Source organism: Nothoprocta perdicaria, unplaced genomic scaffold (assembly GCF_003342845.1).
Source record: "Nothoprocta perdicaria isolate Ctin4 unplaced genomic scaffold, notPer1 scaffold_238, whole genome shotgun sequence".
Taxonomy (NCBI): Eukaryota; Metazoa; Chordata; class Aves; order Tinamiformes; family Tinamidae; genus Nothoprocta; species Nothoprocta perdicaria.
This window is the reverse complement of record NW_020455464.1, coordinates 541,302-613,390: the sequence shown is the minus strand read 5'-3', so window position 1 is coordinate 613,390 and position 72,089 is coordinate 541,302. Positions and strand designations below refer to the sequence as shown.

General features: G+C 39.2%; 2 protein-coding genes and 1 long non-coding RNA gene across 7 annotated transcripts in view; all 3 read right to left on the bottom strand.

Moving 5' to 3' along the window:
- UHRF2 (ubiquitin like with PHD and ring finger domains 2) overlaps positions 1 to 18,629 on the bottom strand; it is an 82,744-nt gene extending 64,115 nt beyond the window's left edge. For all 5 annotated transcript variants that reach the window (XM_026039685.1, XM_026039687.1, XM_026039686.1 and 2 more), the window contains exons 1-2: positions 18,289 to 18,629; positions 511 to 756 (exon numbers count right to left, since the gene is read on the bottom strand). In XM_026039685.1, the coding sequence (XP_025895470.1) occupies positions 511 to 756; positions 18,289 to 18,441 (399 nt within the window). In that variant the 5' untranslated portion in view covers positions 18,442 to 18,629. The remainder of the gene's footprint in view (positions 1 to 510; positions 757 to 18,288) is intronic.
- Positions 18,630 to 40,591: 21,962 nt separating this feature from the next.
- On the bottom strand, positions 40,592 to 56,777 carry LOC112947584. The gene is made up of 6 exons (XM_026039702.1): positions 56,629 to 56,777; positions 54,545 to 54,667; positions 53,183 to 53,275; positions 51,620 to 51,708; positions 50,039 to 50,131; positions 40,592 to 43,119 (listed from the first exon to the last, which is right to left on the bottom strand). Exons 1-6 carry the CDS (start codon positions 56,738 to 56,740, stop codon positions 42,940 to 42,942), a joined length of 690 nt encoding a protein of 229 aa, XP_025895487.1. The 5' UTR covers positions 56,741 to 56,777; the 3' UTR covers positions 40,592 to 42,939.
- Positions 56,778 to 57,485: 708 nt separating this feature from the next.
- LOC112947571 lies at positions 57,486 to 59,532 on the bottom strand. Its single transcript, XR_003249440.1, has 2 exons — positions 59,438 to 59,532; positions 57,486 to 57,595 (listed from the first exon to the last, which is right to left on the bottom strand). It is a non-coding gene; the product is annotated as an uncharacterized LOC112947571 (long non-coding RNA).
- Between the last annotated feature and the right edge of the window lie 12,557 nt (positions 59,533 to 72,089).

The following is a 72,089-nucleotide window of genomic DNA, read 5'->3' as shown; positions in this document are numbered from 1 at the left end:
AAGAGTCWGCTCAAAGATTTACATTAAAAAGCTTTACTTTAATACTGTCCCCAAATTACTTCTGAAAAATCAATTTTCCAACACAGATTACTGAAGTTTAATGATATCTAACTATAAACAGACACTTAGCTTTTGGTAGAGCTGGGTCTGCCACATTATTCACTGCTCCTGAATCACTGAATCAATCACTCCTAAATTCTGTCTTAGCATATTTCTTCTCTGTAGTCTGAAAMTGTTACACAGTCTCTTAGGCTTAAAGTAGTTACATTTTTAAATAAATTCTTCAATTAACTGATAACCTCCATTAACATCTGTTTCATTTGTGGAAACTACCTATCACTGAAGTTTCAGAGAACTTTAGAGACACCTACCTAAGCACAGTCCAATTCCACTGAAGTCAAATGTAAAGGCAATCACGGAAGTAAGTAATAAGGATATAGGCCTTTACAGACAGTAGAATTAAAACAGCAGATGTGAGGAAAGTTCCCAACATTCATAGTTTGTACATACCTTGTACAGTCCGATGCCGGGATCAATTAGGAACGAGCGAGATGATGTTGATGGCTGATTGGGTGATCCACTACCAGTTGTTTTTTTGACTTTGTTCTTACAGTTGGAAACAGCACAGGGGTTGACCTCTCCATCCTGATCTGTACCAGGAACAGTGGTAGATGCTTCAGATTCAGAACGTATCAAAAGCTGAACTATGTCATTTAGTCCAACATTGTAGTCAAATAAAGTGTGTCCATCCTCCAGCTGTCAAAGAGAAAAAATACACTTGTAAAATTCTACCTTGAAGTAGTTTTGTAAGTTCCAGATCTTCCTTTTAAAGTCAATAAMCATGAAGTCCATAAATCAGCTTCACATTATTTTCAAGATGCACCTTTTTCAAGAGGTATCTATTTTAGATATATATGAAATCSTATGGCTTAAGCAAACTCAGGAATATCACCTATCAAGTTAGCTGTGACCACATCCAAAATATCACTCACAGACTTAAAATTAGAAACAGACATCTTTCAGACTTTGGATGCTTTTATTACAGACCGGTATCTCATATCTAATCAAAACACAGATGGGACCTACATTGTCTCTTATGTACTGTATATGCAATAATTACACTGTGAACTTTTTAATTAATAGTCACAGCACTGGGTATGTCACACCTACAAAATTTCACAATTCACACCTTGCCCACTTTTTCTAAAGCGCAATTCAGTATTCGACACATCTCTAAATTTTGCAGACTATTTCCTAAACAAAACATCTAGATATAAAAAACATATATAACTTCATTGAYTTTTCAGAACTCTAAGATCTGAAAACACTGTACAAGAGCAATTAGACAGAAACATCACCAAGAATATGTACAAGGCCATCCAAGATTTCACAAGCAATTCTCCTAAATTGAGATCAATCAAAAACATTCCAGATTTAGCCAGTTCCCTTTATTTTTTTTCCACAAGTCATTGAATATAAAACTTTACTCATCAAAAATAGTTACAAGTTACAAATAAAGCTAATAAATTCACAAATCAACTGTCAAGTTGTTTGACAGGAGAGAGGAAAATCACAGGGAATAGTGAGCATGGTATTTAAGTCAAATAACCTGCAACATCTTTGAAGTAGAAAACAACTAACTTATTAAAAGGTTAGATGCATTTCTTTGAACTTCAAAACTATAATCTGAGTAGTTATATTTTCTTCATGCTGCGATGGAAGATGAAAAAGCAATACATGACTAAAAACCAACCAACCAAACAAGCAAACCTCTCCCAAATCTATTCAATTTCAAAAGAAACTTGACATTTTCTCAAGAGAACAGATAATGTTTTTGTCAGAATTGTTTGGGAATCTTTTCAAACAGGTCTTACTTTTCATCAAAACACAAGCAGCATGAATTCAGCAAGAAAAGGGAGGGAGCAGCAGGACAAAGCAGGAACGAATTCTYCACCTTCTCACAAATGTAGTTTTCTGCTACATTTTAGCTATCTCAGGACAGACACAGGTTTACTGAAAGCTCTTTTCTTCCTCCATCACCTCTGCTCAACAGCTACAAGAAAGACCCTTGCTCAGGTGAAAGCTTTCAAGCTAGTTCAACACACAGCAGTCACACCATTAAAATTTCCAGTACAAACAGCTATAACTTTATCATCTGAACACAGCTCTTTAAATGGAAACCTCAGGCAACTGTTATTGTAGGAGCAACTACCAACATTACCTCATACAGTGGGAGCTTTAGGCTAAGGTTACATACTACGTAAGCAGTCTACCTAAGCATGTTAAGAAATCTTTCTCCCCCAGGCACTGGGCTTGTTCATATTCTTTGATATCTTTTTAATAATGTGGATATGGATGTTTTTGTGACAATCTATGACAATCTGGATAAGGAGATCTTTCAGGTACAAGAACCTATTAAGTTCGCTGCAAACACTGTCAATAAAATAGAGATTCTTGAAGTTCTTGAATTCGAAGTACARATAAACCCCCCCAAAAATCTTGCAATAATGTATCAGAAAAAGAAAAAAAAATAACATGCTTCCATCCATTTTTGTTGATGTTATATATTCTAAGCAGTACTGCCAGACCCACTTGAAGGATTCAATCACTGACCAAATGCTCTATTTATTCCAAATTATGTATTATTCTGAACTATATAGCGTTGCCGGAAAGATTCAGAAGTACACGTGCAAACTAGAGCACTCCTAAAATGAGGAATAAACTGGATCTTATCAGAGAAGACAGAACTTACATTCCATCTTTTCCAGGTACAGCAGAAAAGCCACGGCAGAGGTTCACACGTATCATTTCAAGAATCCTAYAGTAAGTGTCAAGCTACTGAAAGCCAATGCTGTGGAAAGGAAAAGGACAACCTGGATCCTGACAGCTCACAGTAGATAGACACGAACCACATGGGAGGAAACAAATAGTCTTCTGTTATTCTTCTGTTTCTCTCATTCACTGGGTGCAGACTGACAGGAAACATGTTTTGTGGTGCAGCACTTTGAAGATTAAAGCTGTATCAGCTAAGATCTCAATCTGAACAACCTGAACCATAACCAAATGCAGTAAACACCTACATGTTCTAGACCACAAAATGAAATGTATCTCTGTTAGGTTTCCACCAATGGCTCTTGCTGTGCTGTGATCTCATTAAATCACTTGGGCTGATTAACCCTAGTTTTAGTGAACTTTATCCTCACCTGACACAGCACCTTGCTGTAAGGTAATTTACATTTCTCTTAGTTATTTTTCCTTCAGCCTTCCCCTATCAGCTCACTGGAACTGTATATTTTGGTAAAAAATACCAGAACATTAAATRGCAAGTTGCTATCCAAGACACTAACTAGTGATGATTTATCTTCACTGTTTCATTCACATGATCACCTGTATTTTTGAATTTCCTATGCATTGTTCAGAATCTAATGGTCAAATGTATGCAAATCCTTCTACCTGTAGAACTCTGTAAGTAAGTAATAGTCCTGGCACCACAGAAATCAAGAAATTATAACAGGACCAAAGGGGAACAGTCAGAGGTATAAACACGCCTGACATCTGAAAACGTAATTTTCCTATTGCCCATTTGGYAGGCACTGCATTAATGCAGAATGGTTTCAAGAGCAAATTAGCTGGCATTTCTTCTCTATCCATGAAAACCCAAGCCACAAGGTTTCTTAGGGGAGTTTTCCTGGCAAATGGTTATACATACAAGACCAGAATTTCAATCAGACTAGCTCCTTCGTACCATAAAATTACTTATGAAAATACTTAGAAACTTGTTTGTACGTCTTTATTTTCTTTCTTGCTTACACAGTCATGTTACAGCTGAGCTAATGCGGTTATGYAGTATTTTTCACTTTTTTTCAATGCAATTATACAGAATTGCTACAAACCAGCTCAACTGAAGCCCCCCCAAAGCCAATCACTGCTTACTCATTCAAGTGACTTATCACTGCATCACTTTTCCTTGTAAATGCTTGTTCATCATAACTAAAAGCTATTCTCCTCTGAAGGTTAAATGAAAAGAAAATTTAGGCGGGTCTTCAGTTGTCAGAATCAAGGGCATCCTTAAAAGCACTACTATGACTTAAGAGGACTTAAGCCATGTTTCTTTATAAATACACAATACATCTAGTTGATACAGTTGTGATACAGTAAATGTAATACTTAGGTGGGAGAAGATACTTAATTATCCTAAAATACCCCCACTGCAGGGGGTAGCGGTCAGACTTCTGGCTACCAGCTGTGGCTCACAGAGAATTCCCAGCAGAAGTTGCCCCAGCAGTGCTAGCAGTCAGCTAAAAACACCCTGCGTTCAGTCAGCGCGATACATTTGCCAGTTGTGACTGCACAGTAAGTCATTTCCTCAATCCAATACTGAATCTGTTCTTTTTTTTCTGGAGAGGGAAGAGAAGGAAGACTGGAAAGAAGCTGGGTGATCTCTCCAGGAATAGCAGTGTTTAGCAATAAGTGGAAGCCAGACGTGCTTATATAAGCCTGGCCTGGGCTAGGAAGGAGCCTTCCCCTGCAGCCCCAGCACGCGGGACTCCTTCGCAGCCACCCAGCTCGACTAACACTAACCTCATGCTCAGCAGGCTGAGCCGACGGCTGCAACACTGCTTAATTTACAGCACCAGTTTGCAGTGAGCTGGTGTTCTGTTCTCTGCCCAAGGGGGTGGGCTTTTTTTTTTTTTTTTTTTTTTTTTTTTTAGCATCAATCTTCTTGCAGGAATGTTTCATGACCACAGACTATTTTGTGGCTAGTGATGTCATGTTTAGGTCTGGAAGCACAGCAACAGAGATAAAACTGCTGCAAGCACGTTTCAGATGGGGCAGGATGTGGTGTCTGGCAGTGCATTCAGGGAAAGACTATCTGTTTATAGTAGGAGCAAAAATGAGTTCCTAGAATATCAGCAAAGGCATACATTTACACCAAGTCAGCTATTTTGCAGCAGTGCCCACTCCTGGAGACAAAGTGGAGATTTACAAAAACGTAATTGGCAAAATCAAGTTCATGTGCTATGTGACTTAAAATAACCAATGTGTGTATCTGCAAGCACAATCAACACTGATAGTCAAAACACTAACAGCAACAGACTGAGTAACTGAGCTGCTGGAAGCCAGCTCTGCAGAGAAGATCCCGGGGAATAACAATGTGACCACAAGCCCACAACGTGTCCTGGGAGTGAGGGAGGCCGATGGTACCTGGGCCGCATCAGGCACCGTACTGTCAACAGGACAGGACCCTCAGCATTTTAAGAGCTGGGGTGCTCGGTCCTGTCCAGGGACGCACAGTACAAGAGGCATGGACATGGAACAGTTCACCCTGGATACCATTTGCAAGCACACGAAAGACAATAAGGTGCTCAGGAGCTCAGCATGGAGCCATGAAGGGAAAATCCTGCYTAACCAATCTAAGAACCTTCCTTGGTAGAGTGCCTGGCTGGGCAGATGAGAACAGTGGACACTTTCTTGACTTCACCGAGGCTTTGATGCTGTCATCATCATTGCCAAACTGAGGAAGTGCAGGAGAGGAACAGATAGTGAACTAGAACCTGTCGAACAGCAAAGACCAGAGGGYTGTGATCAGTGTTGCAAAGTTTAGTTGGAGGCTAACTGTCTTCACACTTAGTCTTGTTCAACCTACTCACCAGTGACCTAGATGAAGACACAGAGTCACCCTCAGTAAGTCTGCAGGAGTGGCGGACGCACCTGAGGCTTGTGCTGCCCTTCAGAGGGACCTGCACAGGTTGGAGAGCTGGGCAGAGAGGAACCYCACGGAGCTCAACAAGGACAAGTGCAGGGTCCTGCCCCTGGACGGGAACAGTCCCTGCGCACCAGGATGCGCTGGGGGTGACCTCTGCAGAGCAGCTCTGCAGAGAAGGACCTGGCGGTCCTGCAGGACAAGCTGAACATGAGGCAGCAATGCACCCATGCAGCCAAGAAGACCCTTGCCATCCTGGATCAGGAAGATTTCCTGCATCAGGAAGCCTTGGCAATAGATGTAGGTAGAAGATGCTTCTCATCTACTCAGCCCTGATGAGGTGAAACATGGAGTGCTGTATCCAGTTTGGGGCTCCTCAGTACTAAAGATAAAGGAACTCGTCTGTCTCTCCTAGAAGCTGGGAGAGCTGTGTCTGTTCAGCCTGGAGGCAGCTAAGGGGGCATCTTAAAAATGTATACATATATCTGCAGGCTATGAAGAAAACAGGGCCAGGCTGTTCCGAGTGGGCCCCAGCAACAGGATGAGGGGCACAAACTGAAAAACACGAAGGTCCATCCAAACTTAAGGAAAAACTCATTTTCTGTGAGGATAACTGAGCACCAGAATAGGCGAGTGAGAGAGGTTGTAGAATCTGCATGCTTGAGATATCCAGAAGCCATCTGGCCAAGGTCCTGAGTAACATGCTCTGGCTGTCCCTTGCTTGGGTTGGATTAGGTGAAGTCCCTTCCAACCTTAACYATTCTGTGACCTACTAAAGGAAATCCAGCAATGGGCTAAAAGTTGAAGCAGCATCTGGAACATCTCCCCTATGATGAAAGGCTGAGACAGATGGAACTCTTCAGCCTGGAGAAGACTGGCAGGGGCGAAATCTTACCAGTGGATAATATCTGAATGGAAGGTATAAAGAAGACCAAGCCAAACTTTCCCCAGTTGCACTCAGTGATAGGACAAAAGATAATATACACAACCTGAAACATAATATGTCTGTCTTAAGGAAAATCTTCCTTTACTGCAAGTGTAACAGAGCACTGGAACTGGCTSCCCAGAGAGGCTGCAGAGCCATCCAAACTGGGTTGYTGGCAACCTGCTCCAGCTAACCCTTCATGAGAAATAGATTGGACTGGGCAAGGTCTAGTCCAGAGGTTCATTCCCACCTCAACCATTCTGTGCAGTTGGAAATCAGTCAAGTACTCAAGAACAGAAAGAGACAAATCAGGAGATTAGGTTTTCTCAATTACTGACTTGATTTATTACTTGTTAATATTACAATGGCATCTTAGTAAGGCTGATACAGACTATTACAGCAAGAAAGCAGCAACATCCACAYAGAACTAACTCTACAGTGTACCCCTCCCTGCAGGGGTACACTCCCTTCCCTCCCCTTCCTCCCCTCCTACTTCGTTCCAAGTTGGCCAGGTTCTGTAAGATTAGTTTCTGAGCTGCAATAAAGCAGTGTCAAATGCAGAACACTGAAGATCTAGCACTATGTCTAGATAAATACAAGCTGGGGAAAGGAGGGAGAAATAAAGTGTGATACTTTCCTTTCAACACCCAGATGGCATTTTAAATCCACCTTGTAATACAGTATTTCTTGCCAAAAAGCTCTTATTTCCAGCAAAGATTGCTTTATTATGTCACTAACATTACTAAAAGTATGATTAAATCAAGCCCCAAATAACTCCACAGRCAAATTAAATATTCAACCCAGGATRGAAGAGATTTTCATCAAAATCAGTCAGGCAATTTGTGGGACCAGGTGCTGAATGACTGTTCCCCCAATCAGGTGCACAGAAAGCTCACTTCTAGTGATGGTTATTTATGTAACTATGTATGCAGCAGAATGGGATGAACTTTGTTCAAAGATACAGAGAAGATTTCCCGAGAACATGTTTGCCTGGTCAGTGTACCGAGTAAAACAAATAAAACAAAACACGTTACATAAGATGTTCTTATTATGAACTAAGTGTTTATAAGGATCTTTGTCATTCACAAGTATATAAACATAAATTATGAACAAAAGCTGTCACGTAAATCTTTATCTCACACAAGTCAGTGATGTACCCAAGCAAGAATAAGTACTTGCTTCCATATAAGCAGACTTCTTTCCCATTTTTTTCTTCCTTTTAATGACTGGCAACTTTCTAGGTGTATTTCAAACAAAGTGTGAACAAAGAAGAGCTGGATTTCCAGTATAAACCAAAACTAACTCTTTCAATACACTAAATCTCCTAAATCATAAGCACAGAATTAGAGTACATCCTTCCAAGTATACACGTCTAGTTTCAGTTTTGCATAGRCTGACTTTCAAAGTACTTCTACATCAAGTTATTACGAACACCTATGGTAATACACTGTGCTCACACGAGAAAAGGGTAGCTGTAGCAATGCACTCCTGGAATTGGCACCTACTGGCTACCACTGTTAGAAGATCTGTCTTGCACATCAGGCCATAAATGGCTTAGGAGGGTAAAGTGTGTAGGAGGGTTCACTTACATGAACATGAAGAACCATGTAAAGTGCAGTAAAGTAATACTGCGTTACTTCCAAAAAAGGACTGACAAGTAGTTCACTAATTATTATCACATTAATTTGCCTACAAGTCCCAGCACAGTTCATTTTATTATGGGTTATACAGTCTGTACTGAAAACTAACAAGAAAGCACGCTATCATTGCAGAAGAACACCTAAGAATACATTACCTATTCCCAAGAATAAATTACCTACTGCTTTTATCTTACAGTGCAATCCAAGAGGAGAAATTCCTGAGTCACATTAACCTAGTCATTAGACCTGATAATCAAGAACTTTAATTAAAGTTTTCTTTTCCCAAAACCACAGCAGTTCCTAAAGCTATCAATAAAGATGAGAGATTCTATAAGGAATACAATAGAGCTTTTTAGATTTTTAATTAAAGAAATACAGAAGTAAAATGATGTCAATCTTTACTCTACACTGGCATAATATGGTTCCTGAAACAAGTTTCTTCAACAAAAAATATGTAAAACAAGTTCAGAGTTACTATTCAATAAACTTTTTTTTTTTAAACAGGATTTACCCATGGGGTAAGTTAGTCTGACCAAACCAGAGGAATTCAGAATCTCCTGCTGTGTACTTAGGGAAAGGAAGTTAAGTGGTCTAGAATTTCTACTGTTCTCAGCTTCAAGACTCATGCACAAATCTTGTTCTTTCTCCATTAAAGAGGGCTGATGGAATYGTGACTTTCATGTAATGTTCCCAGAAGTTAACACTTCCAAGACATTTGAAATATAGAGCACATCGTACAGAGAGTTCCCTTTTGAACACTGTCAAGGAAGGTTTCTTCTGTTACAGAGTCACTTCAAGCATCTTTACACAAGTGTCTTAACACACTGGCCAAATSACAACTGGCCATTTTGTCTACAACCATGACTTTTTTTTCTCCCCCCTAACACTTCAAGACTGCTTCCAAGTTTAACAACACTGAAGAAGATAAACCCATCATTTAGAAAAGACTCTGGGCTGGCATCCCTTACAAATCAACAAAATTGTCAGACTTTGATAGGACTAAAAGTCATCCTTTCCCCAAAAAGGAAATTGCCTTGGACTGGAGGTTGGGTCACATAAGGCTAAGATTCAAACACGTATCCAACCAGTTGCTCTGGCTAACTTGAGCTGTTGCCTCTACCGCATACTTAAAAGCTGATTTTGATTTTTACTCAATAGCCTCTGATAGACTACATTACACATGTAACTCATGGACTTCTGCAGCTGACAAAGGCTGCTCAGTTCTACTTAAAAATTCAAAATAGCAAAAGAATCTGAACAATATTTTTTACTATACACTGAAAACCGTAGCCTAGATCTTGATTAATGAAGTACCTGAAGGGAATGCTTTAGGCTTCTAGATTTTACTTAAACTTATATTAACCACATCCAGAATCTGCAGGCATCATGTCAAGTTCTTAAAGGAACTACWTTCTGGAATTATTTCCCAAAGAAATGGGGTAACATTTCTTTGAATAGYATTTCCTCTCATCTCCTACAGAGATAATATATTAAACAAAAGGAGATTTCATAACTGACTACGTAAAGAAATCAACCATTTATTCATAATTTGGAATGTTTTAGGATGTGCTGTCCAAAAGTCTTTGTAGCTCCTGAACGTCCATGCTGTCCTCAAGAATCCCTAATACAACAGCAGATGTTCCAGGTCATATTCAGGCTGCTTCATTAAAAAAAAAAAAAAATTTGTCTTTCAATCATTCTGTAATAACTTCCTATCTCCTTTTGTATTTGTTCACAGGACAGTTCTACCTCTACTAGTGACATTTTTGAAAGTAACATATCAGCAATTTTTGATGGTTTGGAAGAGTATTCCTCAGCTTGCAGAAGGCAACTCCACTCAGACAAACCATTATAACACAAAAATTAAAGCAGCAAAAACCCCAGCCCAATATCTTTAGGCACAGATTGCACAGGTTTAACATCTCTCTATCTCACCTCTATCGGGGTCACATTTTAAACTGCGGATGGACTCCATATTTAGACAGGTTTAGGTGTATGCACTGTAGTCAAAGAGACTCTCTCCTGCATATATTCTTACAACAATTAATTATGATAAAGGTTTGGTTTCATGAATGTGAAATAGTCAAAGATATAACCTCATGGCTAATCTTAATCTCACAGGGGTGGGAAATACCAAATTGCAGGTTGCCTTTCTTCAATGATTTTGATTGTTTCATCTTTTATTCCAAAATAAGCTCAATGAGTGCAGAATACAAGGAGACTGTAATTTTACAAACTCATGATTTTTACTTGCCACTAAAAGCACTTCAATTTAGACAGCTTCATTAAAAATTCCAAAACTGCTTGTATGTTCACAAAAATAATCACAGAACCACAGAATGTTCAAGGTTGGAAGGGACCTCTAGAGGTCATCTAGTCCAACCTTCCCGCTCAAGCAGGCACACCTAGAGCACGTGGCACARGGYKGCATCCAGGCAGGTTTGGAAGATCTCCAGAGCAGGAGACTCCACAGCCTCCCTGGGCAGCCTGTGCCAGGGCTCTGGCACCCTCACAGSAAAGAAGTTCCTCGTCACATGGAGATGGAACTGCCTGTGTTGCAACTTACACCCATTATCCCTTGTCCTGTCACTGGCCACCACTGAGAAGAGCTTGGCCCCTTCCTCCCTACATTCTCCCTTCATGAACTTATACATGTTAATCAGATCCCCTCTCAGTGCAACTCARTCTCTCCTGATACGAGAGATGCTSCAGTCCCTTAATCATCTTTGTCGCTCTCCACTGGACCCTCTCTAGAAGCTCCACGTCCCTCTTGTCCTGGGGAGCCCAGARCTGCCCCCARTGCTCCAGGTKYGGCCTCCCCAGAGCTGAGCAGAGGGGCAGGATCCCCTCCCTGCCCCTGCTGCCAACATCCTCCTSATGCAGCCAGGAGCCCMTTGGCCTTCTTGSCCACGAGGGCACTGCTGCCYCATGGCTAACTTGGTGTCCACCAGGACTCCCAGGTCCCTCTCTGTGGAGCTGCTCTCCAGCAGGTCAGSCCCTAATCTGTGCTGGGGCCTGGGGTTATTSCTGCCCAGGGGCAGGACCTTGCACTTGTCCTTGTTGAATCTCAKGAGGTTCCTCTCTGYCCAACTCTCCAGCCTGTCCAGGTCCCTCTGGATGGCAGCRCAGCCCTCCGGAGTGTCGGCCACTCCACCCAGCTTGGGATCAWCYGCARACTTGCTCAGGGTGCCCTCTGTGCCCTCRTCCAGGTCACTGATGAACAAGTTGAACAGCATCGGACCTAGTMTTGACCACTGGGCGACATCACTGGCCACAGGCCTCCAACTGGACTTGGTCCCATATATCACCACCCTCTGAGCTCTGCCATCCAGCCAGTTCTTGATCCACCCTCACCCCCACGGGGTGCAGGTGCACTCCCACGGAGCTTCCATATGAGAATATCATGAGAGACGGTGTCGAAAGCCCTGCTGAATTCAAGGTAGATAACATCCACGCTCTCCCCTCGTTCAGAAGGCCAGCCACCCCATCATAGAAGGCTATAAGGTTCGTCAGAGATGACTTCCCCTCAGTGAATCCATGCTGACTACTGCTCAACACCTTCGTATGCCTAGAGATGCTCTCTGGGAGCATCCACTTTTTAGGTAACTTGGACTCAGTAGGTTCTTAAAAGTACATAGTTTAGGATGACAGATCATTCTCTCATTTCAGGGGGGAGAATTTACTCAACAAATAAAAACAAACAGACAAATCATTGCTCTGTCTTGCTTACTTTCCATTAATACTTTTTTTTTCAGAACAGATGCATCAATAGATGGAACAGCTGCACAAGGAAGATCGCACAGATCTGAATCCATATCCCTCAAGAATAGAACACAAATCATAACATTTTAAAAAATATAGTGAAAACAAACAAGTTGCTTAGAAAGGTTGAAGAGCCTCTCTCTCTGAAGATACACAAAATCCACCTGGACACGACCCTGTGCAACGTGTTCTAGGCGACCCCACTTGTACAGGGTTGCACTAAATTATCTCCAGAGACTCCTTCTAGCCTCAACCATTCCGTRATTTTGTGAAGAAAACTACCATGTGGAAAATATGACCCAAATCAGACTCAGTTCTGCCACTCTTCCCAAGTTCACATTTCAAAGCAGACTGTAGGCATACTTRAAGATGTGACAAGCAACAAATCACACCAACAAATGAACATGAGCTAGCTCTCAAATCAGAACCAGTGCTCTTTTGAGTGCTTGTGTACAGCACACAACTGCTGTTAATCATCTGCCCTTGAACCAATTTTAAAAAGTAGTCATGGAATCAAAAGATATCGGATGTCCTACTCTCAAYAGATCATAGTCCAGAAAGGTACCTGGGTTCTAGAGAACTTCCAGTGAACTCACTGCAATGTTTAAGGCAAAAGAAACCCCTACCAAGGAAGAACATAAAGCCTCCAATATTTCAGAAAGTCTTTTCTAGAGATATAGAAGTGTTCTGTTCAAACAATCAGTTAGACTAGAACGTAAGTTGTGCAAATACACTGTCCTTGTTCAACTCTGTACACAAAGGGAATATCTGGCAAGTTGTTTTAGAGTTACACAAAGCTATATAACCTAGAAAGTGACAGCATTCTGTCACTGACAGTCATGAACTACAAATCTACTCAAGCACAGACAACATTATCAAATGTTCGTTACTCATCTTGGTATTTAATCAATACAGCAAACTTGCTTTAATAATACATACTTTCCAGAAGTTCCAGGATTCACGATAAGCAGAGAAGCCTAAGTTTAAGGCCACACTCTAACAAAGCAGTGCTTTCTACATTACAGAATTGTTTGTGTTGGGCACAGGTGGTACTAAAACCTTTTAGCTTTCTATTTGGACCARTTATACTCCAAAAAAAGCTTCTGGTGCACAGGATTAGTGCCAACATGGAAATGGCTGAAAACCAGGAATTGCAAGAAATGATTCCTTGACATAAGCAGAGTATCAAGATGAAGGCAGTCATCCTCAGTCTCAAGCAATGACAGATGCTCTACAAGATTCAAAGCCACAACTCTTCCAAGTAACACTTTTCAATGTGAAATTTGTTCTTCTGGAGAGTATATCTCCCTTTACTACTCAGTAAGATGCAGAAGTTTTATCATGACATGACACCTTACCATTAAAGAAACATTTGCCCTTTAATCTCTAGATGGAAGGAAAAGATAGGGAAGCAAGTCCTTCAGCAGTCTAAGCTGTCTCTTGTTTGTCAGGCAGGAARAAGGAGAAAAGTTTAAGGCGTCTTCTGACTCATATTGAGTCTTACYTGACACTTATAACAACACTGTATGCCAACACAGAAAGCTGCATRGAAAGACTAGTTTAAGTGGATTAAAAGATTATAGAGTACCTCCTGTATGATGGAATGGACTCCTACAGCACAGGCAACTGAAGCTCAGCAACTGTGGAGTCAGAGAGAGCAAGTGACTATTTGCAGCTTCTAACGATACCTGCAATCAAGAACTAGTTATTATCTGACCCTTCTTAATATAAGACAAAAAGTCTAAAAAAAACACACCAGGAAGAACCAAGTATGTGATGGCAGTTATTTTAGCATAATTAATAGTYAAATGATTAGGATGGAGATCTAATTAACAGCTTTTAAAGAACAGAATCGTCTCAAGACAGTTCCGCCGATATAAATGATATATTAATATATGATGACATCATATGATATATCATATGATGACATCACTGTCATGCATTTCTCATAATCCAACTGTCAGTCTGCAGCACACATCAGGTTTGTTCCGCATTTAAATTTTTCTTGGAAGCCTGCAATTTGCAACGGCTTCCAAATTAAATTAAGAAAACCACAAATACTATCATACCTACTTTAGATAAATAAACATACAGACCACAAAACATACYCTCAAGGCAGTCTGTCACTTCCCACAAGATGTATTGATTCTGTTTCCTCAGTTTCCTAATATTGAAGCCATATCTACAAACTAAGGTAAAGAAACTGCTTTCACACATACTGAAGATTTTCCCACAGTTTATTTAGGTATTTTGAGTAACATGTACCAAAGACAGTTAATTTTCATTAGTAATTCTGCAGTGAAAGTGTAGACAAAAATGAGTAAACACTTTTGAAATTATGTAAACCTTTAATTATATACACCTATATATTTTGTAAACTTACAGCCTTTCTAACAAAACTATCAAACTTACTAACAAGTCTATCTTGCGTACACATCATAAATGTTTCCAGAACTTTGGGATGTGGTTTTATCTGCCCTAAAGACTCTGGATTCCGTTCTTTTATCCAACTACAGTGACGCTTCCAGCTTCATCAAAAAATACTAATCACTTCCTTTCTAAGACAGTTGGAAATTATTTCTCTAAGACATGAAACTTCAGCTGCTTCAGTTGAAGATTTCTCACACTCAGATTCTGCCTCAAGCAGATGGGTTTTGGACAGTTTCCGCCAAAACTGTTTATAGTTTTCTAACAAAATAAAGCTGGGAAAAGACTGCGTTTAAGAGACTCAACTGTTTTATGAATAGGCTTGGTACTCCCAGTCTTTGAAGCAAACCTCCACAAATAATTCTTTTCTATCTTTCAGGAGATCCAACCAAGCTCTAAATATTTAAAAAGTTTTGGAATACGCAGTTTATAGGCCTGAAGTCTGGAAGCTTCAATTAACAACAGTCTATCCCCTACTCACATGCTGGGGCCAAGACAGCAGAAGCTGAAGAGGATTTGTACAGGAAAAAGGCTGTAGGTAAAGACATGCCTTACTGTCAGATTCATAGCCATGTGTTTCACTGAAGMCGCTTTACCACAAGGATGCTCTGAAATAAAACTTAAGCCCCTCCATTTCTCCTACCTTCAAGCTTTTCACTTAAATCTATAGAAGCAAAACCTAAACACTTGGATATTACAGTATGGGCCTGACAAACTCTTCAGTGAACTTGCACTAGAGCTCAGATTAACTTCTTCTAATGGAATAAATGAGACTTGCTGCCTTGCTTCAATTTCTGACACGAAGCAACTAAACCTCAGTATTACCACTTCCACCTGCTGGCCTCAATCTTCCACAAAACAGATTTGAAATGTCTTTTTTCTCCATCAAAAAAAAAAACCCACCTTACAGACAACTTAAGATTRATTTTTATCACTGCCTCATATCACACTCAAAAGAAACGTTTGAGCTGCAATACTCTTTTCCATTCCTCTGGTAAATGCTAAGGAAAACAAAATGAGATGATCATTTAATAAAAAAAAAAAAAGCCATGTAAACTCTCACCAAATTTAAACTCCAAGGACATGAGAAAGGATGAAAGAGGCCAAAACAAGACTTGTTTTGTTTTTGTTTTCATGTTGTATAAACAATACACACTGCTTTAAGGGYTTTTATAGTTACCACTTATAGGCTCAGGCTGCTCAAGTACAGCAGCGTGAGGATTTAGTTCTATGCAAGAGAAGTTAAAATAAGTATGCACATGGTCGTATGCATAACCTTAGTTTCTGTGACAGCTTTTAAAACTGAAATCGTAATAYATTTTTACGGCTTATACTTTCCAGCATTGGAGAGTAAGGAACTTAGACAGTCTGCTCTGTTAGATCAAGATGCCTAGAATTCATCTACCCTTAAGATTTCCTTCGCTTCCGTTAATGAATACCAAGAATTCAACTATTCTCATTAGGAAGTGCTACACGTTTTCCAGTTAGTAGAATTCTATCAAAGCCAGTCTGGTTTGTTTTACTTTTGTCTCCCCACAATACAGTATCTTATCAGTTTACTAAGTTAACACATAATGATGTACCTATAATGATGTACCATTCCCAGTTAATGTTCTAGAGTGCAGTAAGCATACGACATTATTTACTCCGGCATAGAGAAATATTTGTGTTCCTCCAAGAAACTCCCTCCAGTTGATAATCTTTTTTTTCTCCCCCAATAAAGAAAGCAAGGCACATTTCACTACAACAGCACACATTTCTGTGCTCTGTATTTCTCTGGCTAAACGCAGGCTAGCTTAAAACACCACAGTAAAGACTCGCGCACACACTGCTATATCCAATCCTCAGAAAAAAAAAAATCTACAAAATCTATAGCAATCTATACATAATGATTTGACTTGTGGAGTTACACAAGCTGCTAGGTTTGCAAAGAAACAGATCCTCAGGGAAAGCCACGTACTCTCACCGCCCAAATGGTACAGGCTACAGAGGGACCATCGTGCTCTCTCTTCAGCGCCGCTTCTGCACCAAGTCCTCCTAGCAGCGGGGGTGACAGCCTACCACAAACCTGCTCCTTCACGTCGCGGCTTCATGTGGCAGCTAGAAAAGACTAGCAACACAGAGCACTACACTGACCTCAATACCAGGTGCTTTATCAGCARTTGCAAGCTGTTCTAACTCCAAACAGGAGCACAAATTATTGCATATTTCAGGTTCTGCATCAGAGTTTGAAACTTCAACAGCAGAAACAACCATATTCTAGGTGAACTACATTAACTGGTTGTGCRCTGTCTTGGCCCGACTCAAAGATGTTCAGCCTGAAATCTTAGCTTAAGCTGCTCTCACATTTATCAYAACCCATAAACTGCAGCTTTTTTACCCCAATGGCCTTACACATCCCCCTTTTTTGATAAGAAAGGCACTTAGCCAGTCAGCCTGCCTGTACCCATCACCTGCTAGGTCAAAGCATCTCCACAAACTCCCAGACAGCAGGAGTACCAGTGGTGCCCAGCAGTACAGTCACAGTCGTACTACCAAATCACACAGATTTAATCACATTGATTGCCGGACTGAGAACAGTGAAGAACACACAGACTAGTTGGGGTTTTCATCACTAAACGGAGCAGTCTTCCCATTTTTCCCCCTATGTTCTTTATGAATCTTTATTTCCTCACAGTTTTCAAGGGTCCTCTTTATTCATTTGTTTTTAATCACATCCCTGGGAGAGCTGCAGCTGTTTGTGTTCCCCTGTGCCAACTCTCTCCATCCAGCTCACTTGTGTGGAAGTGATCTTTCCTGGAAGTGAAAGATCCTTCCTTCTGACCTTTTCTCTACTCAACAGCACCACGGCATCACAACAAACAACCCAAGCATCATCAGGGAAGCTTCGAAACAGTTACAACAGAAAACAGGCATAAATAGTTCCAGGATCAGCGAGCCTATGAAAAAGCATTACCCTGGCTTTATGGAACACCATCCCCTCCGCCCTGCGAACTACACCAGCTAGGTAGGGAGCGCCCGAGCTCTGCTCACTCGCGCGGCGTCCCCCGGGGCACGTTACTGCGCTACCCGCGCAGCGCAGGGCAAGGCCGCCCGCTGCTGCCCTTACACAACCCGGGACGGCCGCTCGGCCTCGGGGGAGCGCGGCCCGCCCGCGCCGCGCCGCCTCACGCACACGTGCTCGCGCGGGAGCAGCCCTCCGCGTCCGCGCGCGCGACAAGAACCAGCACGCGGATCCCCCGCCCGCAGACCGCGGGTCTCCGGCACCGCGGGGAGCGAGCGGGCAGCAGGGCGCCAGCTCCGCCCCGCGCCACGGCCGCTCGTGGGGAGCGCGGGGCAGCCCCGGGGGCACCGCGCCGACCCCCCCGCGGGCACCGGCGGGGGCTCCGCGCGCCCGCCCCGCCCCCGCGGTCACGTGGCGCCGCCGGGCAGGGCCCCCTCCCTCCCGCGCGCGGCGGGTGGGCGGCGCTGGCAGCGGCCGGTGCCCGCGGACCGTTAGTCCCGCGGCGCGGGAGGGGCGCCCGCAACGGCCGCGACCGACGGGACATTCCGCCCCGCGCCGCCCTCCCGCGCCCCCCCCCCCCACACACACGTGCGGGCCCCGCGGCTCCGGGCTCCCCGCGCTGCCTCCCTGTCACTCGGGAGCGGCGCGGCGCGGGGAGGAGCCACCCCCGGCCCAGGTGGGAAAACAAAAACACAAAGGGGGGCGCCGCCCGCCCCCGCCGCTCCCCCGGGACAGCGCGAAGACAAAAGCGGGAGCGCGCGGGGCGCCGCGCACAAAGGGCGGCCCCGCTGCGCCCGCCGGGCAGGTAGGGGCGTCTCCGCCTCACCTGCTTGCCCCGGTAGAAGAGGCGCTGGCGGTCGGGGCTCACGCGGAAGCTCTCCTGGATCTTCTCGCGCAGGCACTCGATCTTGGTGAGGCGGCTCAGGTCGTCGATGGTCTGCGTCTCCGTGCCGTCGATGGTGCGCACCTGGATCCACATGGCGCGCGCCGCGCGCGGGCAGCCACGCACGCGGCGAGGGAGGCGGCGGCGGGAGGGAAGCGGCTCCTCTCCCGAGCGCCGAGCGCGAGCGAGAAGGGGAGGGGGCCGGGCGCTTCTCCCGCTCTTTGTTCGCCTCAGTGGGGCAGGGTTCTTAAATCCCGCGGAACAGGCGGCAGCCGCCGCCTTCCCGCCCGCCGGGCCGCCGCCGAGCCCGCTCGGAGAGGCGCGGGAGCCGCGGGCCGCCCCCTGGCCGCTCCGCCGAGGGCGCCGCGCCGGGGACAGCGCCGGGCGAGGCGAGGCAGGGGCGGGCAGCGCGGCGGGCAGCGCCGCTAACGGTGCCGCTCTAAGAGGCGCCGGCGGGAGCCATCGCCGCGGGGAGTGTTTACCAGGCGCCGCCGCTCTCACATGGAGGTCACGGCGCCAAGGCCGCTCTCGCGAGAGCCGCCCGCCGCCGTGAGGAGACAACAACACCGGGGCGGGCGGCGGCGGCGGCTGCGCCCCGCCCCGCGCGCGCCACGCGCAGGGAGGCGGGCGGCGAGAGCGGCCATGGCGCGCGCGCGCGCGCGCCCGGGGCAACGGCCGTTAACGGCTGCATGGCGGCGCGCCCGCCGCGCGCCTTCGCCGAGCGGCTCCCAAGCGGCCTTGGCGCGGCTAACGCGCGCACATCTTCCCTGCCCTGTATGGGTGCAAGGGTGGGACGTGTCAGAAAGAGGAGAAATTGAAAAAAAAAATTGTTTTTAACGGCAAATCAGATGCAGCTTTGGCTGTGGAAGCGTATCCGGTACCACACTGGAAGGCAGGAAATGGGATCATGTAGGCCCATGCTTTGGGGAGGAATTGGGAGCGACTGTATTTCCTGAACAACGAAGCTTTGGCAGCTGGGCTGAAATTCTTGTAGATGACAACCTATTTATTGCCGCTTTTTGGGGGGAGGAAAGGGTAGCTGTAACAAGAACTTCTGAGAGGTTATTGAGTCGCAGAGGAACAGATCGCAACCATCACTTATTGATGTGTTAAACACCTTTTGTTAATTAAGCTGTTGTTATTACTAGGCCCAAGCAGTTATCACTAATCCGGGGTGGCTTTTCCCGTAGTGGGTTCAGTGCTGCCCTCCTGCCCGCAGTGAGGTGGAAGGGGCAGCCCGAGGCAGTTGGCCCCAGCAGAGCCGTTGGAGCATCGTGTTCCAGTACAAACTCCCCTGGGCAGCAGGAAGGCCCTCACGGGGCGCTGTGCTCCTCTGCCGCATCCTGTCAGATTGCCTTGGTCCCCACAGAGCAGCCGTGTCCTCCTGGCTGCTCCTGGACACTTCACACAGGAGCGGCATCGGCAGGGCCTCCKGTCCCCAATACCTCCAGGGACACCTCAGCTCTTGCTCCAAGACCAGCCTGAGCAATGGGAGAGCTTCAGAGGCCGCCTCTCAGCAGCTCCTTGCCCCACACTCTTCCTCCCTTCAGGCTGCTGTTTTCTGGCACTCTTCCTCCACCCACACCCAGACACCTTGCTACCCGATAGCACAAACGCAGCTTTTGTGAAACAGAGTCTCATGACTCTTTGAGTATGTGATATGACAACAGACATCACAGAATCACAGTATTTACCTTCAGAACTGAGAACCCCACTGTTGTCTTGGTTGGGTTACTTTGGGCTTGGGTTTTGAGAACTGACTCTGCATCCAATGGCAGCTGCAATGATGTTTCTTAGTCCTTCAGAAAACTTGCCCAATTCCTTTTTACATTGTTAAACCCTTTCTAATGTGGAGATAGCACTTGTCTCTGTGAAAGCACCAGTTGCCTGCTACACAAATTCATTTTGGTTCTCAGGCTCAGACCCAAATGTCTGCACATTGGATTTTTACTACTTTCATTCATRGATTCTAGTTTTCCTACTTTCTCTCACATATTCAAAGATAATTTAACATGGAAGAATAGAATAGGAATGAGGTGTGATGGTCATATGTAGAAAAGGATAAATCAAGCTATCTTCAGCTTTATCTGAAGTACTTACATACCACCTATGTAGTAAAAAGAACAGCCTCATGTTATAATCCCTTTCCTGGGATATGGCTATATTCTTCACCTTTGCAGAATACAGTCCCTTTCTTGAAATTTCCAGGTGAATGTTTCTGTCTTTTGCAACACAGAAGAAAGATCGAAAGGATTCTGAAAGAAGCTTTACTATATTAGAGAGAAAAAGATGGATTTTTTTTCTCCTGGCACAGGAGTTAACTGATTAGAAAGAGCACATAGCTGTGGGGTGATTGTAGAGGGCCTGATTTATAAAGCCTGGATTAGAATATATAGAGAAAGTAAGTATGTGAAGGGTGTTGTAAGGGGAATCAGCAACATCCTTTGAATGTGAAAAGAGGTTACAGGAAGAGGAAGATACACAATGGGGCACAAAGATACACAAAGATAACAGCTGAAGCAGAATCACTGAAATTAGTAGAACTGATAAAAAGGCAGTGAGAGAGGCCCCCATAAAACATGGAAGGACTGAGGAGAATGCAAAGGTTAAATTGAAGGGTAAAATAGAATTAGTGACAAAGAATCACAGAAGATACACAGAAAAGTAAAATTTCAAATGTCTTGGAGGAGAAGACGATCATTTTCTTAAGGCAGAACTGAAAGAACAAGAGGAAAAAATTAAATGATACTAAATGCATTGAGAATAAATGTATAACCTTAAGCACAAGTCTGYTTTGCAATTAAGAAAAAAAATAGGCATGTTCAAAAGCAAACCATGAGGCCTATCATTCCTTGTGAGAGAAAGCGGTGCCTTTACAATATAGTGACATGGGTGTGAGGTGTGCCCAGTGCTGTTAGTTTGTCATGACAAAGTAGGATAACGTGGCTTTGCGTTGATAAACGTCATAGACGTCAATAGTAAGTATTGAGTGAAACCCAAAAACGTATGGTGAAACATGGGAGCTTTCTAAAGACTGATCTTTTGAGTACGCTGATGATTTTAGTAACTTTACACAAGTTGTTTGCTCCAAGATACAAACAAATTTTGTTCTTGCATTTAAAATCCTTTATGAAATGCTAAAAACTCAGGAGATTGCCATAAATATTTTAAATTGGTCAGCAGGGCACAACATATTTGATTGAGCAATTTCAACACTAAGTCATGGAGAGAAAAAGAGCTTGACAAAACAAGGAATGTATAAGACACRTAAGGGAAGAGTTGGAAGAGTGGGAGCAGGATATGAATCAAAGGAAATTAAAAGAAGCCAGCAGAAATCCTATATTACTGAAAGGTTTGAGACATTACATTTTCCTTCAATTTTTTATTTATAATTTTGGTGGTGTTWTTGCCAAATCTAATGATAATGTATCACTTCTTGGAAGGTTCCTAATGTGCAAGGAAAACTGGGTTTGACAGTAGTGTTTAATTATGTTACAGAAAAATGCTTTATGCATATGATAGAAGCAGACTAGCTAGACAGATTAATATTAAGTCATTTAATCTCTATTTGAGAAATGTAAGTGCAGAGCAGTGCTACTAATAATGAGTTTGTCAACTGAGAATTTTAAGTTATTAAGGTTGAAAAAGAAACACTTTATTTACGAACAGATGTCAAGAAAAATTGGAACAGACCTGGTTAAAAATACTCAGGTTTTGCTATGTGGAAGAAGAGAGGCATATCTGAGTTTTCACATTATTGTCCTGTTTTCCTCTGACTCAGACAAGGCAGGCCCCATAAGTTWGAGTGTCTGTGCTCCTTGAGAGGAAATAGAAGGGTGATATGGCTCAGTAATTCCGACAACAGTTTCAGTGGTTAGTTATTTCAACAGCACTGCAGTCATTCATGCAGGGATTTCCTCGTAGAGACAGAGCGGAGTTACCACAGACTTGTCCTCTGTCCTGTCCAGTCTTCAAAAYCTTGATGTGTTTGGAGACTTGGTCCAGGTAAAAGCCCCTAAATCCTGAGATTTTTTTTAGAATTCAGTATGTTTTCTATCCATGAACTTTTTCTTACAGGTCTTACCGATTTATTGTTTTTATCATTACAATGGTTCCCAAAGAGATAAAACTTTCTGAAGAAAAAGTCTCAAACTTTCCTAGCGCTGTTGATTTTCTTGTATTAGACCTGGAGTTAAGACAGGGACATTATCTTGTTTGCAAATAGAATTACTCCATTGTTGGTGAGGATTTAAGCTAATTGTATATGTAGATGCTAATCTTATAAGATAGTTCAGCCTTGCACAAGTAATTAAAAAAATCTGCAGGGCAATTAATAGAGTCCTGATATGATTAAAATATCAGTCTTACTGTAATCTACTGTTCTATTGCAGAATTTTAAAGGCATATAAAGAATTTTAAAGCTTTTTTTWAAAAAAAAACTTTATTTCAGTCTGAATATGCATTATCCACATTTTTATTGTTCTATTACATCTTTATCTTCAGGCAAGAAACTCTGTGTCTACAGTAGAATATATACCCACTGCTGCTGGCATTGCCCAAGTAGAAGAGACACTATGGAGATTTCATAATTGATTCTGAAGCATTAGGTGCTGGGAGCATCTCATGTATTAATGAAAGTTTAGTAAATCAAGTTGTCCCTTGGTTTTGCTTGAACTTTTACAATAAATCCTAAATTATGCCTTATGTGAAAGAAATCTTCCATTAGGTTCAGTGGAGAATTAGTACTGCATCTGAATCAAGTAGAACAGTTGTAGAACAGTTCATTTAAAATCAGTAGAGCATTTATAATGCTGCCTTGACTTAGCATTTGATAAAAGTCCTCCTTGAAAACCAACAGAGCATTCCTGCTGAATTTTCACAATTAGCAAATGTATAGTTCATCTCCTTTCACTTCACCAGAGTTGGATTCATGAAGCAGAAGAACTTGACAGCTAGATTTATTATATATGGGGCATGTAGAATGAATGTTTTTAAGCCCCAGTTTTCCAATTGTGTTAAAAGATCCCTTCAGCTCTCCACTTTAGATTAAATAGCCACATCCCACAACACTGAATGGAGCTGATCACTCCAAAGCTTTTGTGATCTTTCTGTTTCTGAAACCTCTTGGGATCCCATTCAGCTTTTGTTGTCATCAACAGAGAAGGTTACCTCACCTTCAGCAGCTATGTGCTAAACTATRTTTTAGTTACATGGCGTTAAATAGCTGAAATCTATACTTGTAGTTTCAGAGCATGTGAGATTACAAGTTTTTGACCTCAATKACAGTTTTTACCACAAAAATATAAACATGCAAAAAGTAGGTTAGCAACAGAAATAGGAAAATGGCATCATCTGGATGTAGTGATATCCGATTCCTGTGTTATTTCCCTGTAGATTAAAATAATTTATCTGTTGCAAGATAACACAGATTTTTTTTGCAAAATTATTCTTTTATGAGCTTAACAGGAAACCCCTGTGTTCTTTCAGTCTCCCAAAAATGCAAGAAAAAAAGCATGTAATTTACCAGTTTTGCAGTTAACTTTTAAAGAAACAAGTCAGAAAGGAATCTTTTCAGTTAACCAAAAMTGAAGCACAGTGGCATAGTGACTTTCACAAGTTAAAAAGCTCATTTTCCACGGTGTTGAAGGCAACCATATTTACACCACATGTGCTTTGCTTTTCCTAATTCAGCAATTTTGGATACCTGCAAAAGGACTGAAACAGGGACCCCGTTTGTACAAACCTCCTACCAAGTTTTAACTACAATGCTCCTTATCAGGGTGGGAAAGCTCTCAACCAGGCTTAGGTATAAAATGCAGCCTCTAAGATGATTTACAGAAGAGAGAATGTGTCATAGTATGAAGACAGGAAGAACTGGTCGATTCAGCTTAGCAAAATAAAGGCTGAGCACAGCAAACGAACACCTTTGAGGGAACAGTAACTACATGACTTCAGGGATGGTGTTGTAGAAGGGGAAATACTTAGAAAGTTTTGAATTAATTTTAAGCTGGAATCTAGATGGTGTTTCCAGCTATGGGAAATGTAGATTGTTCTTTTCATTTTTTAGATTTTCAAATTATCAACTGTGTTTTAACATCTATATCTTGATCAGATGTTTGAAGTAATTTCATATTTGAAATGAGTTGTGTGATTCCGATGATGCCTTTGCTATGTCAAACTGTATCAGCCAAATACAGATGAATAAAGAAAACTAAGGTGGAGCAAAGTGCAAAATACCGTCRTTTCTTTGTGGCAAAATACTTCACCAGAAAATCATGATGTTCGCTGACTTTGGTTTGGTTTCCTTTTCACATTAAAGTACCACTTTTTCTTTGCAGAAGATCAGAGCTGGGACACCACCGTTCCTCCATGGAAGTTGTCACTGGTGGCAGGGCTGAAGCTCTCCCATGACTGTGTAGAAAGTAAGAGCTAATGGACGTGTGCTCCTTGCAAAGGCAGCCCCTGCCTGAAGCCATCTTCTACCTCAGTCCGAATTCCTCATTTATACTGGTGCTTAAAACATGCCTCCTTATGGCAATGGCATGCAACCACAGCCCCCAGCTTGTGTGGATCGTATCACTGATTCGAGGTCTTTCTCTAGCTTGATGATGCCTGCTGGTTCTGACTGAGACCTTAGCCCAGCATAGCCAAGTTCAAGTTCATAGCCAACTTCGCAAAATTAGTTATGTTCCAATAAGAAAACCTGGAAAGAAAACCTATTTGGTCCCATTAAAAACTGAGGACAAAGTTTATGCTGAAATGAATGCTCTCAGCCCTTGCCAGGTAACTCAGACACATGCATACAAATGCTTCAAAAATCAAGTTTGTGATATGTAGATTTTTTCATGCCATTTGTCTGGCAACCTAAGTGAAAGTACATAAAGGTGAAATAGTTTACAGGAATTGTAGCTTTGCTACAGAGATATGTATTAGAAAAAGCTGAAGCAAATAGTCCTCAATAGAGGGCACATGCTTGCCACATTATTATTTTTTTTTGAACAGCTGTTTCTAGTGGCATAAAATGCAAGGTTTGATGTGCTAAATTATATTCATTTGTGAGGGTGGGTGTATTTGGATTTACATAATAGTCAGACTGTTAAAAAAATGTCAGGGAGAAAGGTACTGCAAGGCTGGAACCTTTTGTACCAAGGCCAGATTTTTCCTTTTTCTCAGTAACATAAGCTGCAGAAAATATAACTTAACAATGGAACTATAATTTCTTTCATAATTGGTTTATTGTTAGTGTATATTACTTTGATATAGGAAAATAAACAGCAATCAAAGTGAAAATGGAGTCTAATAAAAATGACTAAATTCTTCAAAGCAAGATCAGTTGAATGATACTATACTTCTGAGTAAAGATATTATACATTTTTTTAGGACTGGGTCTGTTGTGACACCAACTGCAAATACAGATTATCTGCATGTACCAGATTGTAAAGTTATAAATAAGCTATATGACTGGCTATATTACCTCCCGAAGAGCTTTATAATTTTGTCAGGTAATTGGTAGTAGCAATGGACTGTATCAGCAATAGAGTGTGTCTGCATCACAGCAACGATTTCTGGATCATGCAGCCCCAAACCAGCCATGTGCAAGGCCTTTCTAACAGATTCACATTTTGTCCTCATTAAGCAGAAAATGCAAAGGCTGTCCCAGTGGCCTGTCAGAAAATTGGAAGGTCTGTTGAGCCAATACTTATGAATCATAGAGCTGCACAAAACATTCAAAAGTTCATAATGATGTGTGCAATAAGTGGAAATAAGCTCACAACAATGCAATATTGTTTAGATTTCCTGAGAGAGTACGTGCTAAAACTAGACATCCAAGAAGGACATCCAAAACAGGCAGTGGGATGAGCAGGGAGCTGTAGATATGGACCCTTTTTAGCTGTCTAGATACAAATGCACAGAAACACAAAAGGAGATCTTAAATACTATTTTGTAGATAGTACAAACAGCACAATCTGGATTCCCAGCTAGTCAATTACTGAAACGGACTTCAGAAGACAGATGCTTATTCAGTTTCTTTCAGTATGGACACAACTCACTCACTCTTTTGTTTTCCTTAAAAAAAAAAAAGTGAAAGGACGTACTGCTATTTTCAATCTAATTCTTCTGAACTTTTCACTGTTGTTTACTGTAAATGGATTAGTGTCTGTTTAGTAGACCTTTCATACCTAGTAAAGAGGAAGGGCAAGAGTGCTTACCTGCTAGCACATGGGGAAAAACAGTGCATCTCCTTACTGCATTGATTGAGAAAGAAAAAAAGGAAGAAAAAAAAGGAATTAATTTGCAAGAAGATGTTTTCTGAGACATGAAATGATGTCTATATATGTGTATGTGTTTATTGTTATTAATTTATTGTATCTAATTTACAGACTAGTTTGATTCTAAGCTTAATTTTTTGCATATGTACACTTTATGTGAGTGAAAGAACATATTTAATATATGCAAAGCCAAGAACCTACTGTTAATATAAGTAAAGTCTTAACAGTCTAATCAAGATTAGTCCATTTACACTGGTATTATAACTTATATTTCAAACTTTGCACTGTTAAAAGTGGTACACGAATCTTCTATCTGAAGTTAATCTTTCAACTGACACTTGATGTGCCAGAGGCATTAATGATTTCAGTCTGGGTGCAGTTTCAGCAAGCTACCAGCGTCCTGAATCCATCACCAAGAGGAGTATGGCACTGCTGATGCCTGGGTTTCTTCCTCCTCCTTGCTAAGAGGGATAAAATGTTTGTGTTGATGATTTCTATCTCCTGACTTTAGGATCTGTTTGGATTCATTTTCATATGTTTGCAAGCACGCTCTATGCCTTCCTCTTCACAAGTCTGCAAGTCTAGCGTAACTGACAACATATGCACATTTTATGTATGTTGAATGCTTGTTCTTGGCTCCTCTTGTTGCCAGGGAGAGTGGTTTCACCAGGACCACGCTCCTGTAATGACCACTATCCAGTTACCCTTGTTTACAACCACGGAGCTGTTCACAGCCTTTAGCCTCAGGGGTCATCCTGTACCTGAGCTTTCGATGACTCGGCTATCGTGATTTTTCTGCTCTTCCTATACTGCATTGATACTTCATTCAACAGAAAAAAAAATAGTTATTGCTATCAGCTACAACAGTGTGTCAGTTAGTTACAGTAAATATTAAAATACACATAGAATAAAGCTAAGCAAACACTAAAACACATTGGGTAATAGTCACCTATTACCTGATTCCAAAATAGTTAGATTACTGCTCTTAAAACAAGACAAGCTTGAGTAAAGCTCTGAGTACACCACGGTAAATCTAGACAAGTCTTGAGTTTTTATCTTGAAACACTGTGTCCTATTGCAAACAGTGGCAATGCCAGCTTTACTGGGCTTCAAGGCTATTAACTTAAATGTAACTAAAATATAAGGCGCACACATACAATGCTTAGTTAGATGAATCACAATAACATTTGCAGTTGCTCTAAAAAATATTAGAAGTAGTCTTTGCAGGTGTCATGTGTTCAGTTGAGAGTCAGGAAGATACTGCTTTGCTAGGGCAATGTTATGTCAGTACTCCAGTGGCCATGCAGATTAAATGGAGCAATGTCTTTGTTTGAGGCTGCAAATAGAATTTTACTATATAGGTCTTAAATATTTAAGTGTCTCAGTACTTACAGAATATGAGTTTGCACTCCATTACATTTTAAAAGAATCTCTGACAGAGATAAAATTAAGCACCTTTTTCTTGCAAATGGCTGTTCTGATTTTTGCCTGCATTTTAGGCCACTCTATATTGTTTCACAATCTGATCATAAACTTATATAGGTGAAATTTTCCTAGCTATCTGTAATGCTATTTATATTATAGTAAGTCCTTTGCTTAATGCTATTCATATTTGGGAAATAGTATAAACCATTTTAGTAAGAGTATAATAGAATAACAGTGTGTATAAACACTGTGCATAGAAGAGTAACACCGTGAATTAGCAGCGTATATATAAAAATTTGTGATTTTAGTTCTTACTTGTTGTGATGACATTCTGGGCATATGACAGAATGATGTGAACATCATGTCTGCATGTCTGTCATCTTATATTTCTGCAAAAAAAAATTGACATTCCCATGCTCAGAGTTATGAGTTCATTTCATTCAATATGAATGAATGAATGAATGAATGAATGACACACAAATTCACATGTGACAAAACACAGTGACATAAAAATTCAACATATCAGATAGTAACTGTAATGCATTAAAATAACTAAAAAAAAAAAAAAAAAAACCCTAAGTTGAATGTTGTAGTGGCTTTATTACATTCAGTAGAAGAGCTCTTGGACATCATTGTAGTTTTATCTGAATATGGCTTATGGACTTGTAAGATGGGTTCCCAAGAGAGTGTGTTTGGTATTGGTGACAGAATTTATCCACTTTTTCTATTCTTTCCATGGTAGCATAATTGTAAGAAATTGTTTTATTGTCTATGTTTGAAGGAAGCTAGCTGAGAGCAAAAGGAGGAATTAAGACTTCACTGAATCACAGAATAAACGAGGTTAGAAGAAACCTCTGGAAATATGTGATCCAATACCACTCTTCAGGTAATAGCAGGTTGCTCAGAACCATGCCAAATCATTTTTTGTTTGCGATATATCCATGAAGGACCCAATTTGAATGACTTTTGAATATGTGCCAGGAGGAGCCTCCATAACCTCTGACAGCCAGTTCCAGTTCTCTCTCCCACTCTCAGTGAAGAAGTGTTTTCTTATGTTCAGTGAAAACTTAATTTTGCCATTTATGCCCAGTGCTTCCTATTCGCGCACTGGGCAACACTGAAAAGAGTTTGATTCTGTCTTCCTAACATCTTTCCTTTAGATATTTTTAGATATTTTTATAATATCTAGAGGGATAATATTCCCTCTTGAGCCATCCAAGTCATAAACAAAGACGTAAAAAAGAATTAGACTATGCATGGAGGATAGCACCACTGACTGGCTTCCAGCTAGACTTTGTGCCACTGATCACAGCCTTTTGAGACCTTCAGCTCAACCAGTTTTCAGTCAGTGAACACTCAGTGTTCATATATTTAGGCTGTACTTAACCAGTTAGAAGGCTAACTAGGTGGTTAGCCACAATTTACCATGCTAACTATCCTCAATGACCTTCCTATCCTTCTTGTATCTGGAAATGGTATCTCGAACTGAGTGACTCCATCACCTCCATCACCTGGATGAGGCTGATGATCTTGTAGTTTCCCAGATTTTGTTTCTTGTCCTTTTTGAATGCAGGAGTGACTCTTGCTTTCCAACAGTTCTCAGGATCCTCTCCTGATTGCCCAAGCCTGTCAAAACTAATTGAGAGTGGCTTCAAAACGCCATCTGTCTGGTCTCTCATGCTTACAGTGCATACTTTAAGGTCCTGTGGACTTCTGTAGGTCCAGTTTAAGTGTTCTGTCATCTGATGTTTCTTTATAAGGGCAAGCCTTTCTTGCCCCACACTTTGTCTCTGGTCTCTGAACCTGTCATTCTTGAAGACTTGTCTTACTGGGCAGATAAGGTAGTGGATACCTTGACCATTTCTGCATCTATTGTCACCATCGCTGCTGTCCCTTTTAGCAGTGGGCTCACATTTTTTTTTTTTCTTAGCTTTGTTCTTACTGCTTATGTGCTTATTGAAGCCTTTCTTATCCTTAAAATCCCTTGCCAGCCATTCTAGATGGGCTTAAACCTACCCCTGCTTGCTCTGTATTCCATCTGGATCACCTGTCCCTACAACCAGCTCCTGTACACTTCCTTTTTACGTCTGAGTTTTGTTTAGGGTGCCTTGTTCATTTGTGCAGATCCCCTGCTGCTTTTACTTGATTTCCTGGAAGCTTTAAAATGGTCCATTCCTGAACTTAGAGAAGGAAATCTGTGAGCATCAACCATAACTTCTAGAGCTTTCTTCCATCCAGGACCATATCCTGTGGGATTGTCCCAGGCTGGTCTCTGAACAGCTCAAAATCTGCTCTCCTCGGTTCCTGGATTGTGATCTTGCCCAGCTCCCTGAATTTCAGTATTCTGAGTTCCACCATCTCATGGTCACCACAGCCTCCAGGCTGCCCTTGGCCCCCACATCCATGACCAACTCCTTTTTTTTTTCCGGGCCTGTGAATATGAAGCCACTTCCAGATGTTTGGAGAAGGTCTCATCTACTTCTCCCTGATACGGCAGCTTACAGCAAACTCTCACAGTAATGTCACGTCAGCCTTGTTTTGTTTAGTGAGAGTTCTCTGCTTTCAAACAAACCTCTGTAGGATACAGATGCTAGAACTCTAAGATATTTTAGGATTTTTTTTTTTAGAAAACACAAAGGAATTTTAGGACTCATGTAGGTGATTTTTGTCAAGTAATAGGCTTTGCAGTAAGATTTCCTTAGAAATACAACCCCCAAAAATGCAACTAGCATGGAAAAATGGAGAAATAAGAGGGCTGTAAAACTAATGTTTTATACCACAGAGGATGTGGTTCATGTTACTCACTGTGATTGAACACTACGCCTTTTAAGAGGTGGTACAGTCACAGACGTTACCATCTGATCTAGAACTAATTCATCAGGGAAGTGGTGTGGAATTAGCTGGTTAATGGTCACATCCTGCCCTAACACAATTGTTGGATCTAACTGAAACAAGCAGTGAGCAGGACTGCCTATTTTAGGGTCAGTTTGTTGTTATATAGGACTGTATTTAATGTGAATCTCTAATTCCAAGTTAAAGCTGCTGCAAGGGCCAAACTATACACTGGCAAACACCGTTCATTTTTGTTATTCTAGACTCCCCCAAGACTGAGCATTTTGAAAATGCGTCTGTTCCTGATTTTTATTTGACATGTTGCCTTTATAAGCGTTTCTAAGGATCTAATGTCAGGATGATTATGTCTGTCGTTGCAGTGAATTGTAAGAATGTGGTAGAGATTCTAACTCAGTTAATTTTAATTGTTTGCCAGTGTATTGTGTGGGATTTTTTTTTTTCCTAATTATGTATTAATTCTGCTTTCTTTTACACTCACAAATCATCAGTGTCTCTTTTGTGCAGGAAGCAATATCATTGCTTTGAGAAGACACTTTGCCTTTCCAAGTCTGTAGACTACAAATGAATAAACTTCTCTTATTCTGAGCAAAGTTTCCCTAGTTGTGAATCCATAAGATACATGATACAAAATAAAAAAGATGTAAGATTGATCTTGATAATGCGATGGTTATAAAATACGCAAAGAGGGAGCCATCCAGTGGACTAATGTGAAACATACAGCCAAGACAAACCCAAAGTAAATAATCTCAACATATTTTTTTTCTGCATTTTTGACTTCAAGATATCGGATTTGACCCTTTTGTCCAAAACCTTAATGCCTTAATTTCCACTTAATGCCAAATTCCTTCAGTGTAAAGAACTAATTGTCTTCAGATCCCTCTCAGCTTCAAAGTTTTTGAAAGTTAGGATATGGAGCTATATTCACTAGCATCATTCAATTAAAGCATCTGTATGGAGTTCTATTTTCTTCAGTTTTTATGGTGGAAACAGAAATGAACCATAGAGGAACAATGAGGTAAGATGTTAACTCATCCTCTGGATTCTCTTATGAATTACAATTTTATCCTGATATTTTTCATTCTAAATGTGCAATATTTTGAATAATTTTTAATTCTTTCCAAATTACTCATTAGAGATTCATTTGGAGAATTCATCAGACGTGTTTAAAGATGATTTGTTCACTTACTGGAATAAGCTGAATAAGAATAAAAAGTAAATCTCTTAATGTTTATAGCATGACAAGATCTATGAGTAAGGAAAATTTGGAATATACAAGGAATGAAGAAGAATTCCCAGTGTTCCCTAAGCTTGAGAGAAATGTTAATTGAAAATAAATTGAAATTTGATCCGAACTATTGACATAGCATTTCATATAGTTTTGCTATGATTCGTATTGTTTGGAACTTGAAAGTAGGTCGTTTTCAATTTGTCTGATTTTCACTAAAAACACTTGACTTTGTTCCGTGGGAAAGAAAGAGAAGTTTGAACAGTATGATACAGTTATGTAAGCACAAAATCGGCAAAATATGCAATTGAGCAGCAGTAATTTGAGCAGAAAAGAGGAATTTGGCACAGTACCAGAGAGAGATTTCAAATTTTTATTTTTCCCTGTTTTTATCCATGCTTCTGGAAAGGTCTAGAAGTATCCTCCTTTTCTCTTCTGATCACCATGAAAAACTCTCAGCATAAAACAGGATCTTTTGTGATCTTTTTGTTTGTACTTTTTAAGATTTTCCATTTATAAAAGGGTAATCAAAGCACCTTATCTCGAGTACTCAACACTTGTGTAAATAAAAAGTAACAAAACTCAGTATTTGCAAAATTACAACCTCCAATCACTGATGTAGTTCCATAGCAAACTAAAATATAGCAAGAGGATGTTTATAAAAAACTTGATTAAAATAGAATAAGAGCTCTGCATCATCCATTTCATTTCCAGATATAAAAATCTGAGCTCAGTAAGGATGTTCTAATCCGGTTGTTAGAATTCCTTGTTTATTTTACTGCAGAATCCTGAAGCCTCAATGCGCCATACACTAGGTATGTAGTAGTTCAGATATTGTTTCTCGGTGCTTTACTATATGATCTATGGCTCTGGCTGATGTGGCATTGTGCCTCATTTCAATCTCAACTGCAGCCTCATCAGTCTGATATGAGTTGGCCCTTGCACACCCTTGCAAATTTACCTGTTAAATGAATGAAAGGCATCTTATTTTCTACTGTGCTGGCTGAAAGCTGTGCCCAGAACTGTGTTAAATCATTGTAGTCATGCTTTTCTGATTCCTTGGTATCCCAGGCTCTACTGCTGAGAGGACTGCTTGAGTTTATGAAAGTGTGTTTGCTGCTGTACCATATGAAATATAGATTATTATTTTATATGTCAGGGAAAAGAAAGAGGGAAAAAATGTTTTGGTTAATATTATATAGATTCTGTTGTACATATAATTGTATAATTATCTATACACTGGTAGGAAGGATTTCACTGAGAAATTGAAGTATTTGAAAGTCATGAGGTTTAGAAAAAACGTTTCTTATTTTTTCTCCTTCCAGCTCTGTTGTCTGGGAATGACTGACTGTTAACAGAGAGAACTGATCAAGTGCTATTCTTAAATGAAGACTGGCCACTAGGCTTCATGTGACCATCAAATTAATGTGAGATCCAGCTCAGGTTGCTTGCTGAGGTACTAGGAGTCCAAACTGGAAAAATGATTTTGTACAAACTGACATTTCTGTAGGAAAACCACTGTCTGTAAGCTGTTTACTTTGATTAGGAAGAGTGTTACCTTCCAAATATTTGTGGTGGTAGCTCTATGTTGCACCATATACAGAGTTATGCAGAAACATGCTCATCTTTTGCATTGCTTTTGACAGCAGAGAGAGAGTGAATAGCTCATTTCCTGTGTATGATTCAGAAATGGACACTCCAATCCTCAGCTGAATTCCCTGAAGGAAGCAGAGTAAGAGTCGCACGTAAGTCATATCACTAGAATATCTTTTCCTCATTGAGCAATGTAGAGCTATTTAGCCACATCATAAGAACAGTCTTCTTGGAAATGATGCAAAGTGATCATATTTCCAATGCTTATCTCACAAGAAGTCCAATTCTGTATTTTGAAAGTGATAGTACATTTTTTTTCCTTTCTAATATTCCAGTAAAATTGAATTTGGTTTGTTTTACAGTATACTATATGCAAAGCAAGTATTTTTACCAGCCAACATTAAGGAATAGTAAGGAATTTTTTACTAGGTGTATATAATTAAACTTAGTTAAATGGACAATTTGTTGCTTTAATATTTACTGGGAAAACAGTTCCTTCTTCTATAAGATACTTCTTATATAAGTTCCTTCTTCTATAAGATACCAGGCTTTCAGGCCAAGTATATTGTACATTGCATACCATGTACAATGTACAGTTTTCTACTAACTCAAACCAGAGAGAAAATGATTCTTTTTCTTTTCTAATGGCGATTCTATTTCTTGGCCTCCTTTCTTCTTGCTTTTTGTTTGTTTTGTGTTTTCTGTTCAGTTTTTGTAATACTGAGCAGAAGAATACAGTTTCTTGCCAAAGCTGTTTTTTTTTGTTTGTTTGTTTGTGTTTTTCTAATATGTGTATGGAGGGAGGAAATATCAACAAATATGTTTGTTTATATTGTTCCTTTATTGAGTTTCGGGAGAACTGAGAGGAGGTAGACCAAAGCCTGCCTTTCTTGTATGTGTCTGTAAAGTTTGAGGTGGGTGGCAAAAAAGTCTAAGTTTTAACAGTTTCTCTGTTAAATAGCATGTTATTTATGTTAATTTAAGATGTCCTCATTATGCATTTTCTATGATAGCACTGATGAATTTAAATATAAGTATTTTTATATGTAATATAATTAAAATATAGTACATAGTTTATTAAGAGAAACCAAAATACCTATTCCTTTACAAAATATACGTAATCAGCGTGAAAYGGTACAGCCAAATCTCCATCCAGTCTCTTTTTGCTCTAAAGCAAGGAACAAATCTTCAAAGCTAGAGAATTCAAGGTTTTATGTCATCCACATCTATAGCTGTTAGTAATTAGTTGGAATAGCAGATCTGTTTCTAGGCTTTGAAACAGGAACCAAGCTGTAGTTGATGCAGCTGTTCTCTGAACTTAAAAGGTACTGGAYTATGCAAAGCATTATCTTAGTGCACCCTGAGAAGGATATGCAGATAAATTGAGAGAATTCGGTATTTTGTTGTAGCTAAGAGAATATAAATCAGGGTAAATATTACTGTTTCTCAAAGAGTTAGTCAAAGTGGACAATTTTGCATGACAGTCATGCGTGATAGCAAAACAGAAGGGTGAATGAGTGAAAAGACATTTTAGTTCTGAGTGTTCTTGTGGCTTTGTACATTTTTTCACAGATCAGAGATGTTGTGGAGCCTCCTCTGATGAGGATATTCAAAAGGCATCTGAGTATGGCCCTGGGCAGAGCACTGAGGGTGACCCTGCTGGAGGATGGGCCCAGACTCAATGACCTGCAGAGGTCCCTTCCAAGCTCATCCATTCTGAGGTTCTGTGATCTGTGTTCTGTAGCACTTATTTTGCCTTAACTAACATATAAATCAAAAATGGATATTCATAAGATTGTTTTCAATATCTCTTTAATTATATTTTCCATAGTTTATTTTTCTTTTACCATAAGATTGCAGAACTGCAGTTCTCTATTTTACCTCTTGTGAAATGTTTGTAGCTCTTGAAAAAGACTATATCTTGGAAAAATAAATTATTGTGTTTTGTCAAGTAGTTAAGTTCCTAAATCAAATATTATCATAGACTAGCGCTTTATTTCTGAGATTTTCAGCCCATGAAATTGTATTCAAAGCAGGGATCAATTTTGAAAGCTGATCAGTTTCAAAAGATAAATGAGAATTGTTTTTAGGTTTTACATCTGCCTCTGGCCTTCTTCTGTACATCTTCTGTTGGCCTTCTTCTAGCAAGTTTTAGTATTATGTTTTTCTGTTTTAAACAATGTATTTTCTTGTTACTAAGTCAAAGTCACATTCAAATGTACATTCTGCAGGTGGTTCTGATCATATCGAACCAGAGCAGTTATGGGGAGATCCAGGGAACTTCAGAATAGGGTCTGCCCCATCCCAAACCAGCATGTTCCAAGTGAAAACATCAGAGACTCATTCTTCTTAAGGCCCATTCTCCACCATCACCACATTTCTCCAGGTTACTTTGGCTCAGAAATTGAGGCTTTCTTTTCCTATTATGTCTGAGTCTCGGTGTCTACATTGTACACTATTTTTTGAGAAGTGATTGGTTTAAAATAGTCACCTATTTAGTAAGACTAGCATAAAAAGCAATAATTATTCTAATGTGAGATGCAGCACAACTTTCAAAAGCAGGCAAGGTGACTGCCATACTACAACTGCACTCAACCGCACAGAATTGCTCCTAATGTTTTGGAAGACAGCTGAATTTTATAGTTTAGCAAAAAAAAATGGATTGAGAGACATCTCTTCCTTAGGCAGAGTGGGGACCATCCCCACAACTTTACCTTGGAAAAACCCTTGGGCAGAGCACAGGCAGCAGCAGCCCAAACGCCAGCACCAAGCATCATTACCACAGAAGAGGTAACTCTCCAAGCTGTGGCCCTCAGGGAGGTGGGTATCAGCTGAAGAACGTCACAGGTGACACTATTAGTGGTTAAGGGTCTGTAATCTGAACTGGGACTCCAACTTAAACATATGTTGTTCAGGTTTCCAGCTGAGGTGTGACATGACAAAGTCTCCTTCCTGTGGAGATCTTCCAAACCCTGTGCCCTGTGCTCTGGGTGTCACTGCTGAAGCAGGAGGGTTGGACTAGGTCATCTCTAGAGGTCCCTTCCAACCTCAGCCATTCTGTGATTCTGTGATTATAACAAACAGCAACAAGGAAAGGATTACAGTCAAGAAAATGAGTCCTTTATCTTACATGTTTATGTTTATATGCTTTAAAACAATCGGGTAATTTCGTGTAATAAACCAAATAATTTCCTATGTCTGTCTCGGAAGGCCCTGAATGAATCAGCGGGCTGTAACCACCTTCCCCTGTAATCCCCCCTGCAGTCCCTTCTACGCACTATGTACGAGGCTGCCTTTATTTAAGGTTATCTCTGATGTGGTGCTACTGAGGATGAGAGTGCTGTGAAAGGATCTGGACTGAGAGGAAGCAGTAGGAGAAGTTGGTATAGTTGAACCGTGAGGAAGAGCTAAGGGCAGCTCACCCTGGGCCCAGCATGTGGCTGCGCTCAGGTTCAGCTCCTTGCTGAACACAGTACACACAATACACTTGTATTGCTGCTCCCCACAGGCCTTGCTCTTGACCTCCAAGCCAGCTCCTTGCTGAGGACTGCCCCAGTGATCCACAGACTCCAGGCCGCGCTGGGAATGTGTCCTTGCCAGGAATGCAAGGCTGAGCCAGCTCTCCTGGCTCACCCAAGCCAGCACTTGCTGCTCCCCAACACGCTCTCTGCCATTTCTTCCTGCAAATATCTGTGTTGTTAGCCTTCCAAAATTGTCTCTCTGCTTTTTAATTAAGAATAATTGTGAAGTCCAGGCTTTTTATGTAGGTCTGTTAGTCAAGTTAGCCAGAACAAATTAGTCTAAATACCATTGAGTTTAAGAGTTCAGGATAGACCCAAAGAAAAACTTTGAAGCAAGTTAGTCATCTGGTCTCTCTGAAATTGAAAGCTCCATTTGAAGCAGGAGATTGGGTTTATTTCAACAGTGTTTGCCAGAATAGGTATAATTAGAACACTGACAAGAGGCAACTATGGTGGCAGCAAGTTTCAGATGCCTTCTAAAAAGGCAGTGATGAATGTGCTGATAAATCTACCAATTCTCTGTTGTCTGAAGTCTCTTCTTTATTAATTCAAGAATTTCAGTAAAGGCAGACAAGCTTTCTAATCAGTTTGAGACAATCGAAATCCCGTATAAAATTTCTTAACAAGTGGTGGTAAGTCTGATGCTTCTTGCAGATGCAGTCTTTACAGGAATAAATTTCTCTTGCACAACAGAGGTCCCAGATTATCACAGAACTGCAAAGAAGATGATGTCAGAGGGGATCTCTATAGACTGTGCAATACAAACCTCAGAGGTCGATGGGGTTAACTAAGCAGGGTCAGCCAAATCACGTCATTCATCATTTCAGATGAACAGCATCCTGTTTTACCTTAGTCATTGCTGATCATAAGATCCATTTGATCATCATGAACAAGTCTTGAAGTTCTTTTATCTACCAGAACTACAGGGTCTGATTTTTATGCTGCATCCAGATTACGTTTTGTAAGCTCTATTAAAAAAAAAAAAAAATTGAACCTTTATTTTTGTTAAAGTATTTTGTTAAAGTGTTTTGTTAAAGTTAAGTGGAAAGGATAATTACTTTTCAGATATTGGAATGCACCTAGATACTTTCGTCAGATGGCATTTACTAACATGGTAGGTCCTTATCACATTGTTTGCATGATTTAGAAATAAAATTTATAACAAGAGCACCTCACTGTAACATGGTGAAATGTTGATGTCTTTACTCCTCAATTTACAAACCCATAAAGTAGTTCTAAGGTTTGTCCTAAGAGTGAAGCTTAGTTGTCAAGAAGAAGCAAATTGAATATATTCTGTATTTGCAAAATACAGTTCTCTATGTTAGTAGTCAGCATTTGGTTATAGTTAATATCCGCTCATGTACTAGAGTATTAGTATTACTCATGGTATTAAGCATTACCTTTCAGAAGAAAATAAAACAATTCCAGAGAAAACACTAAAGTAATTTCATATTCCAGGAAATGTGGATCTTTCTTCTAGAAATAAAAAAGCAGCAAAGGTCAAAGTACAAAAGTTTTCCTAAACAGCATTTTAATTGTATCTACTTTTTTTCTTAAGAATAGCTTGACATGTCTGCTTTCAGCTCAGTCTGAAAGCAGGCAAATCATAATAATTAAATGCTTTGTCTAATTAACTGCTATTTAATTGCTGTCTATTTAAGCTACAAATGAAAAGGTTTAAAGCTACTTGAGAGATTTTTCCAAATACTTTCATGAAGCTGCGATGAATCATGAAGAACATATGGCTCTAAATAGACAAAATTCAGTACCCTAAAACTGTGGATAGGTATGTCTCAGTGTGCGTACTCTTTTCTGCATTTTTCCCATACAGAGAAAAAGAATCACTATATAAAGAATCTCAAAGAGACCCTTAAAATACTTGCTACTCTGGTGCTAATGTCTGCAAACAAAAACTGAGGGATTATATTTGCCTTTGTGTATGAACATATTCCTAAATGTAAAGCCTCTTAAACTGTGTGTTATGTTAGATAGCTATAGTCTCTCTGGGCAGCCCTTATTACCTTTCTGATTTTTTCTTTCAGAGATGAAATTCTGTTTATTTGCAACTGTTTTATGCCCTTTTTCTGTGCGCCTCTAAGGAGAGCGGGCTCTGCAAATGCCAGATGGAGGAGAGCAGTCCCTTTCCTAGAGTTTCCTGGCTGCCCAGCTCTACCATTCCAGACCTGAGCCTGGAGGATGGTCCCAGCATGAGCTGGAACCTACTCCCAGTGCCCGGAAAAAGAGGTGCTGTGTTTTTGAGGCGCTGGGGTTTTCAGCTCTTTTGTGACTTATTGGTGTGGTAAATTTTGGAAGCTGCTTTGCTACTCTATAGCTGATACCCAGGAGATGGTGCTAGAGAACAGTGTGGTTCCTCCAAGGAACTGTGCGGGATCCCAGCAATTTGGCAGAGAAGATTTGGAGGAGCTGGGGGGGACGTCTGCTTTTCTGTACCTATTCCCAAAAGAGGGAATGTGAGGAGTAGCATTTGAAAGGCACAAATGTCAGAGGAGTTTAGCCTCCTAACCAAAGAGGATTTCTTTGGCCAGCTAAGCTCTGGACAAATAAAAGCAAGAGCAGGATTTTATAACCTGTGTATGCACATTCTGGTTTCAAATACACATATATATCTAAAAACATCACTAAGAATACTGTTCCATTAAAATCAGAGTAATTATTATTATCTATTTCTATACCAGTATTACAATACTGGTATGTATATTAATATCAATACCTAGTGTAACATTAACATTCACCACAGATTACGAGTGACTGGAAGGATGAGACACCACGTCTGAGAAGAGCCAGAAGGGAGACCTTTTGTCTCTTGATTATATTATTAAAGATCCTTAATAGAAACTGATTGGGATGATTTGTAACTCCCAGTACTGCTGACTATGAATTAATGCTGAATTGTTATATTTTGCTTAGATTGTAAAAATATTTCTTAGACTAGCAATTTCTGATTTTCATTTCTAGTTATTAAGGCAACACATAGGGAATTAGAGTGTAAGTGTGTATGCTAGGCACATATTTCAGATCTATCAAGCTGGGTACCAGTCTGCTGCTTCAGCATGTGACAGTTTCTCCTTCCAGTTTAAAAGGATGCTTGAATTAAGTGATTATCACTCCTCAGTGTTTTTCTATTTTAAATAGGTTCGTATCTCTCTAAATTGAAGAACTATGGTGTCTAGAAAAATTAACTCATAGAGTGTAACAGGATTCGATGGCTCTTTATGTATGCACTATTTGGTTAGCTTTTGACAGATTAACTAGAAAATGTGATGATCTAGCATTAAAACATTTCTTTATATTTATTCTGTATTGATTATATTAGCGTTTTCACAAGTTTTGTTCTAACAAGTTACAAGTATGGTCAGAGTACTAAATGTACATGAGTCTACATTATATAGAATACATCAAATCTTCTGCAGCAAATATAACGTACTATTTCTGTGAAGACAAAGCTCTTGAAAAACATAAAATATTGTGTTAACATTAATATTTGTTGTATCTGTAAAGTGAAAGTTATAGAATATCAGTACTTTTCAGAATAAATTGTCTGCTTTCACATGCTTTGTACCTTGGAAAATACAAGTTTAACTGAAGTTCATTATAGATTAGTGCAAATTTGAAAATGTCAGTTTACAATTATTTTACAGTAAAATAAGAGTTTAGAAAAGAACAGGATCCAGAAATCATTAATCTCATTTTCTATGTAAATATATAGATGCAGCACTGACTGGTAAGTTTGCAATAAATTCAAATACAATTTTTGTCTTTTATATCGCAAATCTAAACATTTTTAAAAGTTACTACTATAGCTTTCCATGCTGGTTTTTGTCCATTAAATTATTAAAAATAGAAATATAGATGGTAAATATGTTCATATGCATATGACTATAATTTGAGCTTTAACTGTAGGATAGTTTTAAAATTCACAGTGGTCAAAGAGAAATTTTTCTGACTTTAACATGCTTTTATGAGCTTTATATGTGTTGTAGTGGTTTTATCAACCTATATCCTAGAGGGCATGTTCTGTACTTTAATTAGGTGGTCACATTACCCCAAATATGTATGATTATAGCATATTAGTGTATTAATTAATGTTTCCCCAAGACACAATTGAACTTATTCCATGTGCAACTAAATATGTAGTTCTAGCGGAATACTTGCTGCAGTCACTAGACACGTTTTTTTTCACTGACTTCAGCAACCAGTTCACAGATCCAGAAGCCATGAGTGTGATTTAAATGAAAAAATTAAAAGCTTTCTACTGTTCACCCAGCATTGAAATAAACAAAATGATTTTCACTGTCTGGAGAACACAACAGAGATTCTAGCAGTGAAACTCTGCATGTTTCTTGGGAAAAAAGAGAACAGTATTTCTCTTAAGGACACACAGACGTTTGAGGTTTTGTCTACTCTGGACTCTACCCTTACTGCTATGTGCATTGGTGTGACTGAGATTCCTGGTTAAGGAATAGGCTTTGCCTATTGTATTTGCACAGAGCCATTCCTGCACGCGTTGTGTATCTCACAGGTCACTCCTCCGCTGCAGCTATGCCTCAACTGCTTCACCTCCGTGCACGATGCCTGGCACTCCTATCTACATATGCACCTGAATGCATTGCACCAGGGGRAAATGCCAGCAAATCACAGAGGGAAACTTCACTCCGAGGGAGCGGGGGATCCCATCTTCCACACATGGTGATCACTTGTTTGTACACGGTAGGGTATAATGCAGGGACGGGGATCAGCATCTATAGAGCATAACGCAAGGTCAGCATTTTTCATGTTACATTGTCAGACCCTGTTGCTAAAAGGCAGCTACTCTTACTGCACCTCTGTTGTACATGGGATTAGCAGATGGGTTTTATTTTGAGTTTTCAGTTCTTTTGAACATTTAATCACTGTTCAGGTATTGAGCTGCACTCTCCTCTGCAGGAAAACACTTCAGAGTATTTCCCTTTAGGATTCAGAGATGGAAGCCAATAGGTCAATTGGAGTAATTTTGCTGCCAATGTTCAGAAGCTGTACTTAACTGACTGTTAAGTACAGTCAGTCCTGTTTGCCTACTTCCTTTGGCATAACACATGGAGAGTCTCAGGCTATATATAGGGTTCTGGATAGATGCAGAAATTGCAAAATGGAATATGTTTTCTTACATGGACTGCAGACGAGGTAGAAGAGCTCTTCTGTTTATCTAGCAGCTCTGTTCTTTTTTCTTGCAGATCTGAGACTCCCTCTTCACTCCTTTCCTAAAGTGTGTGTACATGCATATATGCATTTAAGGACACCTTAACATTTTCTTCCTCAGCTCAGATGATCTCTTAAGAGTCATTTAAGAGGAAGATGTTTACAACATTGGAAACTAATTGTACTTTGCATTTCATACCTTTTGTATCTCTGTTTTTGTGCATTTTTCCTCTTCAGATAGAATTTACCTATTTGAAACAGTCATTGTGCAGAAAAGATGCGAATAGACTTTGCTTACTGAACTTGGCCATTTTCTCCACTTGTTGTATAAAAGAGAACTAAAGGATATTATACGTAAAATGGAAAACTGAGACTCAAGATAGTACAAAAAAGTCAATAAAAAGGCGAAATAGAGATTAATTCTACATGATCTCAATCCTTCTTTTCTACTGACTTGTTATGGACACTGTATAGACATTTAGGCCACTAAAAAGTAGACAAATCACTTTTCCTACAAATACGACACTTTGAAGTAAAAATTTTTATCTCCATCAGGTTCTGCCTCTTCTGGCTTGCGTATGTCAAGTGAGTCCTCATTGACATGCAGATAGTAACTTTTGTCGTCATAGCACTGGAACTTCACCGATTCTCCTTGACAATGCATGATGAAGAAGAGATTGTCTTCACTCAACTGTGAAATATGCCAAACAAAGAACATGTTATTTTTTAAAGTATTTTATRGGAATTCATATATGACGGCATTTCAGAGATATTGCAAGCTTGTTATATTCCGAACGGTTTCCTCCAGTGTTGTATATTCACCRTATTTATATGATAAATCTTTGGGAGTACCTATCTTGCAAATTCCATGGTGATTGTAAATGAAAAAAATACACATCTCCCTCAAAATAGTGGGTATCTCCAAACACATAGCTGTATTGCTCTGCTGCCTCAAAAACACCAGCAGTTTTCCTTTGCAGTACACCTCTCCTTGGATCGATTCTATTTTTATCTTGTTTTATTCTTATTAAGTATTTCCAGCCAGGCAAATAATGTCAAACCATAGTTCCTGATAAGCTAAAGTACCACCCTTGTCCAATTTTATAGTAAAATTAGCATGTTATASTGTCATTTAGTCTTAAACAGCTGCTCTATTACATATGTTTTCTGGATATCTCAAGTTTCCAATACTTTTCCTAGGAATCATCCTTTGATGATTGGCTATTGTTGTAACAGCCACATCCGTGAGTGAGCTCTGTGAGCTCTGTAGGGCTCATGGGCACCGCTCAGTGTGGGCTCCTGGCTGCATGAGGARGATGTTGSCAGCAGGGGCAGGGAGGGGATCCTGCCCCTCTGCTCAGCTCTGGGGAGGCCAAACCTGGAGCACTGGGGGCAGCTCTGGGCTCCCCAGGACARGAGGGACGTGGAGCTTCTAGAGAGRGTCCAGYRGAGRGCAACMAAGATGATTAAGGGACTGGAGCATCTCTYKTATSRGGARAGACTRMRKGAGCTGGGCCTGTTGTCTCTGGRGGAGATTGAGTGGGGATCTGATTAACATGTACAAGTATCTGAAGCGAGGATGTAAAGGGGATGCAGCCACGCTCTCCTCAGTGGTGGCCAGTGACAGGACAAGGGGCAATGGGTACAAGTTGAAACACAGGMRGTTCCATCTCCATGTGASGARGAACTTCTTTCCTGTGAGGGTGMCAGAGCCCTGGCACAGGCTGCCCAGGGAGRCTGTGGAGTCTCCTTCTCTGGAGATCTTCCAAACCCTCCTGGATGCCGCCCTGTGTAATGTGCTCTAGACATCCTGCTTGACAGGGATGAGATGACCTCTAGAGGTCCCTTCCAACTTGGACTATTCTGTGATTCCATGATTGCTCAGGTTGGAATTGGGACAAGAACCAAGATGCTGAGGATACCAAGGTGTCCCCTCAACCCCTGTCCAAAGCATCCAGGACCTGCCAGTGCCTGCACAGGGCTGTGAAATGAGCCATGTATCTAGGAGGCTGTGGCTGCTCAGCAGTGACCAGGAGCACAGGACAACATGAGGGCCCTTCTGGCATGGGGATCAGACATGGATTTCAACCATATTAATTAAGCCTTTATTATTAATTTCAGAGTAGCTACCAGGGTGCAAGGAATTTACTGCATTTCCTGGAGAAGATTGAGAGGGTGAGKGAATAATATCCTAACAAAATTATTTCTTGCTTTTCTTCTATGAGAGATCCTTCATAGTACTCTAATYTTACTTTCAAGTTGGTTCTAATTTGTCTTTAGGACAGGAATATCCTTAGGAAAGGAATATCTTCTAGGGACCCAATAAAGTAATGAGAAGAYAGAAATGGATTAAGAGAACCAGATTAATTCAGAAAAATAATGCAGAAGCAAGGAGAGGAATTGGTTTGGAGTTGGTTCCCTAGGGTCAGAGAGACTCCAGGGGGACCAGGTAAATGTGAGCTTGAAATCAGCTGCTTGTAAAAGTAGGTCTAGATGGAACAGTTAAAATAGCTGCTGGATCTACATGACATGATGGAGAAAAATATAGCCTTAAATGAAGAAATAATTAGCCAATTTGCTTAGTAACAAGTGATATGTTTTTACTCACTTCCCATAAGAATTTCTCAACAAACTTGCTCATGTTAGAAAAATGCTCTCACTGTTATCTTTGCTGTTAACTCTTGCACAAATGACATGCTAGTGGTCAGAGCTGCAGACTAAAGTCTTTATGAATAAGGTGCAACTAAGGCAACATTAAGTTCAACTGCTGCAGGAGATAGCTGAAAGATTAGAAATGGTATCAGGGCCAGCTGAGAAAAGAATGAATCATTTTACTCTATTATGGTAAGTTAAACAAAGGAGTTCGTGAACCTATTTGTCCCCACATGAACATAAAGTTATGAACTAAATGAGGCATTCAGTAATGCAAAAGCAAACTAGTGAAACTAAACCACCTCCTGAATTGTATCAGAGAAGCTGTGGACATTGGCCAACATGTCAGACAATTATACAGATCAAATGCCATGAAATAAAGAAGCATATTCATATTTCTTTGTCACCAGAGGTGTCTTTTCAGGCTGTACTGGAGCTTTTCTCACAAAAAATAGCAGAGCCATGATAAAAGTAGAAYTGATGTGCCAGGAAATATCTGTAGATATGGAAAACTGACAGGGTCTGATAAAAGAGGGGCTTTTGTAAAATAACTCTGGCCTTAATAAATTATATACGGTTAAAACAATGACTGCATATACCCTCAATATCTATGTAATCCTTCAGAGCGATAGGAAGAACATAACTATTAAAAATRGTCTAAACCATGTTGTAGAAAAATATTCAAAACCATGAGCTGAAGAATTACCATAGATACTAGGGGGTTTAATTCATTTACAGCTGTAAATAATTATCTGTGTATGTGGTCAATGCCTTGCTAGTCCTCTGCTCAAAACCTGAAGCAGATCAGTGGATAAAAGTAGTAAAACTATTACAATAGGCCAAAGAAGAAACCAGTGCCCAGGTGGAAGATGTAGTATAAGAAAAAATAAAAGAAGTGAGAAAAAAATGTCCCCCTAAAGGAAAAAGGATGTTGCTTCTGTATTATTTTAATTTGRATCTGTGTATTAGATCTCTTTATATATTTATACGCTAGTGTTATTGTTTTGTGCTTTATCCTTTGCTTGCCCAAGAGTTTTATATGGCAACAGGTCTCATTGCAGTGTTACTGACTAGTGATAGTTGTCACAGTTATAATGCAGCAATGCAAAGTGAGATGAGACCAAGAAGATAAAATACATAACCCATTTGGAGAGCTCTCTTTGGTAGGGGCTGCTGGCCGTGAGCTCCGTGGACCAGTGAGGGTGGCTCATTCAGGTGGACTCAGGGAGGTTACCTCCAGTTGCTGGTGTTTTATCTTGGCTCTATGTTCATAGTTTTGATGTTTCTATAAACTGTGCTAATACTGAGCAAATCAAGCAGTGGCTCCACCATGCTAGGACGAACTACAGGCTACCAGTCTCAAGCTTCTGTTAGAAACATCTCAAAGATGTTTTCATCTCAATCCCGATTAGGAGCCTTGTGCCACTTGTGTGCAATCATTCCTGGACCTGTGAGTAATAATCACTAACTTACAGAGTGCCAGCAGAAGGGGGAAAGTGGCTTGTTACGCAGGAAGTGTGGCATTACTACTACCACCAAGGCCAAAAGTTCGTCACTAAGGTAATTCCATAAGTTTCTCATTAGATTTTGGCTATTTGGAGCTTTTTTCTCCTTTATTTTGTTCTGCTTAAAAGAGCTTCTATAATAAGCTTTCTTATGGCTGGATAGCTTAGCTGCCTCACTTGGTGTAATTGCTTAGTGAGACTAACAATACCCTTAAATAAAAACTGTTGCAGCTGTTAATGAACTGTGAGAGTTGCAGCTTCACGATTTCAATCTACCTAGACAGAGGATGGGCACAGAATCACAGAATGGTTGAGTTTGGAGGGGACCTCTAGGCAGCATCAACCCCTCTGCTCAAGCAGGGGCACCTGGCACATGTGGCACAGGATGGCATCCAGGTGAGTCTAGAATAGCTCCAAAGAAAGATAACAACATAGTATTACACATAATGGGTGTGATGTGGAGGTGGGTGTTGTAATGGGAAAGACAGGAGGAGGTGCTCCTAATGACTGTGCTAGAGGTCTGGGTAGGGGCTGGAGTTCCAGTGGAGGAGAGGACAGTGTATGCTGGTATAGAGGGTAGAGCAGAGCAGAAGGTGGAGGGGAGTGTCGAGTAGAGGTGCATGAGAGGGTAGGTAGAGAAGAGGGTGCAAGGCAGGGACTAGGGTGGAAGGCAGGGACTAGGGTAGAGGGGAGGGTGGAAGGCAGAGGTGGGTAGCACAAAGCCTGGTGGCAGAATTGGCTTTTCTTTTTACACACTTTTACACACTTACTTAAGTGTGTAAACCAAGAAGTCTTTTAGAGARGGTGTCAGTCAAGAAAGGGAAGAGCAAAGGAGATTTGAAACTTAAGGCATACTGAGATCTATCAGAATTGAAGTAAATAAAAATTGAGAACTGGAGATTAAGGATATGTATGTGAGAGTTTGGAGGGAGGTAGCATACAGAGTAAAACATTATGACTGAAATAGAAGAGAAGTAGCATTAAAAGGTGACAGTAGGATAAGTACCGGAGAAGATGTGTCTGGTAACCAATTCACCCAAGTGGTAATGATTTGTACATAATAAATGTGAATAGTAAAATGTAAATGTGTAATACTCCCCACTGCTATTTCTTCCTCCACACTGTCACTGCTTCCTATCTGTTTTGCTGCCTGGGTGCCAGGGATCCAGGGCTCAGCCCTGATATTATACAGCTGTAACCTTGAATCTGGCTTCTGAATAAATTGTCATATGATGAAACAGCTAGCAAAAATATAGGGAGGATTTAAGGTTGGAGTAGTCTAACTCAGACTTTTGGGTCAGAGCAAGCCATTAACAAGAGGAAATGCTGAAAGAAACTGGACTAAAATAGATGTGGGGTTTTTTTTTTTCAGATACGACCTTATATAGCACAAGTATGTGCTTATGCTTCACCACTGAGTGATTAAGTTGTAGAAGTACTCATACTTGTCCTGAAAGAGACCCTACTACCTGACATGAAMACTAGTCTCCCCAGTGCTACTATGGCTGAGTAACAGAGAGTGAGAGACTGAGGGATGACTGGGAGTAGCTCTGAGAATAGCAATTCAGCTTTTAAAAATGTTGTATCTTAATAAATAGTGGTTGTAATCTCTGCCCCTGTCTCTACACAACTACTATCATAAGAAGCTTTTAACAACATTAAAAAAATGTTGTTATAAATCTTATTGTAATAACAACTTAATTAATAAAGGATGTTTATCGATTGATAAAGATTGGTTATTAACTTTTTCTCTTTCCAATTTTATTAGGCAAGCGGAAATTTAAAATGTTACCTGTAACTTCCTGACAGGATAATTGCAGGTCTCAGAGATGTCTGATATTTCTCATAATACTAACAGTCTTTCAATAAAAAGAAAAATGCCTGTCTTTAAAATCTTTTGTTAAAGGTTAGCAGATTATGTATTATCACATTGTTGTACCACATAGTTTTTCACTCAGTCATGAGAAGTATATCCCCACCTTACTCAACTGCTTCTGCATTTTTTTATCCTTTGAACAATGGAGGCTTAATTCTTCCTGTAAAGGATTATTCCTGAATTCCTCATTTTATTYTTCCATTTAGAAACCCAAATGATGAATAGGTCTCTCCAGGCAAGTATTCKSTCTTGCAATTCCCCAAGACTTGGAGCTTACTTTTTTTTTTTTTTCCTGTGAAAAGTGCTATAGAAAATGGCATAACTTTTCTTGAAAAAAATACGGAATACATCTTTAAGAACATTTTTAAGAATGTAGTGTGATTGTCGTAGCATATATCCTTTAAAGAGAAGACTAAAGATTGTCCAATATATTTTCTAAACCTTATTCTTTCACCTCCTATATAGAGCTAGGGATTTTTGTGGCAAGATCTTGAGCTGAAAGACCCATTGGTATTTTTCTGTCCTGATAAACATTTTTTCACATTTATTATTAAAAAAAAAAAAAAAAAAAAAAAAAGCTCCTAAATTCAGGCAGGAAACTTCGAGCAAACTTTATCAAATTTCCTCTTTTTTTTTTTTTTTTTTATATAGGACAAATGTTACAAGTTAGGTTGTGAACTTCAGCCAACTTTCAGCTTTTCCCACTACAATTTTAACTTTATGAAGTTCTGCATCTGATCCCAGAAAACTTTTGCTTACAGAAATTGGAATGATTGGCTTTTTAATTCCCCTCACTAATAAGTCAACTTGACCCTACGAAAACGATTATCAGGCACATCTTAGTTAAAATATCTGGTTTAAAATAAAATGTAATACAACTAAATTCTTTTTCTTGCATACTCACAATGTTTTATTATTTCTATCTAAAGAGCAGCCAACACAATCAAGTTTCCATCACAAAAAATGTCTTAAGAAAACAATTAGCTTTCTGCTTTCATAGTGCATTATTTTTGATTTACAATCCACTGCTGGTACAGAATTCATTCTAGTACATTATTCTTGRTTTACAGTATTTTGCTAGTATAGAATTCATTCTGAAAGTTCTTCAGGGACTCCTTATTTTTATTTTCTTATTTATAGCAAACATTTAGCACTTTCTTTTCTTGTATTTTTATTACATTCCAGAAACTCTGATCTTTGATGGACTTAACGATTCATAAAAATGCTAACACTCTTTTAAATTAACCTTTTAAGAGTTACTGATATACCTATGTTCTACATATCTCCCTGATTTTATACAAGCACAATATTGTGCAAAAAAATCATTTGGTCCTTTGAGTTTTAATTGAAGCTTTGATATTTTGCTTGGAGACCAAAAGAGGTTTTTGCATACAGAAATCAAGGCAAAAGTAAGAACAAGTTGTCCATTCTTTTTCTTTTCCCAGAGCAAAATATGAGAAATTATTTATTGAGTAATAAATAGGATTCCATTAAGCTCCACCTATTTTTACACATGTGCCTGCATGTACATTTGCCCATACACACAAAGTTTTATTTGCCTGATTATGATTACATACCTGCTCGAAGTCGGGATCATCATGCTTGCATGTTTTCAAGGTGCATCTTTTCACTTTTGAATAATCTGGTCGTGAACAGCGTGCTTTTAGGACCTGCATTTATAACCACTCAGATTAGTAATTTTGTCTTTATATTTTGGTCTGTTTTAAACCACATCATGTATTATTAACTCTAAAGAAAAATCTAATTTTTATAAAACTCATAAATAATTGAGCTCATATCCAATGATTAGATGGTTAMATTTCTATAACAATTCCGAGAGAACATTCCTATCTTGCCTTTTGCAATGCAAAATGAACAAAGAGCAAAGACAGTCCTGAAACTGTTTAAAGCCCACATTTTATCATGCATTGTGGACATGGCAGAACTATGTTATAATACAGCGACCCTGGCTGTATTTTAAACAGGGCTTTTTCTAAACAAGTTTTGTCTTCTTCCATATGCAAATTCTTGTTGAAATTAAGAAAATCATCCATATTTGACTGTAGAAAAAAGAAGGTTCCTGAACTTTTCAGTGATTTATATAGTTTGAAGTTGCCATATCTTACTTTTCAAATAAGAGCTATTTTTAATCATGGCAAGGGGCATTACCTAGTGCAATCTAATACTTAAAGGTAGGTAATTGAAAAGTAAAATCCACTAGAGTTCAACACAATTCTTTCTCTAATGCTGCAGTATACCTATCAGAGAATTCATTTATGAAAAAATATTCTCTGAGTCAGCTAAATCCTGCATAAATAGTTGTTGCTCTTGCAAGGAGAGAAAGGAAAATAACAGTGGAATAATACGTTTTAATAATAATTTATGTATCTTATAGCACACATTTCCCCAGACAATATCAGGAAATGAATTTGATGTAAATTCATCTACAAATGAAAAATAAATGGAAAACTTTGAAGATAGACTTGACAAAGCATTTGAGAATTTACTTCATCATACATAGCCAAGGTTAGATTAGCCGTCATTCTTTATCTCATACAGGTTGTGTAAACAGAACTTTTTAGACCTTTGGCCAGTTTTAGAGGATAAATTTCCTGAGGCAGCTGTCAGTAAAGATTTTAACCTGTGTTAGGCAAACTTAACCTTGCCTATTATTTTACCATAAATAAATATTGACAAGAGTGACAAAAATTAAAATGTTCCTACAGCAGAGAGCAATAGTTTAAAGCCAGTTACTAGTTGCAGCTGTAATTCCTTTTCATTTTAGATACTCTTTTCAGCATCTTGTAATCCACGTTTATTATTAGAAAATAATTCCTTCTTAATCTCATCTGTCTCCCTAGGCAGCATACCTGCTTCCCACTCCCTTTATTTCCTGCATATTTTCTCAGGAGGAAACCTCTCTCTTTGCATGGAAGTTGAAACCCAGCTTGCCTTCTGCCAGTAGTTACCTACGCAGCTGATGTTTCTTGCAATGACGCATTCCAAAAATTTCCAGAGAGCATACAGGAGATAGTCAGAAGCTTTGAAATGTAGAAGGCAGTAAGAAAAGAAAATGAATTTGAGGAAGGACTGTAAGGAAGATGTTCTATAGTGAGAAAGATTATCTATAAGCTATAAAGAAAAGTAACACTCCTTACCTTTAGAGAGAGCTGCTCTTCACCCTTGCACAACAGGACAAATTCATTGAGCTTTGATCTCTGTGTGAGGATCACCAGATTTTTAGCACCTATTTTATCAAGAGGAGAATTTTGTAATAAAACGCTTAAAACTTTTTAAACTTAAGCATAAGAAATATTTTGTAAATAGACAACATTCAAGTTCAATATATATTGATAGGCACAGGAAGAGAAATAAATATAAGCACTGTTTATACMATCCTCTTCTGTAAAGCATTGAATAATCTATTCCTTTATAAAGCCTTAAATTTAGCATATATACATATATAGGTAAATTAAAATATGCATATGAAATGCTATTATTTATACTACAAAACCATGTAATGCATATGATCATGTAATATACATATAACTAAGGAAAATGTAGGACTTTTTTCCTATTTTTTCTTGCCTGTTTTTTAAGTTAAAAGTGTTTTCAATATCAGAGTTGTAAGATGATTGGATTTACTCCTTTTGGAGATAACATTTTCTTAGCACCGGGAAATAAGTGGGTCAATAATACAGTGCAAGTAACACTCAATCTGAAAGGTTGACCATGTTCGTTGTCAAATGGTAACTAAAGTCCAAATCCCAATCTTAGATTAAAAGCAAAAACAAAGAGTAAATTAAGATTCCCTTTGTCAACTGATATGGTATACAAGAACTGCTTAAGGACTGCTGATACCTGACAAAGTCAATGACATTAATAACTATCCAGTGATGGTATAGCTGTCTCACTGGCTTTCAGATTTACTTTGAGTAATATCACTTGCACTTCTAAAAATATTTCAGGTGGGCTGAAATATTTTGAAATATCAAAACAAAAAAACCCCACTGTCTATAAGTGTGTATTAACATAACATGCTCTTGCAATTAAAGAGTTTTTTTTCTTGTTATTGAATGTATTTCTTATCCTTTGAAAGGTATGATGATTCAGCAGCACATATTCATTTAATCTGGCTGAACTTAGTTGTTCTAATCCTAGCCCTGATCTTGGTTACCTAACTTATCCTAACCATAATGCTTTTGCTAAAACCTCTGCAAGGAGTTTTGACTGAGTCATCTACTGCATGAAATGGCTCAAGAAATCCTTGTGAGAATTTGAGACGCACTCCAGGCTACTTTACTTRCCCTGCATGTTTATATGCAAATAAATCAGATAAATGTAATAGGAGGCAGAGACTAAAATTCTGCAAATTTTGATACTTTTGTGCCTTTAGTTTAGATTGTCTCAACTGCAATTGTTCAATTTCAGGTGAAGTGTGTAAGTGGCACCTCAGAAGGCAGGAGATATTTCACATGAATGTCATAAGTGTATCTGATTTATGTGTAAGAATGGCAAAAAAAGAGCGATGTGAAAATCCAGAAAGTCAACCAATGACATTAATATGCATTAAATTCACTATTCTCAGCTTTCTCTGTTTTTAAAGTTTATTGCAAGTTGCTTATACATTGTTTAGTCAGAGCAAATTTGAAAGAGTCTAACTTTCTATATGGCCCTCGAAAAGTTGAAGYATTATGTATAAAATCACAGAGATTCCTTACTTTGCTGCAATAATTTTGTTTCAGCTTGAGTCACTTGAGTCTTACCACAGACGGTTGATTCATTACTTGTGAACACACTTAACCATGCAATATCTAAAATAAAACATATTCAATAAAGGTTAGGAATTGGACAATTATTCTTCAACTCAAAAGCATCAGAAACATTTAAAGAATTATTTTAAGGCGTCATCTGAGAAACTGTGTAATAGTAATAATTATCAACTTTGATTCTTGCAGGTATCAGAATTCATAAAGTCCTGACCAGAGTACAGCTAAACTTGTACATATGTATTCTCAAATTTGTAATAAATATATTACAATGAATAAGCAAGCTTGTGTGTGATTKTCCACATATATATGGACATCACATAATTTACCAGATTTTTTTTTATTCAGGTACATAGGTATCTTCCACACCTGGATGGTAACCCTAAAAATCCATTCACAGGCTACTCTTATATAGTTATTTTCAAGTACCATTTTTATTGCTGTCCAAAGATCTGCAATACCAATTGACAGTTATTCTAGAACTGTSCCATATATAACTCTAGAAGTTATCCCATATATAAGAGATTCTGTGGAAGATAGAAAGCATGCTTAAATACATTGCTGGTCACTGTAGTTGTCATTGCTCACAGTTTAATAGTATCAAATTCCATAATTTAGTTTTTAAATACATCAAACAAGTCTTTCTGTGCATTTATCTGAGGAATATATAAAGAAGAATACAGCATTACTGTAAAAGATGAATTTCTATAAGAAAATAACATCTCAACAAGTAAGTAGCTATCTTAGAGATGTAAACTTTCAKATATATATATTGGTTATAACTTTTGCTTTTTCTCCCTACTTATATATCATTGTAAACTGGCTAATTCTCCAATATATGCATTCATTCTTATTTGAGTCTTCCCTTCCAAAAACATACTCTTTGACAACTGCTACTGTGCTGTTAGTTTTGGTATCATTTTTCATGTGAATTAGAGGAGCTCTCATTGAGGCAATAGAAGAGTTCCATGAAATATATATGAATCCCTCAAATTACAATAGTTTCTTGATTTCTTCTTCATCTTGCCCTTGTCCCTGAGGATTACCTTTGCTTTTCACCTCTTAAAAGGCAAACATGGAGATTATACCCTTAACTCAGAGAACAGCAAACAAGTAAATTGACTTCATTTAAGTGTTATGTACCTGTTGAACCTGGAAATAAGTTATCTCTTATCACCATGAGTACTTCATAAAGAGGCAGTCAAATATTACCTTTACTGCCTGACAGAATGGAAAGCATAATGGTACATTCAACAAAGCCCTATGGTACTATACACACAGCTCATGAGTTTTGGTATAAAAAGCACACTGTACCTTCGTGGGATTGTGAATCCTTGGTGCATATTTCATGGTGACCATGTTCATCTAAATCAAAGTGCACAGTTCTTGAATCTTCTGTCAGTATGTAACATTTTACTGTTTTTCGTAGACTAAATCCTAATCATAAACGAGTCTTAATTAGTTCTARTATAAACAGAAACACAGCACAATTCCATAAAAATGTATTTTTATAGCGACCTTTGATAATCTCTGTATATTTCACAAAAATTAAATATACTTCAGAGCAGTAGAGCAACAAAAAACAACAACAATTGGGCGGGCTTAAGCAGGTCTTTTGCAGGGGTTGCTGGTTCTTCAAGAAGGTTGACAGAGCACCTATGTTTGGAAAACTCTCTCAGGGAAAAAAGGAAATGTGTGACGAGCCTTGTGAAGAATTAACATGTGTGAAACCTCAGGCTTGAAAAAGTGGCTCCCAGCTCAAGAAGAGTGGTTAAGCCTGAGGAAAAGGGACTAGAGCCAACTAGTAGAGAGCTGTGTTGGAAGAGATGGATGGGGCTAGAGGGAATGTGAGCAGGAGAGGGAGGGCCTGAGTTATCGATTGGCTGGTGAATGGACAGTCTTAGGGCAGGAACCGCAGTGCTGTGGGGAGACAGAGCCAGGGCAGTTTTGTGCAGGGTCCAGCAGCTGGACAGGACAGAGAAGGACAGAGCAGGCCAAGTTCTAAGTTTTCATTCTGAAAGATACAAAAAGCAAAGTACAGAAAGTACCTCTTTCAGTACTCTGCAGCACGGCTGTTCCCAGACTGATTTCCTATTTCATAATAAATAAGTGCTTGCCTGTTTCCTGATTTTGTCATTGAAAAATCAAATCTGCTTGCACAGAATAATTTCAGGCTGCAATAGTTATTTGAAATAGCATTTTTTTTGGATAACAGTTCTCTCTTAGAGTCAAGAAAGAGATATTCTTAAGTAAAAAATGTTAGAAGGGAAATTCAGCTATCAGAAATGTTAGACYAGGAGTCTGGGGACTGAGCATAAAAAGCAGCTCAAGCACAGAACAGGACATGGCCAGAGATTACAGTGGTGATTTCTTTCAGCTATGAGCTATCAATAAATCAGTGTAAGCCTGTCAGAGCAGTGTGTACAGAACATGCTAGAGCAACCACGGCTATCCACAGACTTTGAAACAGTGATTCCAGTATTAACATGAGTGAAAATGTATACTGCAGAGGTATAATTAATCAATAAATGTTTAAAAAGCCTAAGAGAGAAAGCATTTGCCTTAGGCAACTTTTAAACTTCTGGTTTGCTTATATGTCTGTTTGTTCACCATCACTATTGAACTCTCTCATTACTCTGCAGTTCTGGATGTTGAAAGCACATAGTTCAGCCACTTGGGTATTAAAACTCTACTGAATAACACTGCAAGGCACAGTATGTTAGAGCAAGCCTTTTCTTCCTGGTCTAGATTTCTACTCGCAAATTCAGTACAAATCTTGGAGACTGCTGAGACAATACTAGTCTTCAGAATGAGCAAGGGACAAACTGATCTTGGCCAGAAAAAAATTGCTAAGCAAAACAACAGCACACCCAGCAGCTACTAAGAGTGACATAACCTTCTGGGAATGCACGGCCTCACTGAAAACTTCATTCTCATTRCACTGGTGTAGGTCTTTTGAAACATCTGTGTCTTAGCAGGCATTTTGAAAACAAATTTGTTTCTGAGAGGCATTCTTCTCAGAAAGGACTCTGTTTAAGCTGATCAGAAACTCGGTAAATAAAGGGAACAAGACAGACTGACTATGCACACCCCGAGGAGCTAAGTCATAACCCCAGCACCAGCAGGTGTGACATGACTCATCCGTGCACAGGCAAAACCCTCCCTTCAGAGGCTTGGCAGCCTCACCTGTCAAATTCACAGAAGAGGAAAACAGACAGAGCACAGTAGAATAAGAAGCAGCGTAATTAATACACAAAAAACTCTGAAAATGGTTATAGGATAGTAAAATAATTGGGGCTATACTTCCACAAATAAAACAGTTGGCAGGCTTTAATTCTGCCTTTTTTTGTTGCCTTTCCCAGATTAAAGGCATACATTCACAGGAAAGAAAAGTTTACCTGACTTTTCTGAAACTGTCTTGCTCCTTTTCAGCAGAGATTTCTTTTTAAAAAATTGCTTTCCACGGATAGGTGGTTTGCAGGGCTTTCGGTGGCCTGAACGGAGCAGCATTGTGCAATTCCAGTAACCTGAGTAGTCTCTGCTTTTCARTCCTAAAATATAAGTTAGAATTTATCACAATATTTAATATTTCTTATCAGAAGCACATTTTAAAAGTGTATAGTTTTGATTAATAACATTTCAAGAAATTGGTATAGACTCACTCTAAGTGTAATTGCACACTTAAACAGAATGAGGGTCAGCCTCACTGGAGAATGAGATATCCTAGGAAGATGTCTTGAAGATAGAGCTTAAATTTCCTTTTCAAATAAGCTAAGTACCTTACCTCAGAGTTCAAGAAAGAGAGATTGTAATTCTGCATTCTAAAAGCTCTCACGAATCCAGCTGTTTAATTACATCCCTGGTGAATGAACTAAGCAAAGAAAGTATAGCTTTATCCTCATCCAGCTTTACACAGAATAATTTCATGCCATTTTAGGTCACAGAAATCTGACTCTATTACAATAATGTGTGAATTACTTTTAGGGCTGTCTTCTAGTCTTGTTTTCAGAATTTTCACTCAGATTTCACATTAAATAGTTACATGAAATGACAGAGATGAAAGACTTCTTTCCCTGTCAATTTTCCTCTTACTGAATTGAAAGTCTAACTAATGTTCTTTTTCACTGACTTTAGTTCTGTTCATATAACTRAATACTCATTTATGCCATTTAAAACTGAAACATCTTTGTTAAAAATAATTGATATATTTGTCGTGTTTCATTTTTCAAATATTAAATACCTTGTAGTGAGAAGGGAAAAGGTGATCTCTCGTCCTGCTGAGGCTACTTTTCCACTGACGGCTAAGCAAAAGAAGTGGGTTTTTCTCAGGTCCTGTCTAGGAGCTGCCTTCTGAAAATGCACAGCCTAGAAGGGATGGGCAAATAGTACAGGCCTGTAGACCTTGCAAAATAGTGGTGTACAATGTTAACAAAGCATCAAGATTTAGTTAAACCTAGAGATGCCCAGAAAAYAGGCAGTAAGCCCCTTGTTTGCCCATTTCACGTGTTCCCTCGTAGAACACATCTGGTGAAAATTTAAGTGCAATTCCAGCTTGACGGCACTTGAACAAAGTGTTGATCCTGAAGATCAACATTTTAGACTTTTACACCTAGRGAGGCAGTCAGGGAAGCGTCCCTGGGTCTGGCCTTCATTTACGGCAGTTATTAATGCCAGCTTAAGTTGACATTAGTCTTAAATACTTAATGAAATAAAATTTGATTTTATAAAGAGCCAATGTAATACAAATCACCCAGATTTAGTCTTGCATTATTTATACTCTCCCACCTCTGTAAGAAGGTAAGGAAAGACCATTTCTTACACCTCTGTAAGAAAAGAAGGAAAACTATTACAAGCTAAGCTTGTAAGCTAAGAGTCTGAAGAATTCCTCAAGAGGGCAGGGCTGTTCAAAATAATTTTCTCATGCATATTATTTGGACTGGACAAATGCTTGAAAAACTTGCTATTGAGAAAGACAGGAAACAACTCTTGAAATTCTAAAGTATTGTACTTAATTTTGATTGCTTTGAATTAAGAGTTATTTGAACAAGCACACAAGTTTAAAGTGGAGGAAATGCAAGTGTGTTTACAGTAAGATTGCACCTCAGGTCTATAAAATAAATACAAACTCTCTAGAATAAATGTCAAAGATGCATTGTCAAGCTTCATTGTGGTAACTTCCTTATACATCCCTTAACTCTGAAGGAAATGTAAATGTCTCTCTCCTAATAACCCCTTACTTTCACACTATGATAGATATCACCTACTCTTGCAGTTTTATTTTCACTTTTACTTGATGCCTTACATCTATTTCCTTATTCTTTTTTCCAGCTCATTTCTTCAGTTTCTTCTGCTCTTGAATTAGATATATACCATTTGAGGGGGCTTGGGAAGATCTGCAAACAGTTCTTGTACAGAAACCTAGTACCACCACTATTTGCTTTGGAGACCTGTCTGCTTTGTTTCATTTCTTTTTTGTATTTTTCACATCTGAGGTAAGTACCAGGGAAGTAGACAAGCTCAGCTTTGACTCTTTAAATGCCAAACTCAGATATAATCGAGCCCATTTCTGGCTAACAGCAAGAGGTTGTCTAGGAAAGCGTAGGGAATTTGAAGAATTTTCCTGCTACATAAACTATATTGATGCATTTCTATGAAGGCAGCACAGAAAACCTGTTAAACAACCTTTCTTGCCCTCTTTTATTCTCAGACATCATTCTTTCATCCACTAATCCTCACACATGTGATTATAAAACCAAAAAGCAAATTAAATTCAATACCTGGCAACAGGATTTAAATCCTTTGGAGTTTGTTCTAAAAGTAGCATGATCCAAAAATTATCTGACACTACACTGGCACATTTATGACATAGTACTTCAAAGACTATCTCAAGAGATCTTTTTCTTTTTCTTTTTCTTTTTTTTCTTTTTTTTTTTTTTTGGAAAGAAACCAACAATCTTATTAGTCAAAGATTATCAGTTACAATTTAACAGAAAATTGAAGGCAATACCATTATTCTATCTTTAATAAATGAGTGAGGTTTTATTCAGATCATGTAGCCTTTAAGAAATCTACAGACTGTAAACTAGACAAAAGTTCAGATTAAGAGAGAAACTTCAAAAGAAAACTTTAAAATCAACTGAAAAATCATTATTTGTCATATTCCAAATAAGTGTASGATAAAATCTTGAATTTTCCCCTCTTGCTTACCTTATGGTGGTTGTTATTGTCTTGGTTGGAATACTTCTACTCAGCACAGTGTTCAAAGCAGCTCTGTTACAACCAATTTATTGCCTGAAGACGTGGCAGGAAGCCAAACCTCTGAGCAGAAGAAAAGCCTGACATGGACCTAGTCTTTTTACCAAGTGAAAATTCATCAGTATCAATATACTTGTGGTTCTAGCTGGTGAGGGAATTCAATGCATGTTGGAAATATTTAAAACAAACTTTTAAACTGTTATTTCTCCAAGTTGCCAAAGAAGCTGTCTTCCCTGGAATTTTATGCCTATTTTTAGCCAGTATTTCTATGTGGTGCCTGTGGTGCTGCATGAATATCAGGATATTTTATGACATCAAAAAGCTGAAGAGGTATTATTAAAAATATTCCACAATCATTTCTTAAATAAGGCCTGCTTTTATTCTTTCTTCCATGGATATTTAATGGGTATATGATGGCTTTATGGGAATACAACAGATTAAAACACAAAGTGTAGCTTCAGTTGCAGAGAACTCAAATCTCTATTAAGCAGTTAGCTATTAAGCAGTTAACAGGTTAAATGCCTAAAAATTTACTCATCATCTGAATGGGCCTTGAGCCTACACTGTGCTCCAAGTGCAGAGCTGGACTGCCTCTGTTAGGTGAGCCAACTTGATTAAAACAGATGTGCTGCATCTCTTCGCCCCTAAGGCCCAAATGACAAATGACATCTTTATCATACAAGGATCATTTTTTTTCCTTCACATTTGGCAAGTTCACTGCGCTTTATCTTTCYACCTATCTATCTTCTTGTCCCTTCACTCACCTCTCCTTTTATACACATTAAACCTCTTTTAACCAGTGAACCTGGAATATGATACTTAAAGGTGTGAAAGATGTTTTTGTAACCTGATAATGATGAAACCTCTCTAAAAAAAAATTACACTTTTCATCAGAGAGTTTTGCAATCAAGATTTAGCAAATCTGAATAGAGCTTTTACCTAGCATTTGTACATTATATCAAAAAAGTTTTATATACTACCTACATTTAGTTTAGAAAATGTCTGYCTTGGTTCCTTAAGTCCTCACTGGGGTCTGTGGAAGCATAGGATAATTCTGTTAAGAGATACACTTACAACTTAGAAAGTAATGGGAAACACTGAAATCTCTATCTTTGGCTATCATCCATGCAGTTAGAAAAATGTAGGCATGTTTCTACATTTCAAATGACAGAGGGCTGTCATTTCAGCACAGGAAAAACACGATGAAAAATGTATGACAGAGCCTTTTTCTTTTTTATATGTCCTTTAAAAACTGCATTGGCGCCAGATGTCATAAAACTGCAGCAGAGATGTTATTGGTAAAGAGCAGATGAATCCAGGTTGCAAGGAGTAAACTGTATGTCATATGAACAGCTCTTAAGACGGCAATCYAGGTTGAAGTGTAATATTTTATTGTGATCACAATGGTCACAGTGCATAAAAAAATACTGATCTCATAGAAYTTGTTACAAGAACATTATAATGTGATATGCTGACACTACTGTAGAGTAGCTAGTAACATAAATCATTAATAGCTACGAAAATCATAGTAATTGATATACTGGAGGTAGATTAAAGTCATTAAATACTGAAGGCACATCCAAGTTAGAGTCAACTTCTATCTTAACATTCACAGTAGATTTTAAAGTACATTTCTGCTCATTTATAATTAGCTATGTCATTTAGCATTTCTAAATCTGAAGTTTTCCTAAATCAAAATCAGTAGATGTTTTCAACAGTAAACGGAGCTTTTAGTTTAATGGTAGAAGATTAATGAAATAATTCCTCTGGATAATGTAGATTAGGAAATTAATTCTGCATGAAAACCTGGGAAGAAAGAAGCTAACTCCATAGTAAAGATTATAAAACAGAAAAATATGCGCAGAGTACAGTTACGGGAACATTTGAGTGTGGGGAATATCAAGTTTCTCCAAAGTCTACTTTTCTGACTTGAATCATTGAAAAAGTTGTGGCAGCAATAAGAGTATGCTTTGATGCGGTCACAGCCAATAAAAAGATTATAGTGTACAAAAGCACACTTTTTTTTTAACTAAGTATGTGAAACCTGAAGAGCTTGTTGAAGTGAACAAATAAAATTAATAACTTGGAAGGAACTGAGAAGTTGATCAAGTTTCATGAGTAAAAATCTCAGATTATGTTCTTGAAAAGTGGGTGGCATATAATTTCCTCCATGTTGTGGTTGCAAAATTAGCCTCATCTTAAAAAAACGTGAATGCTTAGCTACCCTCAGTAAAGCAGCCTAGCACAGTAATATCATGGCAATTGCTACTTTAATGTAGCTAATTTTATTATTTATTTTCAAGAGTTTTGAGACAATTCCTTTTCCCTCTTCTCCGTCTCTTCTCCTCATTTAGGTTTGTATTCTTGCCCTAGAGAATGCAGAAACAGCTCAGGACCTCAGCMCTAGGCACAGCTACAGGTTAGAATGAGATGTCAGAAAATGGTGTGGAAAATAACAAGGCAAATATCCACCTATTGTTCGGAGGGCACAGACTCCAATACTTCTTTTTCCAAAATAAAAGGATAATCTTCTTCAGATAACTACTATTGTTTGCAGCAAAGATTAGAAAGGATGGAAAATGGTATCAGATGCTGTTGTCTGAATATGCATCATAAAGTAAATTTCAACAATTACTTTTTACCAGCGAGCCCATTTGCAAAGAACGTCCAATGGACCAGTTCAAATAGTTATAAAATTGGGGCAAGGACTGCACCAGGAAAAAGTCTTAATTAAAAATTAAATGCTTAGTTCTAATCTTGAATCTGTTGTACTGCTACCTTTATGCATGGGACAAGTTCAATCACAAATAGTGATCATACAGAAAGTTTATCATAAATATTTTCTGGAAAATGACTGAAAACCTTCAATTTGATGTTCAAAACAGGACTTTCAGATTTTGGAGATATTGGATATAAAATACTGGCTATAAAGCAGTCTCAGATGGTTCRCACTTAAAATTATCTGAGAATATGGATTAAATCTTTGTGCAATATTTTCATTATGAATGTAAGCTATCTGAATAAATACTAATATTTGTATCAGAAATTTATATTTTTCTTCAGTTTGAGATCGTTTTTCCCCCCAAAGACATTAAGGTGAACCATAATTTTAATATAGTTAGCAGCTCAATGAAACAAACTGACATAACAAGACTAATGCTCTTTTTTTCTTGGAAAGTATAGAACTTTTCTAGTATTCTGAGAACATTTTAATGTAAGCATACAGCAAGCAACATTATCTTATTTCACATCCTGTTCACATGGCATGCTAAAGACATACATGGGAGTAAACTGAGTCTATAGTAGCCTATCTATTTCTCACAGTACTTCCAAACTGTCATTGACTAGCTGTATTTTACTGTGCAACAGAGCTTTCATTCTATTTGAAATTGCAGGAGCTTATGAAAATTTCTAAATGTTTCTACCAAAAAGTGAAGATTAATGATGTATTAATAACTATGTCAGCACTGCTGCCAAGTCTACAAATTTTTAAGAAACCTCTGTTCTTAAAAAAAAAAAAAAAAAAACTAAAAAGTGGAGAAAGCATTTAAAAGGAAGGCATTTCTGCCCCAAATACTCTTTTATTCCTTTTAACACTTTTCAGAGGACACTCTACAACCTGTTTCAATGGAGAGCTGTTCTGTCAGTGTCATAGAAAAGCTCTTCCTCAGATTCAGATTATTTTAGTTTGTGCCTGCTGCCTCTTGTCCTGTCACTGGGCATCACTGAGACGAGTCTGGCTCCATTCTTTCAATAGCCTCTCGATATATGAGAAGTGCTCCAGACAGCGAGGGCACTGCTGCCTCACGGGTAACTTGGTGTCCACCAGGACCCCCAGGTCCCTCTCTGCGGAGCTGCTCTCCAGCAGGTCAGCCCCTAATCTGTGCTGGGGCCTGGGGTTATTCCTCCTGGATGCTGCCCTGTGTCCCGTGCTCTGGGTGTCCCTGCTGGAGCAGGGGGTTGGACTAGATGACCTCTAGAAGTCCCTTCCAATATTAACCATTCTGTGATTCCATGATCATCATCAGGCCAGAAATGGCAGAAGGCTTCTTGCAGCTATCCATGTTACACTGGGAATTTCAGGCTCATAAATTAATCACATTCACACTTGGCAGCCTCTTATTCAACTTTGTTGAGGGTCTCCACTGGACTCTAGAAGCTCCATGTCCCTCTTGTCCTGGGGAGCCCAGAACTGTCCCCAATGCTCCAGGTTTGGCCTCCCCAGAGCGGAGCAGAGGGGCAGGATCCCCTCCCTGCCSCTGCTGCCAACATCCTCCTGATGCAGCCAGGAGCCCATTGGCCTTCTTGGCCACGAGGGCACTGCTTAACCTGGTGTCATCCAGGATTCCCAGGCCCTTCTTTGCAGAGCTGCTCGGCAGACGTTTCCCCCCAGCCTGTTCTGGTGCCTCCTCATGGTCAGGACCCTGAACCTCATGACCCTTGTTGAACCTCATGAGGTTCCTCTGCCCATCTCCAAGACAAGGATCTGTGTAAATTCATATTGCTATATGTTTGAAGATAACTCAGGACTGGGAGGGGTGACCGAAGCACCAGTTAGTTGTGTTGTCATTCAGAAGTACTGTGACTGGCTGGCACAATGGGCAGACAGGGCTCTTGTGAAGTTCAGCAAAGGAAGAACAAATTCTTGCCCCTGAAGAGCAATAACTCCATGCAGCAGGATAGGTTGGAGAGTAGTTCTGCAGATAGGAAACTGCCATTCTGATGCACGACAAGCTGACCGTGATCCAGCCGTGTGCCCTTGCAGGAAAAACCAGCAGTATCCCAGGCTTTAATAGGCATGGGGCTGCAGGCAGGTGGAGGGAAGTCATCCTTCCCCTCTGCCCAACATGGATGAGCCATTCCTGCAGTGCTGGGTCCAGTCCTAGTGTCCTCTGTACCATGGGGAAATGGACCTACTGGACTGAGTTCAGCAGAGGGCCACAAAGTCAGTCAAGGGACTGGAGCCTCTGTCATAACAAAGCTGAGAGAGTYGGGGTTGTTCAGACTGCAGAAGGACAAATGGGGGTCCTTATCAGTGTGTAATAAAACCAGATGAGAGGATGTAAAGAAAACAGAGGCAGATATTTCTGAGCAGTATCTCATGAAAAAAAAATTAAAGGCATAAATTGAAATACAGGAAATTTCAATGAATCCTAAGAGGGTAATCTCCTGTTTAGAAATAATTGGAAGGTTTTCCCTAGATAGATGGAGAAAACAGTCGTTGACCTGACATGAAAATGGTTAAGAATGAAGATTGCTCAATTTTAAAATATTTTAAAGGTACCTTCCTACAGCTTTTATAAAAACACTCAAGAACTTAATATTTGAGGTTACTCAAAAAAGGGATCCTCTTTAAGTTTATGCCTGTCTAGGTATTTCCCATTCTGAACAGCATTCAAACTATCATTTACTGCTGAAATGGAACAGTAGGTTTGGTACCATCCTATATTTGTGTTCAATGTCTAGTTTATGAACTGACTAGACACTATCAAAGCTTTTTTTACTTGTCATCAGACCACACACTGACACAATGAGATATAATATATGTTGTATAATTTCTGGTTTTGTGAACATATTGAGAAATATTCTCTTCTGACTAAAGGAGACATTCATATTCGAGTGACTGTACAGGTTGAATTTACTGCCATTCTCTCTCAGGACAGCACGTTGGAAAGTGAGAAATAAAAGCATTCTGTTAATATGTAATAATAGTCTTTTGGAGACAGATTTGAACTTCCTCTACTTGCAATCACCTTTATTTCTGCATCTGCCAATGGAGATCTTTGAGATACTGCTTCTCTCCACACTTTTAATGATCTAGCTTCTCAAATTCTCTTTGCTATTAAAATTATATATCGGAATTTTCCCTCCACTCTTTTGCAACAAAATAGGGAAATACTTTTTGATTTCTATACTATTAGCACAATTAGCAATTACAGATCTGCAGCTGGATATTGGAATGACTGCAAAAAAATCAATTTAAATAATGGCAAGCTTGTGTAAGGCAACTGTGTCTTACTAAATTACACAGAAAAGACTAAGAGTAACGTATTATTAGGGAAGATAAATGCCTTTTAAATAGATTTTCAGAGAAATTGAGGCTTATATAATTGAGCTSTCTGTTTGTATTTCTAGTAACTTTTGAACCTGCTGCATAATTTTGGCCGCATCTGGTGAGGGCACAACAGGAGGAAGCTTGGCTGAGGAGATACTTTTTTTGAAGTTTCATGAATTCATAAACATTCTTCAGAGCAGCTGAATACAAGAGAAAGACTGAAATGCCTTGCTGAATAGAAAATTTAAGTCTGATCCCAATAGGCTTTATTTTTGACTAAAGGGATAGTCCCTTAACCTGTTTGTGCTGCCTAGTTTTCTGTCTTGAGTGAGACGAGGTAAATGACAACCTAGGGTGGATCTGCATACTGGAATACTGAAGAACCAAAGAGATTAGAGCTTTTGACCTACCTGATTTCTTCACACACTCACTCACTCACGCACCTGCCCACAGCACTATATTTACTAGATTTGGACTTTCCTTCCTCATACAGAGTTCTCTGCCTATCTGGGAATCAGGCAAAATATGGGTCAGTCCTCACTGTGCTACTGTTGCARCTACTGCTTTTGGATGTTATTGACAAGGATCCTGAACACCCCAATATTTGTGCTGACACAGGTTCTGGATCTCCAGGATTTCCTCCACTTCCCTYGTCTTCTTTCCCAGCCCTAAGATCACATTACACAATTTATTCTTTTTGGCAGCAGCTGTTATAGTCAGCTCCAAAAGCTCTAGGTGGGAAACTAAACTCTTAACTCATGTAAAATTCTTAAATGACCTATATTTGAAAACACAATGTGTGAACCACCTCCTAGTCAGTGGTTCCATTTCTTTATTAGAGGCTTAAGGAGGTGTTATCAAAATTTATAAACASTCCCGTGCCATACCAATTGCAGCTAGCAAGTAGCAAACTAATACTTGGGAGTTCAGAAGTTAAATTTCAGACACTCACACCACCATAGGCAAATATGTCCAGTTACGTTCTACCTTTAAGTTCCACAGTTTAACCTATTTTTTCCCTATATATGATACCAGCCAGGAGGTACTTGTAGCTCCATGTCACTGAGCTTGCCTCTAACTTTTCTTTAAATGAAGACAAAAGTGCGAACAGGGGAAGTTTTAAGGATGTGTGAGCAATATACTGTGGTCAGCACAGACCATCAGTTCACTGGAGAACAGGTGAGATCAGCTGTGCAACTCAGGAGCCTGTGTTAGAGTTCTGTGTTTGTTCTGCCTATTCTGTGTTTCATTGCCATGTGGTAAATAAAATCATAATGGAAATTGTGGAGAACATTGTGTTTATCATAACTTGATAAAAAGTAACTTCAGTGCAGCATTATGGAAAAAACGAAGAGTAGCTGGTGGTAGGTAATTGAGATATTAAACATAGAAATTAGAGAAAAAAAAGAAAAAAACTTAGAATAGAATAAACTCCATCACATCCCAGTGCCATTCAATAASAGCATGGCTTAGCAGTGCTATTAGAAGTAGCTAGCTACCTCCTGGAGGCAACTTCAGTAGCAATCTGGAATCAAGAAGTCAAATTTGTTCAGATGTTCTACTTTAGTTCTGAAAAGAAACCATAATGCAATGTTGTCTTCTTGAGTCATAACATTTTAATTAAAAAAATAGATATTTGTTTCTGTCTTTTTTTGCTGGATAGAGGATTTTTGATGTATTAGAATAAGTTATAAAATAATTATTTTTATACCTAGACTTCAAGATTAAGCTCCTGAGAAAGACTTATTTTAAGCACAGGGTAGTTTTTCAGAACTATTTACTGCTCTGGACTATTTTGGGTATAAAAACAGCTAACATCTTTGTGAGCTCAAAAGAGGCAAATGTCTTTAAAGTGTAGAATTCAAGGACTGTTTCCCTGTTTTCAGTCAGCTTACATAACTAATTGGCAGTGAGGATGCCACCACCAATAAAAAGTAGAATTGTCTCCACGAAGAGAAGATCTAAATAACGGTGGCAGGATGTGTGAGAGGATGAAAGGATTAGGGGAATTCATCTGGAACATTTCAAAGACTGTTTATCCTCTTCACTTGCCAGAAACTCAGTTCCTTAAAACCAATAAAACAGAACTAATAAAACAGAAACTTCATATGACCGACACAAAAGGGTAAATAACTTTTATCAGGGCTTTTGGAGTTTGATGTTACTTTTATTTACAAGTTTGTAGCAGCATAAAGAATATGCAGTTTTGGGGGTGCACAGCTAAACTTTTTCTGCTGGCAATGCTGATTCAGGCACCTCATGGAGCTCATTGTGAGTTGCTCCGGTGCGTTACCGCGGGGCCGTCAGCAGCAGAAGACTGATGGACCTCTGGCTTTAAGGCATGATCTCAAAGATGCAGAATGGAGGCAACAGCACGTTCATCAGCCACTATTAATAACTCACATTACACAGGAGGACAAGACAATGATGCTAAGTGGATGTGCTGCACAAAGAACAAATTTTTTTTTTTGTGGTATGTAAAGGGTAACATAAACTTGAAAGTGAGCATGCTTTAGATTTTCTTTTATCGATAGAGAAACAAGCACATAACATTACTTCATGGTTCATGTTAAATGAATAAAGAGAAAGAGAAATACTTAAGTTTTCTTCTTGAGATACATATACTTAATTTTTCTTCTTAACCAGCATTTCAGTTCTGCTGCAGTAGAAATTGTTCTTCTTTCTTCACATCCTGAATAGGCAACTTCTGACCTGCAGCACTCAAATCTTCCAGGGTACTCAAGCACATATTAAAATATGTGCCAGCTTAACGATTCTTTCACTGTGGTAGAACAATGATTCCTTCCCTTAAAAAAAAAGGTACAGCTTTATAAAGGTTAGAAAACCTTAAACAGGAATTAGAAGGTTTTTCAGTTTGTGAATCTTCATATAGCTTTTTGAAAATACTTCTGTTTCTGACAATACATTTGTGAGTACATGAATATTATCTGTTATTAAAGACAGAGGCAGCAAGTAATTTAAGTAATTAATACATTTTTTTCCGTCCTATTACTCTTGCCTGATGTTAGCCGTTAGATGTCCATTTATAGTSTAATAATACTGATTTCAGTTTAAGAGTATACATAAAAGGCAGAGTACATACACCAGATTAGGGTATAATACAGAAACATAAAAATACCTGGTCTCATCTGATAGTCACTCCTATTCCTTTTCGAGATTATCCTTCCCTTTGTGAATTGATGTATGGACCGTGTGTTTCTCCCCTGGAATATTCCACTAGTTGCTTAATCTTTGTGGTTAACAAACTTCACATGTTGTGGATAACATAATCACTGCAAAATGTCTTGCCATCTTTGTGACTACATGAAGGCAAAAGTGCATTTAGTGCCACCTTCTGCCTCAAAGGAGATAACAAAGCTCCACACACGTAATTACTTACAGGTAAAAGATGTAAGTCTATGTGATGAAATTTACAAAAACTGTCTATGAAACACACAGATATGAATTTCCAGGGCCACTGGAAAGAGATTAGTATAAGGCTTATTCAAGTGYTAAGGTCATCAGTTACATTTATTCTAAAATATATTTGTTCTAATATGCGGCTACTCTTAATAGTGAATATGGCAAAACACAGCTCCATTTTGCCTCTGTTATGCATTGTGTAGAGCTTTTGTTTGCTAGTTTTGCACCAGTTGATACATCCTGGCTCAGAGAAATGGAGTTCTGCCTCTAACTTTAAGTGGAAGCAGAGCAATGGTTTTTATGCAACAGTGCAATCATGTGGCAGGATTCAGAAAGTACATAGTTCTCTATTAGCTAAGGGAAATGTATTTTTTTCAATACAGAAGACAAATAACACATTAAAAYTACCATATGTAGATACATAGTATATGTAGACTTATAGATTCTCTTCTCCACTATAATCTGTTTTACACACTTTTCCGATCACTTTTATCCCTCTTTGTTAATCTGCTTAGAAAAATATTTTCTTTTAAATAGTTTTAGCAAGATAAGCCAGGGTTTCAAAACGGAAACTCTATCTTGTTTCATGATATCTGTCTTGCTTCTGTGTGAATACTGATATTTTATTGTATTCATCACTATAGGCTAAAAACAGCTGGTTCTCTACCAGGGAACYGACTATAGCTGAGATGTTCTTCAAGAACACCACTTCTTAAGGATTCTCAGCTACTGAGAAATTGTATACAGAAGCCCGACTATACGTTCTCAAGCCTGAAGGCAAGGTCAGCTGTGTAGCTAGAAGTTACAATATTTATTAGAGTACCTGATAAYGTTGATTGAAATACAGAAGAGCATCAAGGCACACCACCCCAAATGCCAAACTTGAAAGCTAAACACACAGAGAAAACAATGTCTCTTATTTTTAGAAGCATGCATTACAACCATCTGTGATATCTCAGTGCAGACCCTTGAGGAAAGCCTACAAAATCTTACGGATGAGCATCAGCACTAGAATTTGTAACTTGTTGGAATACAAAAAAAAGATAGATACTAAAAAATAGATAATGGTTTTACAGTATATTACAGTCTCTCTCCTCATCACTAACTTGCATCACTTACAAATACTTTCTCTTTCAGAGAAAGACAATCATCTGAAGGAAATGAAATCTAGAGGGCATCTGTAGATTGGAGAGATGATAAAATCATTAGCTGATGTGAGATTACTCCTGCCAGTTCTACCCTGGAGCTATCCAGGACAGTCGACAGSAGGTGTATATCTGCAATGTCAGAGTACGTATTAAAAAAAGATTACTGCTCTATTTCAGGACATCAGACCTCCTGCTGGTAAGAGCTATGCAGGATGGCTACAAAAYATCCCATATCTTCTGATCTGGTGTTCTAAGGAAGAGTTCTAAGGAAAACTGGTGGCATGGCATTGATTACAAGCACATATCCGTTTAAAAATGCACACAGAAGTTCCTTTCACAGGGCTCTTCAAAACAAACTTAGCTACAGGTGCTGCAAGTATTCAAGCATTATCAAAAGAACTACCCAGATGTCAACATTCTGGATGATATTTATTATCACTAGCTGTAGGCTGGCAAAATATTTTCACCTGGATTCCAGTCTTACAGATTCATCTCACAAATTTATTCACATAATATGAAGCCACTGCAAGACACCCGCACAGTGTTTTCTAAGAGGAGTAGTACATTTGTGAGACCTTATATGTCCTCACTCTCTGACAGAAAATTACAATCTACCTGTACTAGGGCTGCACAACTGCAAGCACTGGTCCCTTAAAAATTCACTTACAGACTCTCAAAACCCTTCTTTCATTCATTTTAGGGCTTATAATTCCCTCTTTCCTCCCACAGTTACTGTCTGGACAGTCTGAAGCTGGCTACTATCTGCGGTCTTGCAAAGGTCTTTTTTAGCTCTGCCACTTCCTTTAACTAACAGATTTCTTGCCAAGTGTCTGGCACAAGTTAGGGCCCTCAGCAGTGAGGCTGCACAGTCAGGAGAACTTGATGGGGCTGGATGTAGGAGGAAAGAAACCAGCACACAGACCTTCATTGTCCTAAAATAAAATAAAAAAAAAAAAAAAAAAAAAAAAAAAAAAAAAAAAAAAAAAAAAAAGGAAAACATGTTTTGTAGCCTGCTCTCTAATCCGAGGCAGTCCTGATCTCAAGTCTTGTGAAGACCTTGCATGTTGTTGGGCCAAGGACTGGAATGCATGCACTGTGGGAGGAGGCCTAAGAGACCTGCCTAAGAAACGTTTTTGATCTGATTTGCGATCAGCACAAGACACTGAGTGTGGCTGGGAGTTCAGGACCTGGTCATTCAATAGCCACTCACTGGCTGCAAAGGTCCAAACTGCTTAATTTATTAGTCTGAAATTCCTGGTTTAACATGAATAGCTGCAAGAAGCCTTCTGCCATTTCTGACCTCTTCACAAGCCGCTTGGATACAGACTCGTTATTAGATCTGCTGAGGACTGTTTCCAAAAGCCTTTGGAGGAGACACAAGACAATACCTTTACCTCCTACAGTTTGCAGATGTGCTGCAGTCTTTGATCCAGCCCTTGATCAGACCCCGCTTGCTAAGGTGTCTGATGTCATTGCTTTGGAGTCTGCTTTTCAAGAGGAGATTTTGGAGGTTAAAACTGGATAGCTCTAGCATCACCTTCAGTGATCAGGGTAGATGGAGAGGTGGGGATGACTTTGAGATCAAAGCTTTGTGCACAGCTTGTACTTTTATAGAAGAGGTTTGGAAGGTGGATCTTGAGGGAAATAGGATGGATTGTGCTGTGTGCATTTGAGGAGAACTAGAGAAGAACTAGAGAACTAGAGAACTTATTCACCAAGGGGAAGTCATGTCTGACGAACCTCATAGCCTTCTATGATGGGATGACAGGCTGGCTGGACGAGGGGAGAGCCGTGGATGTTGTCTACCTTGACTTCAGCAAGGCTTTTGACACCATCTCCCATAATATCCTCATATGGAAGCTCCAGGAGAGTGGACTAGATGAGTGGAGAGCGAGATGGATGGAGAACTGGCTGGATGGCAGAGCCCAGAGGGTGGCAATAAATGGGACCAAGTCCAGTTGGAGGCCTGTGGCCAATG

Excerpts from the sequence above, each read along its gene's own strand:
- LOC112947584 (XM_026039702.1), bottom strand. The coding sequence starts at position 56,740 with ATGCTGCTCCGTTCAGGCCACCGAAAGCCCTGCAAACCACCTATCCGT. Across the intron at positions 51,709-53,182 it reads AACAAAATTATTGCAGCAAA|GTGCTAAAAATCTGGTGATC; the intron begins GTAAGGAATCTC and ends TTGATAAAATAG. Across the intron at positions 50,132-51,619 it reads AAGAGCAGCTCTCTCTAAAG|GTCCTAAAAGCACGCTGTTC; the intron begins GTAAGGAGTGTT and ends TTATAAATGCAG.